Below are 72,089 nucleotides of genomic sequence, written 5' to 3'. Positions count from 1 at the left end.
TTTGAGGGTCAATGGAAAAGTGACTATTGAGTTTACTTATTTGTTATTTGTTGACATCATATTGTGAGTTTTTCTTCAGTCTGGAGTCTTAGTGTAGCTAAGCAGTGTCGGTGTATATTCAGACCAACAGCCTTTGTCCTGTAATATTCATTCTTCCAGCCTGAAGCGATGCAGTCTTTCCTCTTGATCTCTTTACAATTCTCTCGTGTCATTGTTGAGAGGCCATTTGGGAATGTCCTGGTTAACGTTCATGTTCAACTTGACCTCAGTGTTCTCATGACGTCATGGCCCGAGTAAATTCAAGACGGCTCCACCCAAATTATGAATGAGCCAACTAATCTCACCAGTTTTTCACTCAATCAGGCATCTGACACTGGGCACGTCGACTCTTTTCCGTTGCATCCCGATTACTTCAGCGGGGAAACAGCTGAGGAGTCAAGTGTGTGAGCGTACGTCCACGGCTGAGCGGCTTCATCTTCAAAGCCCCTTCAGCCCCAAACATATCCATCTGCTGCGGAGCTCCACGCCCGGTTGTGGTTTGGCATCGGGCCCGGCCTTCCAATTTCCTTACAGTCGGATCAACGGCAGGTGGAAGAGCTTTGAACTCTGCTGCAGGTGGAACATCTTTGAACCTTCATATAGTGTCACCTACTGAAAGAGCATGTCGGCGATGTGTTCAGAAAACAAGTTTTTAAAAGGACGGTCAGGACTAAAAATAAGGGTTACCGCAAAAACTGAGACCGAAACACACACGACGCAACCATTATTTCCCCTCAAACTTTTTTTTTTTCCTCCATCTGTATCTGTGATGCCCGTTGTCATTTATACTTGTGAGGAGTGTATTTGTATCTGAGGTCAAACTCAGCGCTAAAAATACATGTTTTCCAGGGATGGGAACTGAAGTTTGAGATTTGGACTCGAGTTACACTTAATGTCTCCCATACACTATAGAGGACGGAAATGGAAGCCTGTCTCACATAAAAAAATCTGATAAGTGGAAGTAATCAGATAATTGGAATAATCGGATCTGATACATTTACATGCACTTGAGAAGTATAATCTGGGCACTGATAAGGGGGGGTAAACATGACAAATTCAGGGGGCCCAGCATTTGTGGGGGGCCCATAGAGCAGAGGAGGGGGTCCAGTGGATACAGGTTAGAAGTTGTGAAAATGTCCTGTAAGATCTGCTGTATAGGAGAGACATAGAAGTCGGGAATCGGACATTGAAAGCATGTTAAGATTCAGTTTTGTTTTCATGCTAGCCCCCCACTCCGATAGATCGACAAGATACTGAATTATATGAAAGGACCCACAACGTTTAGCTTTCATGGGGCCCACACAGTTGGTAGTGACCCTCCTGACTTGAGAAATATGATAACACTGGTCAACAACAAATTTATTGTTTAAGTTTTTTGAGCTAATTTAGGATAATTTTGGTGTGCTGAATCCAAAAATCACATTAATTTTGCTCAATCAGGTCAACTTTCTGAACTATGTTACATATTGGCTTTTTAACATTTTTGCTTACATTTATGGGCATTTTCACATCATATGATATAAAATTCTTTCATATTTCTTGCAATAAACGAGTTCTGATGATTTTACTTTTGCTAATTTATGATTAATGTTTTTTTTAATATTACAGGTGAATGAAATGGCTTCGACTAGAAGATCTTGCAAAAATAAGCCTGACGTATTCTGCTACATCTGCGGTGAATACACCATTGTACCTAACAGGAATCCTGTTAGAAAATGATTTTTTTTCTCTTAAAACCTATTTTGGGTGACAACTATATAAAAAATCAACTGATAAAGTCGCAAAAATGTAATCAATTTTGTGAGAAGATCAAATTTTTCAAAATCAAATTAGCAAAAAAACCTGACCTGACTGAGAAAAACAGATGTCATTTTTGGATTTAGCAGTGCAAAATGGTCCTAATTCAGTTGAAAAAACCTAGACAACTTGCAAAAAACATTTTTTTGTAACCCAGTGTAATCAAATAACCCTGGTTTGGATGTTTCAGTCCATGATCCGATTTCTTTCAGAGTACGTACATACTTAGTGACAGTAGAATCAACCTTCCTATTACTGTCTTCTACTCATGTTTGGTTATGTTGCGTCTGTTTTTTTACAATTTCCTTTTTTTTTTTTTAACACATGCACAGATGTGAAAGAATGAAATAAATCAGATAAAGGTAGGGTAGGAGATCCTGGAAAAACGGTTCAAGCAAGGTACATTTTGAAAATACACAATTCAAAAGTCTAAACCCCTTTCTTCAGACTTCCCCCTGAAGCCACGCCTCCAGAGTATGTACCGGAACGCGTAATGCTTGTTCCTGTGGGTTCACAAGTGCTGCACAGCTTCAGTTCACCTGCACATTTTGTTTCTGTACAAGTGCTCCAAGCCTCAGAGAATGCGCGATTCGTGCATGAAGAGGGGTTCAGGGGGAGGGACAAATGGCAGTTGAGTTTGATAGACATATCACCATTCAATCATTTCAATGGGCCGGTTAAAATGATTGGATGGTGTTTTTTCAGTCCTGTCCCTTCCGCAGGTGACTAAAATTTGTTATTTTTGTGTTAGAGCATTTATTTAATTGGTTGCAATCAGGATGTGAAGCAGATTTTAAGCAATGTAGTAAAAAATGCTCCAGGAAAACATCTCCTACCCTACCTTTAATGGGTATACATGCACGAAGACATTGGAGTATTGGGTGTTTTAATTTGTGATTTATGATAATCAGATTATTGCTGTTATCTGAGAAACTTGTCACATTATACTGTTTAAATGATCATATTAATTATCTCATAACTTCAGAAATCAGAAAACAATTGGAGTACTAGTGTGCATGTAGAAGGGCTAAATGAACTTTGCAGGGTCACTAACTACAAGGTTGCAGCTACACTTCATTTGAGTTTTCATTTCTGATTTTAATATGAATTTAATGTGTAACTTTACCCATGTTTTGAGTCGACTCCACTACAGCTGAAAACTGTTCAAAAACCTAAAATTTGCAGACCCGGGTATAGATGTGTGACTGTAGCTCAAGTACATCTGCATGAGAAAGACCCACAAGAAAACTATAAAGAACCATTTTAGACTCTGAAAGGGTTAAAGTTCTTATCAAAAAATCAATAACTGATTAAGTGTGTGGTATCATGGTATCGTCACACAGAGAATTGAAGCCCTGAAGCCTCTTAAACAGACCAAAAACCTCAACAAAACAGACCAATTTCGCAGTCTACTAGCCTTATTTTGTAAATGTAATGTTTTAATGCAATATTTCAGATTCAAAGCAACAAATAAGTAAATGAATCCAAAGAGTCCAATGGTTCAGAATAGATCGATAAAACAGTTTTCATGTTCTAGACCTGGTCACTCATCATTCCAGTGTGAACTTTCAATGAGATTTAAAATGTACCTGTAGTGAATTTTCATTACTAGCTATTTCGAAAGATCATGTATATAAAGAAGTGGTTCCATCAGATAACTTATGCTATAGCTCATTGTTAAGTACTATGTCACTGCTCTGTCAGTCAGGCAACATGTTGCCTCCTTCACAGGCTGTTCCAGCACCGGATGAAGTAACGTTGTATTATCCAGTTACCTGGGCTGTGATGGACTGGTCACTGACCCCGTGCAGCAGACACCAGTCTAAGATGACACATTATCGGCCAGTGCTGGGTCGCATCTCTAGGACAATGGTGGAGTGCAAAGCGTACAGCTGCACAAACAAAAAGCACAAACTCATGCTTTCCACTCAATCTTGCTCACTGACTGCTGCTTGTTTACTTGCACTCATCACCTGGAATCAACAACAGGTACGTAACATATGTCCGACAATGGCTGCTCCCCATAGGTTCTGTCCCCGCCCATATTTCACATAATAAAAAGGTCCAGGGTGGTGCAATTATGGCGATTTTTCACTGAATTTGCACCTCCCTTACTTATAAGTCATACGCAAAGCATGATTAAGGTTGTAAGCATGACCGGTACAGGTACACTTTAAAACAGGAATTAGCATATCGAAACCACTGTCATCGATTATGTACTGGTGTTTTTAGATATTTGTTGATTTCTGTGCACTGTGTGACTCACTGGAAGTATTCTGTTAGAATAAGGGTGAATGTGTCCATCCTACAGTGCTGGTCACTCTCTATCCTTTTGTTTTCTGTGTGTTATCTTTATCTTTGAAAGTCACCCACGCTGTGTAAAAGACCTTGCAAGTGCCCCCTTAAAATAACATATTTTCACAAAGACACGTATATTCTTCTTTGCTCTTTTGTAGGGATTTTGTCATTTTAATACCATAACACGGTTTCTCATGTACATGTTCCACCAAAACAATTTCTTTCCCGATGCTATGTCTACACTGGCTAAGAAACAACCCAGATACCCTTTACCCCCATTCCAGACCAGTAGAGGAGGGTACCAGACCTGTCTACAGTACTGCAACAGGGCTAATGAAGTGTGCAGACGTGGAAATGTGAGACGATATTATCACTAATATTTATGGTTCATCACATTTAAGTCTCATCTCCAAACAACAGCAGACCGATTTCAGGATTTAGTGACATTTATAGAGTGTGTTGCAGATTCATATGAGGTTTGGGTTTTTAACTTTACAGTAGAAAAGTACAAAAAAAAATACTGGAGCTATAACCAGGTTAAACTGCAGAAAAACAGCAAAACAGAATGAAACAAGATGACTTTCTGTTTAGCATCACCAACTTCTCTGCATCTGTAGCAAACACAAACTGAATTCTGCTGCTAAATTTCTACTTAAACATTTAACATCAGGTTTTTATATAGATCCTATACAGTGAATTTGATATTTAGTAGATGTGTCTAAATGTATAGTGAATATGATTATAGTCAATATAGTCGACTCAAGGTATCCCACAATGCATCATAAAAAGTTGCAACCACAGCATATGCATTACTTTCTGTTAATAAACCACTAATGCAGTGTTTCACATTTTACAGATGAAAATTACCACCATGTGATCTCACAGGGATGATGAGTGTATGGGCGAAGACATACCAACCCGACTGCCGAAAAGGTAGCCTAACAGGAGCCGTTTCCTCGACACGGTAAAAAAAGTGTGAAGAACACATCAAACTGAGCTACTGACTTGAGCGTAAATTAAATATAGGAAAATACATGATTTACACTGAAAAAATGCAAAATAAGGAAGATATTATTACAATCAATGGTGATAGATCACCTAAGAAAGGTTAAATAGGGAAAAAAAATTAATTTGGGAACTGCCCTAAAAATAGCACTGGGTCTTTATGGGTCAATTCATTCTTAAATTAATTCATTAAAATATCCATGAATAATTTACTTCTGCACATATGCAACTCAAGTGCTAAATAGCCCAAGTGTTTGATTTAAAGTGATCACCATTAAAAGTTAAACAGCGTAAAATAGTGATATATTTTCTATAAAATGGGGAAATAAACTTTAAAAAATGACTAATTGCCGGTACTATTTCCAAAGAAAATCCCGTTACGTCTGGTCCAGCTGATCCTGACCTCCTCTAACATCATCCAGAGCTGTTACTGTTGTTTTCTCAGTGTCACGTCTGTCTGAAGGATTCCCACCCAGTGAAACACAATAAACTGTGGAGTCTTTTATAAACACACAGCAGGCAGCGAGCAGCCCCAGTGAAAAATGTTTGGATGGTAAAATGTGTTTGTGCTGAAAACCATCCGCCTTTCCTGAAGCTAGGTGGCACAGTAGCTTTACAGTCCCAGTCAGAGGACACAGGTTGAATAACAGGAGCGAGTACGATGGCCTCCTGAGCTTTCAAAACATTGAAATAACAAATCATACAAGCCACTCATTCACCTATCTTTAGTTTTGAATTCATTAGAAAGATATTTTAATATAATACCTTTGACATTTAATTTCTACACATATTTCTATGTATTATGTCAGTAGTTACATTATAAACATGTTTCTAGACATTGTCATGTCTGACTAAATAGATCTCAACAAAAGAATGTGGAAAATATGGATGAAATACTGTCAAAACAGCAACATTTTTTATTTTTTATTGGTGAAATTAAAAGTCTATAGAGTCGTCTAAATTAACCATTATTTTCCTCTTCACATGATCAGCCAATGTATTAGTTTTATGTATTATTTCAGATCATAGGTGTCAAGTCTTAAGAAGAGATAGATAGATAGATAGATAGATAGATAGATAGATAGATAGATAGATAGATAGATAGATAGATAGATAGATAGATAGATAGATAGATAGATAGATAGATAGATAGATAGATAGATAGATAGAACTGTAATCACAGAGGCATTTCCTGTCTATTTCTGAATGATCATTCATGAATGTATGAATGACAGGCTTGGCTTTCATTCATGTTTATGAGGGACTGTTCTTTGTAACAAAGACAATTTAATATCTAATATATTAATGATAACAGAAGATATATTCAAATCATAGGTAACAAGTAGTAAAAAGCACATTCAAATGCAAAAATACTTAAGTATTCAAACCCTTACTTAAATAAAAGTATTTAAAGTGTGAAAAGTCAAAGTGGTCATTGTGCAGTAAAATGGTTCCTGTCAATGATTTACTATTTTATTAGATATTTTTGATTCTTTTTAGTGTTATAAGTGTTTAAGGTTGAGCCTAGTTGATCTACTTTAAAAGCTGTTGGTAGTTTAATCTACGGCAGTGTTTTTCAACCTTGGGGTCACCTGGAATTCAAATGGGGTCACCTGAAATTTCTAGTAATTGATTAAAAAAATATGTGTACTTTTTAATGATTAAATATATATGTCATTATAATTAAACTCCACACATTTTTTACATTAAAAATCAAGTTCAGATAAAATGTAGGAAATAATATCTGAGAGGGCATATACTGATTGACCTGATCATGTGACCGTGTGCATTACTACGCTTCAACCTGCTCGGACACAGTCGCAGTCAGAAAACCAGACAGAACAGAGAATGGAAAGATTTCTTCACCCACCTGGCCCCGCTAAGACATCTGCAAGAGAAACTGAAAAGCAGACACCAAAAAGGTGCATTATATACATTATATAGTCAAAATGTCATCTAAAATTAATGTTTATTTGCAACATTGTATAGGCAACTATTACATGATCAAAAACAAATTATTTTTTTCAACAAAAAAGAAAAAAAGTCTCTGTTTTGTAAGTCTGGGGTTGGCAGAAATTTTTGATGTTAAAATGGGGACACGAGCAAAAAAAAAAAGGTTGGGAACCACTGGTCTAGAGTAATGCATCATGTTCTGTAACTGCCTCTCCCAAACTTAAGGTCAGGACCTGAAATGGGTCACAGATAAAATACATAACAGAACTGTAAGTATAAGCAGGGTGCGATAAAAAAGAGAGGAGGATGTTTTGTTTTGGGTTTTTTTGTCGGGGGGGGCAGCAGTTAGCTATGTGGGTGTGCGGTCCATAACTAACGTACTCTCAACGTCCAACTTCTAGGTTCTATTCCTCTGTTATACAACAGATGTTACATGAAATTTTCACAACTTCTAACCTGTATCCACTGGACACACAAATGCTGAGTCCCAGGAATTTGTCACATTTACCCCACCCCCCTTATGGCGCCCCAGTGCATGGGGACGTTCGCAAATTCTGAGACTGCCAACAGTTCAGTTCAGGTGAACGTTAGTGCCAGTAATGTAGGATATAGGTGGAAGAAAACTGTCACAACCTGCCTGTTATTTCAGTTTGGTGGTTGTCCTCCCGAGGGTGAAATTCACTGAGCAGAAGTAGGGATGTAAAAACCAGAGGGGGGGTTGACCTCCTCCAACCCCCCCCCCAACAAATTGCACCCTGAGTGTAAATAACTATATATCTGTGAATGTATGCCACAACCTGACCTGATGTTTAACTTTTTCTTTGCAAATCTGATGATTTTCACCCAATATTAAATGTATTTATTTATTTAATTTGTACACACTCTTAACAGTTCTCAAGTCTGTAACAGTTCTGATCTTTCATCTTGTAAAAGCGACTGTAAATACACACAAACACAACACAAACGTACTGGCCCCTTGTCGGCTAGGGTGGGATTCTGTTTTATCGCAGCGGAAATGGAGCGCTGTGATTGGCTGATGGGTGGATTTGAAAGTAACCGAGGTAAAGTGAAGTGTCCAGCCGTAGTCATAACTAAGTAAAGAAACGAGAGCATCAATGAAGAGAGACAGTGCAGACATATAAAGCCACAGAGCGGGCTTGTCTGTCTCTCCCACAGATGAAAGACAGACAGCGACAAGGAGGAGAAGTCTTTTCTTTCGCTGATGAAAACAAGAATCAGCAGGGCTAAAGGTAAAGAGGGCGTTCGTATGGCGGCGGGCTGCGTTCAAAAGACACACCTGTTGTTTGGCCTGTCGCCGTCTATCCATCCATCCCTGTCTGTCTGTCTGTCTGTCAGTCTGTCTCACCATACACAGACGCAACTAGCGAGGACTTCAAACAGGCCACCACACCCACTAAAACACACAAACACATACAGTATCTGAGCGCAGAAGTCAACTGGAGGCGCATGTGAGCTGAGGTAAGCCTTCAGATGAGGTATTCTGGAAGAACAAACACAGAGCAGCACCTGAAGTATAAAGCATTAAAGCACTTTCAACTTAGACTTGAAATGTCTCAGTATTCAGCACCTGTAGGCCTATAACAGGTGGCTGGGAAGAGTTTGTAGCTCAGAGAATGGCTCCTGCAGGAAGATTCAGTTCAATTTTTGTCAGATACCATCCACATTAATGATTTTTTGCTTTTACACACAGCATTTAAACAACTGTTTTACCTTTTACCGTAATAAAATAAGGTATCTTGATAATGCAGCCTGCTCTATTTTTTATTTTAAATTATACATTTACATAAACATGCACTTATACATAAGGAACCACACAGACACAATATAAAAAAATAACTAACAAATTATACAACAAATCTACAAACCTATTAAACCCCAAAAAAGAGAAAAAACAACAACAAAAAAAAACAAAACACAACAACAAAAAAACACAACAACAAAAAAAAAACACAACAATAAAAAAAACACAACAACAAAAAACACAACACGATAAATAATATTATCAAATCCTCTTTACAATGCTCAGGGCTGATTAAGAGTTAATATAATACAAGACATTTGCTGATAATGCAGCCTGTTTTGGTAAAAAAAAAACAAAAAAACAATAACATTGACATCCGCATTTTTTAGATTTTCCATTTATTATGGTATTATCCTCTGTATTTTGTGTATTTCTGTGAATATCGGGTTCATCGCGTTTCATATACAGAAATGACTTGCATATAAAAGCGGTCATATTTTGCTAAACCCACTTTTATTAGTCTTTGGTTCATTTATTTGTGTATTTGGACCCTAATAGTTCATAAAGTTTGAATTTGAACCCTCCAGGTGCTGCGAAGATATCTTTATATTCATTTTGGCAAAAATCGGATGGATTTCTAGAACCTGTTTCGATTCCTTCTTAATTTGTCACGATTTACAACTAGTTATGTCACAACATTTGCACATATAAGGTCAAGACTTCCGACAAACATTTCTCCGAGTACGCCATAACTGTTTGTCTGCAGCAGCGATTGTAGTAAAAACTGAAAATATGTCCAGACTTCGAGACGATTACCTAAAATGTTCAGTTGTTGGTTGAACGGGACAGAGAAGCACAGCCAACAACCTGGAGGGGGTGGGGCATGACGTGGCTCATTTGCATTTAAAGAGCCGGCACTCAAACAACCTTTCTGGTATCATTACTCAGAAATAGGGTTGGAAATAGACCTGTGGAGTTGAATTAATGAAGAATTCAGACCCAAGCAGAGCATTTACAGTTCATGTAGACCACAGGGGAATGTTTTAAAATGCATAATTCCATTTAAAAAAAGCTAAATATCACTCTTTTAAAAGAACACACTGCATATAAAAAAAATTGTTAGCGGAAAAAGCTCCAAATACAGAAACATGCTGAACGTGCAGAACCATGTAAGAAAAGAGTGCCGCAGAAACTAAAACAAATGCAAGAAGAAAAGGCTGCATATCTACTCACACAATAGAAGTGCTCCAGGCCTCCAGGGGCAGCGCTGAGTTTTCATCCAGGTTATGGTGGAAGGACTGAAGTAATATTTGACATGAGAGAGCATGCAGACACGTAAAGGTATGTATTCTTTTTTTTTTTTTTTTTTTTTTCACATTTGGCCTTAATCTTTGAAAATATTATGAAGACCTTCCACCATAAACTGTTCTGTTTTTGCAGTGTTTTTTTCTATTCATTTCTCTAGTCATTTTCTCTAGTCATTTCTGTATATGAAGCGCGTTTGCACCTGTCGACCACCATACTTTTCCTTTACTTCATTTACTGATTATGTAGATGTTCATAAAAGCTTAGATTAAAGTTGAGGGTTATTATATAAAGAGAGAGAGAGAGAGAGAGAGAGAGAGAGAGAAGGCTTATTTTGACAGTCTCTTATAATCTTCACACGCTGCATCAGCTGATAGTTTACATTATAGCTCTGTTAGCTTAGCTCTGTTTTTAGACAGAAAACAGCCACAATAAAACCACAGATCCCCTGTTTTCTGTACGGTTTGTGTTGTCAGTACCTCGTAATGATCACCTCCCTATGTACTGTTGCTTTAAATACTTTTGATTATTATGATGACGCACACTGACGTGAGGGTGTAACCTGTACACCTCGAGGTCAGACACGAGTTGCCAACTGTAGGATACGCTGCTTTTATTTTATAATTTGGGACTCTTAAATCCTTTGTTTACTTTTTCCTCACAAAAGTATGCTTATAGAACATGTGAAGAATATCTGAGCTTCCCTGCAAACATTAAACATGCAGTGCAAGGTTATAATAGTTTTGGATTTTTCATTAGAGTTTAGTTTTATTTAGTTCTGACTTTTTTTTTTTCTATAATTCAATTAGTTTTAATTAGTTTTTAGAGCAGGTTTGCTAGTTTATATGAGTTTTTGGTTTTTTTCTAAATGCTTAGTTTTAGTTAGCTTAGTTTAGTTTTTTTATATCTTTTATCTTCCTCGCTTTCGTATTCAAATAAATCCCATACAGGACTCTGTTGCTTTCTCCCAACTTTAGTCTTCACGTTTCCGGGTAGAGTGAGGACGAGAAGATGACTCTAAATGACAAGTGACGAGAAGTGACAGACCGTGAAGTGCCATATGGTGCCGCTAGCTAAAATTGCTCGAGTGAAATAAATCGAATTCATATCAATCTGACATTGACAAAAATGAAAACGAAGGGAATTTTATCCATAACTTTTATCCGTTTTATTTAGTTTTGTAAGCACACAATACAGTTTCAGTTGGTTATCTTTTTTTTTTTTTTATTATAGTTTTTATTTATTTCAGTTAACAAAAATGTTTTTTCCACTCCAGTTTTCGTCATTTCGTTAGTTTTCGTTAACAATAACAACCTTGATGCAGTGTGATGGTAAAGAGCTGTATCGAGTTAATATTTTCAACTCTTCTGACTCGCAAGGCCTCCGTTACTACTACACCCTGCATGAAAGATCTGTTTGGAATCCATCAACCAAGGTCAGAAGTGTCACAGTTTAGTCTGAACTGTGGATCAACACACGGCAACTTTGATCCAATAGATGTTTCCGTCTTAAACCTACCAAAATGTTTTAATCCTCCTGAATTAACATTACCTTGGATTTTCTTGTTATTGCATATCTGCAGATGTCCACTGTGCGGTGAAATCTGCAGATGACTGTCAACTTTCATGGCCTCAAGGGTTATTTATCACAGACGTACATCTGTAGTTTCCAGAGACAACGACTTGTTAGATGGTATAACCTAATTATAAGTGCAACGTGCTGCCGTGTCAGTCACTACATTGTAGAAAAAAGAAGCGCGAGTCGGTGTGAGCAGCACGACATCAGAAGTGTTTGATGGTGATGCAGTGTCATGTAAGTTACAGACCTTCCCTGCTGCTTCTCTAATTGAAACCCTGCAAACCACCCTGGCTGCTGTCTGAACCATCCCACAGTGCACTTGGTGGCGGGAGCAGACCTCCGGGATCGGACGTCAGCCAAACCCATCTCAACAAACAGCCTCTCATTTCCTATTAATCTCTTCTCTTTCACATGGAAAATTTGGTTGTTTACCTGGGTCTTTGATAGCATTTGATGCAAAGGGGGACTTTCTACGATACTAAAATAGTGAAGCTTTGGTTTGAAAGAACAGTAATACAAGCAGACAGATGGTGTGTGTTTAAAACAAGTGTTGTTGGTCTTGTCTAAAACCCCTGTCCCACAAATGTGCATAAACTGTACACAGCCAGTGGTGAGGTGGGCAAAGGTATGTACGTTTGTGGGGAAGTCTTTCACAAGGTTTGCGTTTTTCCTCTTTATACTGTACAAACCATGCCTTAAACAGAAGTCCACTTTCTTCTACCCTTAGTGTACTCTTCATTTGACAAGTTTGGATGACTACTTTGTCTTAAAAAGAAAAAAAATGCGAGTAACAACAGAGAAAAAGAGAATTGTTCCATACATCCCCCAAATTCTATCAAAATTCAACAAGGTTATTGTCATATGATCAGCAGTACTGACCAATGAAATTCTTACTTTGTTCCCTTCACACGACTAACGTAAACAACTAAACTAACCTATGATGAAATAAAGGAAAAAAACTGTTCAATTAAAACAATTTAAACTAAACCGAAAGGAAATAAATGGTACACCAAGCAAGGAAAAATAAATAGGTAAAATAAAATAAAGCGAGTGCTCGGTGCAAAGAGTAAGTGTATCAGGTGCAAAAAAACCAAAAAAAACAAAGACTGATTATGCAAGCTACAAAACCAAATCATTTTAATGTAGTACAGGATAGAGGGGTAATATATAATAACAAAGAATATATCTGTAAATCAATATGATATTTATGTTTGTCGCCATGTTTATGGAATGACTGCTCGTGTCATCTCACGATAATAAATAAACAAATCATCGCATTTGTGATTTAATGGAAAAACCGACATTACATACTTGTGTTTTTTCGACATTTAGTTAATACCGGTAAAGTTTTGCGCAGATGTCCAATGGAAAAGCAACTAATGAAACACAGTCCAATGAAAGAATGAAACATATTAATGACTACAGTAATTTTCAAATGGAATGTATTTTTTTTTACCAGTTGTAAATTATATGTGTTACTATTGATATGCATATTGAATACATTAGTTCATTGTGATGGTTTGTAGTGAATATAATGTAAGTTTGTAGAAAGAAGAAAAAACTTAAATTGCAAAACTAAACGTGGACAATCGTAAATATATGAGATCAATACTAAATAAATCTTTACAGCAGGAAAAAGGATCACATAGCGATAGTTATTGTATCCGACAGTAGATTGGTGACACCCTAAAAAATATTCCCTCATGTTCAGTTTCAAAGAGGGAGCAAGTTTCCAACTATAAAGGATAAAGACTCAGATGTGGTCTAAAATGGAACAGGAAATTGTAAAGAAGGACCTTCCAAACCAATGTCATACATGCACAGACGCACTAACAGACACGAAGGACTGAAAACACACACAGACACACACTCAGACACACAGCACCACCCGTGTAGAGATGAGGAGGAAGGTCATGTTGCAGACATCAGAAACACATTCTAATAGAGCAGGAGCGACCACATCACAGACGAGCAGACACACACACACAGACACACACACACAGCAACAAAGCCGGCGTAACACAGAGGGATTAGCAGCGAACAAGCTAAGTGAATACCTTGATGCTGGTTCCTCATCAACCCAGATCAACTGCAGATCAAATGGAGAGCTATAGATCCAGTTTAAGTTCCAGAGTTATAATTAAAGGTTTATTCACACATTTATCCAAAGCTTTCTAAAACACTAAATGAATGGCTGGGTGTTTCAAGGGACGATTGGATTTGCAGTTTCATAAACAGTTTTTGAAATTGATCCCACTGTGTGACTTAAATACACTGATCATAGATACTGTACCTAGTGTAGATGCTTGGTTAAACAATGACCAAACACAATTTTGCAAGAAAGATTCAAAGGAAAAAGTCATTCAGCAGTGCAACATATGGACACTGAGCAGTGGTGTTGTGGTCCCTGGGGAAGTGGGTATACTCTCAATTTCTGCTTTTTTTTTTTTTTTTTTTCGAGTAGTCCAGAAAAACACCCTGTTTTAGAAACAGTGACATGTCAGACTACTCTATTTATTTTACCCAAAAATCTATCAGTAGTGTTTGCTCACTATTATAAAATTACCATGACTTGATCAGGAGCAGTTTGTAGGTTTTACTGGACACACAAGCAGCTGCATGAATGTCTAATGACGCATTCTGAAACCACCTTAAAACTTACCTCAGACTTATGTATTCCATGAAATTAGGTTCTCTCAATGAGTGCCGCTCACTTCAAAGACATTTATTCTGCCTTTCTTGGTCGCATTTCCAATAATCGCACATCTTTCAATGAGACGCGCTGTGACCTGTCAATCAGCTGGGGTGGCACTGGCACCTGAGGTGACCAATCAGGTTCCAGAAGTGGGTAGCGCTAGTTAGCAATATTTTCCTCGGCAATACCCGCCCTATTCTGCCTCTGATTGGCTCATCAGTGCTCACGCCTAAAGTTAACCAATCTAATCAGTGAAGGTACCGAGTACTGGCCAGTTAGAGGCAGAGTCATGGCTTCACCATCCAAGGGGGAAAATGGGCAATTTGGCACAGATACAACTGAATGGTGCACATTAGGAGGACTTAGAAGTGGGTATACGCATAGCTGACTGAAAAATAAGTAGGTATGTGCTGTATATTGGCATGTACCCTGGACTACACCAGTGATGCTGAGGTACTTTCATGCCCTGTACACACGACAACAAAATTATGCCAGTCTGCAAAAGTTTAATATTGTTTCGGCCTTTTGTCCACATGACACCAGCATTGTCGTTGCCCTGAAATGGGTCCCAGAGCAGAAAAATCTTACAACACCGACCTGGCGTTGCCGTATGGATAGGCAAAACACCCCTTTTTGGAAACGATGACGCCATAGCACCACGTGACCAGAAGAGGAAAACTCTGGACAGACCTCATGCACGTACTAACTGTATTCTTCTGTGATTTTAGCATATCCTGCAGCTCTGTCTGTGTTTGTGTACAGCACCATATATAGGTGTGGCATACGCTGGGGTGTCGCTAGCAATTGCGCAATCGCCATAAAATTCAGTGTCTTGTCAATTTGCGTAACTAATGCTGGCGTGAAGTGAAAGTGAAACTTAACATACTTTCAACGTCCGACTCCTGGCTTCTATGCCTCTATTACACAGCAGTCCTGATACGAAATTTTCACAACTTATAACCTGTATCCACTGGACCCCCTCCACTGTTCTATGGACCCTCCAGAAATGCTGGGCCCCATGAGTTTGTCACGTTTACCCCCCCTTTACCGTGCCCTAGGGTATATGTATAACACCATTTTAACCCAGTGTTCCCGTTTCCACCTAAATGCAAAACGATATGATCAGATTCATGCTAATATCCTCCAAGTCCAACAAATGGTTAAAATCTGGATTATACTTGGGCGTAGAATCTGCAAACTTTGAAATGCACTTTCTCAAAAATATAATACCACATTGCAGCCATTATAGCTAGTCAGGAATAGCCTCAGTTTGCTCATGGGTTGTACACACCATCTAAAAGTAACTGTTTGTCCATATCCATTAGCTCCAACTCCAATGTGATATGCAAGGCTTCAGGCGCAAGTGTTTCAACTACACAAAGAAACTCAATTCATCGGCACAGAAACTTCACCACCAACTAGTGATTGTTTTGTGTGAAATGGACGTCATCTGACAATGATGGAGCTGGACTTGTCAATTTCTGTCAACACTTGGAATGATAAAGATAACAAGGTGAAGGACAACATGTGGACCAGCACCACAAAACAATCAGACCATCTAGATAATGAGGAGTTTCTGTAACGTGAACAAGACGGCCTAATGTGGATGTGTATTTATATAGTGTTGGAACTGTTGCAAACTCACATCATCATCAGTGAGTATTGATGGGAAATATTTGTGGGTGAATAGTTCTCATTTATTTCTCATCCAGCTGTAAACTGAATCCTGTGGAAATGTTTGAAGTGTAATACTAGTGATGGTCACTAGGTGTTGTAGCAGTTGAAGGACACAAGTGATTGACAGTTCACTATCTATTGAGTCCAGCTTTGTTGGTTTACATTTATTGGGAATCTGTACTTTGTCCTGACAGCTCTTCTGTAATTGTCATTAAATAAGTTAAACTAAGACCACCATTGATTTTAATGATCAAAATCTTCCGTGTAAGTAAAGTAGCATAAACATTAGCTTATCCATGTCCCCTTGTTCTCCTGCAGCTCAACCTTTTTGTCCAAATATGGCTCTGACATCAAGAAGCTAACAGCCAAAGTCAAGGCTATAATTATAGAGTAATCCAGAAAAATGAAGGGTAGCATCATAGTTTTATACAGTCTGTATTAGAACCAACAACATGCACATTATTCCCTAAAACTTTGTGCAATATTTCAAGGTTTGGATTTAATTTTTCACACTTCCACTTCTTTTTGTTTTTTTTGGTTTGTTTTTTAGGGGGACAAGTGAAAGTGTAAAATGTACCTTATGGTTTCAGCTTTTTTTTTTTTTTTTTTTTGACAATGTTGAAGCCCTGAATGATCTGTATTTACAAATGCATTCATTGGCTGAACAGAAAATTAAAAATCCTCTTTCTGTCTGCAGTTATGTCAAAATAAAATACATTTGGAAATAGGTTCTTTCTGTTTTTATTGGCATTTTCCAAATCATCTTCCAACTCTCTGTTTTGATATTATGCAAAAGGCTTAATTTATACAAAATTATCAAGAAAAATACTATACAGTTATCATCATAATCAACAGAAAGTGTAGGATACAGAAGTCCAATTAGAAGTTCAGAAACTCATGTCTAACCAGTATGTAAATGATGATGGTGTTCTCACTGTGGCTCAGAATCAGAACAGGAAAAAAACCATGAGGTTATCATGATGGGGGAACACACACAAACACACACATTACACTCAGAGACTAATGTCAGCCAGTCTTGGCCGTGAACAGCCTCAGGTTTTAAATAGTCACTCTGTTAATCACACAGATACCCAGAGGGCAGTTCAGACTGTGTCTGCTCAGACTAATCACTCAGAGAGGAAGTAGTCAGGAAGATCTGGTGTTCATGGCAGCTCTGTGAGAGCGATGATTGGACAGGACACACACACACACAAACACACACACACACACACACACACTCTTTGCATGGCTATGCCTTTGACCTGGTTCCCTGTATTTAGAGCCTTTGATTTCCTGACTCCACTTATTGTTCTGGTCGCAACCATGTCAACCATTCATGTCCCACCCAAAGCCTGCTTTACTCTTTGCCTTTTGCAACTGGGGATACCTGCACAGAGCGAGTGAGCCGGGCCATAGACACAGGGAGCGATGGGGAGAGAGAGTATGAATGACATGCCGAACGGGGGCGGGGGTGTTGGATTGTGCGGCATTGACACATAAAACCAGTGTTTCTCAGTTTTCAGATGTCTCATTGAAGGCTCTGTCCGCTTTGATATTTTAAGTAGGTATCACAACAAAAGGTCCAACAAATGGCAGGAGCGGTGCTGGAGGACTATGGCTGCAGCTAATGGAGGAGTTAGTGTGTGGTGCATGGGCAAGGGAGGAGGAGAGCTCCCTCCTCAGGGACAGGTAGAGTTACCTGGGGAGGGATACTCATGCACACCCCTTCCTCCTGTTCTGCCAGGCCACAGGACAAACTACTGCCAGTGTTAGCCGCACTAATCAGCATCTTCCTGCAAGATTCACACAGCGTTGGCCTTTTAGTTTGTCTTGCTGTATTTAAAGACATGACTTTAAATCTACAGTTAATGATATTTCACATTTACAGTGTCACTGTGTGTAACGTAAAACAAGTACCTGTATCGACAAAGCCTCTCCAGCATCACCACATTTTTTTATTTAACTGCCTTCAATGTAAAGCTATTATTTCGCCATTAAAATATGTATTAGACTTTTAGTTATAATTTAGATTTATAAAGTTTCTGATGATGTTCACATTCAGAGAAATCTGTGACGGCCCATTTTATTTGGTCACTTGATGGGATCATAGCTTCCTCAAAAAAAAAAAAAAAAAAAAAAAAACTTAATAAACAACACATTTAACATCATGTTTCTTAAATTTGAATGCAGTTGGTGATCAGTTCAAACTCTATAAACTAATTATTTATGGTTAATTTGGTCATAGTTGTGGTTGCAGTGTTATTAACATAGATAAATAAATATGGCCAAATACTCAACTCAGAGTGAAAAACTGACACTGCTCCATGGCTGCTGGGTGTTTAAATCATGCAACCATTTGCTAACATTCACCACAACAATTTTATAAGGTGATAACATGTTGATGCTCCGTTTACAGCTTTTTGCACAAAAGTCAGAGCCGTCACGAATTAAGTCACATGTTGCTTAGTTAGTACAGCATACAAAACAAGGGTTTTAAATCATTTTATTTTTACATTGTAACATGCACAAAATTGTTAATATTTCAGAGGTTTGTGTAGTCCACCAAGAGTTATTTCAGTTCTTTCACTGTGCACTCGTGGCCAATAGTTTTGGAAATGACACAAGATTTGTTTTTGCAAAATTCACCGGCTGAGTTTTCTTTAATAATGTTCATGTGTTTCTGAGGTACACTGAAGAACAATTAGAAGCATAATAAAGGTTTCAAAGAAATTTTATGACAAATGAGTCGCATTTAAGCAAGGGATCCATTTGTGTTATTCCCAAAACTGTTGGCCACAAATGTATAATCATGCAACTATAGGAAAAGATAAACTGAAAATCCGGACAAAGCTTCTCCATATGATTGGTTTTGTAATATTTGTCTTTCAGTTGCACCTTTGTTGTTGAGAAGTTCTGACGTTGAACAATGAAGTTCGGAAAAAAAAAAAAAAAAAAATTAAGTAAACAGGAGTTGAGTTATAATAAATAAAGGTAAAAAAAAAAATTAAAGCTGTGACATGGATTTAATAATAAACAGATTAAAATGGTGAATTTAATCCCATTATTAAACTCATTATGCCATTGTTTTCTCTAAAGTGAATGTCAAACTATTTAATAAGTCATTCAGTGCATTTCTGTTCATTCATCATTCACTGTTTTATTCAGACTCTGTGTTCAACGTTTATCCTTCATATCATTAATGTTAAGACAGCAACTCTTGCTTAAAGTTTCCTGTTGGTATGAAGCCTGGAAACAGGAAGTGCTTTGTGTTTATTGGGGAATAATAAGCGCTATAGTGTCACACCTCCTCACTGAGGTATGCAGCTTACTGAACACACACACACACACAATCTCGCACACACACACACACGGTCTGCTTTTCATTAGACAGCCCACCATGCTGCACCATACATGCAGACCTTGTTAAAACGACTGTGGCTTCTGTCTACCAACAAATCACTCTTGATTGTCTTGTACCATATTCCCCCAAAACGCAGACATAATGGCAAATCTTTAAACTCAGACCATGTGAAAGAAAAGCTCTCCCATGCGCTCACACTGACACAGTCAGAACAAAAGCTGTGGTTTTTAACCATGTACCATCTGCCATTCTAACAGTCATCACACCTGCACTCTGTGGTCTGAATCAAAGGTGAAACGTTTTTGTTCACTCTGCTTAGACAGAGATTAAGAAACACTGAACCTATACGTTGAATATATGCCGTTATACTAATGTCAAAAGTTTTTTTGGGTTAAAATGGGTGGTGGGATTTACTTCCCTTTAACCCATTAAGACCCAGTGCTACTTTTGTGGCAGTTCTATATATATATATATTTTCTCCATATATAACTTTTATCAAGTGATTTATCACCATTTATTATGATATTATCCTCTGTATTTCACATTTTTTCAGTAAAAATCTGGTATTTTTCTATATTTAATTTACTGATCATATAGATGTCCATAAAATCTAGGATTAAAGTTGAGGGTTCTTATATCAGAAACAGAAAAAACTGAAGAAAAAGTGACTTTTTCAGTAAAATATTATCAGTAACTGAGCAGAAAACAAGTGTCAGCGATCCAACTCCATGGGTTTTACTGGTGAATTAATGTTGTAGAAGATGACAGTGTTGCCACTTTTACTACGGAGCCTCTGGACGTCCAAATGGGTCATATCTGATGACCATGAAAAGATGACAAACTGTATTTTACACCAATTATTTACATGTATTGTTGGATTAGTGAAACAAACGGTATTAAAAAGTTTATATCATATATGCTTTTGGTCACTGGTAGATATTTGGGTCTTTATGGGTTAAAACATAAGGAAAATGCAGTGCACATAGATAGCAACTGCAAAATGAGTCCACTCCCACAACCATAGTGTAAAAGCAAAGCTAAGGGACTCAAATGTGTACGATGTGAAAAACAAAATAAATAATCTTGGTTTGGACCTGGGTTCAAACTTTCAGGTGTGAAAACCCATAGTCTCCATGGCCATAAATGGAGGATATGAAGGTGTTTCTGTACGAATGTGCACAAATACACTGCTCAGTTCTAAGGCCAGAAAACTTAAGTTCTGTAAAACCTCAGCCTGAATTTAGTGAAAACCATTTTTATGACCTCTGATGCCAATGACTCAAAAACTGTGTCTTCCCACTCTGCTCAGTATCTATATGGTTAAGTTTAAAGGGCTGTAGTTATAGCAAATAAACTATGGTTAAGCTGTGGTTATGCAAATAAAACATTTGGTTAAGTGGGTGAAAGAGCTTTCTGAATTTTTTCTCAGAGTTTTTACGAAAATTATTACTTGATGTGTTAAAAGCTGCAATTAGTGTATGTTGAAAAACTGTAAGTGGTTTCATGTTGAAATGACTGATTTTGCAACAACATATACTAGGGGTGCATGCAGTTTTCTTCATGTGTAGACCAGGTCTTTTCTTTGTATCACCATCATTTAAGCAGCGGCAGTTATTTTGTATAATTTGGTTAATCACTATTTCCTCGTCATTGTCCAGTGTTTGAGATGTTGATCTTTCAATGATGTCTGTTGGTGCCATGTATTATATATATATATATATATATATATATATATATATATATATATATATATATATATATATATATATATTTTTTTTTTTTTTTTTTTTTTTTTTTTTTTTTTTCCCCAGTGATTAGCTCTGAATATTTAAGTTTTATGTCAAATCTGCCCTGTGCTTTTTTCGGATTTTGCAGGCTGATATAATAATGAACTTGCTGATGTTTACTATTATGTATTGTAGACTAGAAAATATCCTCAATTATAGTTTGAAATCTATAGTATCTCAAACTGTGTTTACAAGGTGATTCATATGTACACTTATGTTACATTTATAGTTTTTCATTACTTTTTCTGTGATTAATGACCACTGATGGGTGCACATGTCATTGACTTCTTGATTTTATTGGGGTTTTTTTTAGTTGTTTTTTTTTCTTTTTTACTTCAAAGTTTGAGATAAAATTAAAATAAATTAAAATAAATAAATATATTTAGCTTTGCAGAAGGATTAAGAGCCCTGTAATTCTGTTGGTTCAGTTGCCTTTTGAAATTTGGAATTTCAGAGTATTTCAATGAGTGCTCTGTAAAGGGTTAACATTAATCAATCAATCAAAATCAATCAATCAAATTTTATTTCTACAGCGCTACATTGTAACAAAAGTTATGTCATGACACATTTAGAGTTGGTCTAAACCACATTCTTCAGCCATGTAATATTTATAATAGGGGATATAACACCATTGTAAAGTAATATTATACTGAATAAAATTACAGATTTATTTTACAATTTAATGCAGTGGGAAACTACTACTTTTAACATGTATTTCTTGGCTATTTGACAATAGTGTGTAAGCCTCGATGCCTTTGCCTGGGCTTTTCCACTGGTAATAGTTAACTGACAAGCCGTCTTCACACTTAATACCTTTTTAACATAGCATTTGCAATCGACTGCTGGCAAATTAAACTGCATGTTGCTTTACTGTGATCATTTGGATCCAATGTGCTTGTTTTCCCTGCTCGCTAACCTCACCGCTCTTCCCACATTTCAACATCTGCTCAGTCATTGGCAGCTCATGCTTGCTCTGTGTTGTGTTTATCACTAATTAAAGAAAACAGGGTTGGGTTTAGCCAACTCTGCCATCTTTTTTTTTTTTTTTTTTTTTAACTGGTGCAGATGTGGTGATGGCAAATGACCAAACTCACAGCAACTGGTCCCATGACCCTTGCACAGTTCAGTTTACTGTGACTCATATCAGATCATGAAGAGCATCAAGAGAATAGAAAATTAATTTCACAATCTGATATGGTAACTATTGGAGATGTTCTGTACCAGCGTGCAGGTAAACAAGACGCCTTGGCAAACCGCTCAGAGACCCAGCAGAGAGGCCTTAGAGAGGCATTAACATAGCTTCAGCATGTTGGCTGAAAGACAAAAGCAAACAGATTGTTACCTCAAGTACCTTCAAGACAGGCGTCTGTCATCGGGCCAACTAGCCCGTTGAGTGATAGCAGGCTCCCTCTGATAGAAGGAGAGACCGCGAGAAACGCTTGGAGTAAACTTGCTGGAAAACAGTCAGTGACCGTATCATTACCAGCTCCTCCTTTGGTGAATCACTCCAGTGTTTGATTTCGCAAATTATCTCTCACAGTGGAGCTCAGAAGGCACAAGTTCCACTGCATGTGGTGTCAGTTTTACAACAAAGAATACGTAGAAGGGATAGATTATCATTTGTTTTTGGTTTGTGTGAATGCTTTTAGATCTAGCAGAGTTTAATCAGTTTCAGGGTTGGTCTTTTCTAACATGAGCTATTCCAAGTAAGTGAATTCATTTTATAGGACTTCAAGAGCAGACATCACAAATAAAAGACAATAAAGCAAATAAAGAGTTATGGTTCTAGCCATAGTTGTAACAGAGAAAAGTGATACCAAATGAGACTCTGGCACTCAACCCAAAATTCCACATGATGCCAAGCGTCAATAGATTGGCTCCAGAGACGCATTTACATGAGCAGTTGTAAAAGTGGTACAAGTAAAGCATGGAAAATAGACTTCATATCCATCTAAAATGAAGATGAATGTAAGAAATAAGATGAGAAAGGTTACATTTTTGTGATAACTTCAGCAGTACTGGATTGTAATCATTTGTAAACCACACTAAATATAGTCGTTTCTTTTGTTTTCTGGGTGTCAGTCATCTGCTGGTGTTAGCAGTTTATTTCTTCTAAGCTAACGTTTGGACCCTGTTACTGCTGTTAACAAGCTATAAAGAGCCACATGGGATTACGTAGGCAACCACAGTGAAGTAAGGTTATCAGTTTTTCATCTAAAAGTCTGAGATCATCTTTGACTAAAATGGTTATTAGTCAGAAATGTTCGACAACTTTGACTAATCCTACCTGTTCACTTCAAATCAAGCACTTTCTCAGCTTTTCAGTGGTACTACATAGATCTTATATGGATGTTTAGACACTCCATGGTGAATATGTTTAAGGCCCTATTTTATGGAGCAGTGATTAATCATGATTTCTTAGCTTGAGCCAATAAGTCACTGTGACTTGGCTGACTAGGAAAGGATAGACGTAGACAATAATTTATTTGGAAGTCTGAAACATCTTTGTTCAACTTTCTAAATAATAATAATAACAAAAAAAAATCTGATAAATAAAACCAGATACTATTTGACGTGTGATACTAAAGAACGACATTAGAAAACCTAGAGTCTGTTCATACATCAGAAATGAAAAAAACATACATGCTAATTTCTTGTACTTTTGATGATAGAAGCCGTAGCAGGTTTTCTGCATACTTGTAAAAACAAATTCTAAAATATTCAACTTTTCCTTTAAAAGTACATTTCTACCACTAATACAAACCACGCACAAACCGCAAACCTCTTTAAGGTGACGCTGCCTCGTCTGTCTTCTGACAGCGCCCCCTGTGGTGCAGCCGGAGTTGGTCTTCAATAGTCCAGTATGACAGGGAAATGAGAGGATATTCAGTTTCAAATGAGCCCCTCAGAGAAGCTGCTTCGTCACTGTCGGCTGGAGGGATCACCCACCAACCCACCCATCATGACTCCAACAGGTTGGTTCAACGAGGAAACAGCCTCTAATGCAGGGGTGTCAAACTCATTCTAGTTCAGGGGTCACAGTCAGCCCAACATGATCTGAAATGGGCCGGACCAGTAAAATAATTACAATGAAAAAGGTAAAATCACATTATGAAAATGTTTACATCTAGAAGGTTTCCTTAAAAATGGGAATAACATATTAACATAATAATTGCAATTTTAGCAATATTATGCCTCAATTTATCATTTGCACATGTACATTACTACTTACAGATCACAGAGGATCTACAAATACACAAAACATTTAATAACAGGCACAATATTGGTAAAACTGCACTTCCTTCTCCTAAGATATTTTAGGTTCATATTTATTATGTTATTATGATGGTGTTTTCCTGGTCCAACCCATTTGAGATTGAATTAGTCTGTATGTGACCCATGAAATATGAAAATGATTTTAACATCCTTGATTGTTATTATCTTCTGTGTAATTTTGCATTTCACAAATTCATTCCACGGACTGGATTGGATCCTTTGGAGGGATCTTTTTTACACCTGTGCTCTAAACTTACCTGAGTTGAGCCCATTGGCCTAAAGCAAAAATGTTTCTGCTGGGCCCCTGTTTGGAGGAAGACCCCCCCCCCTCCAACCATAACAAAATCATAACAATGGTTCAAGTACAACTTTAATGGAAGGAAACAGCAATATTAGAACCATTCCATTAAAATACTCTGAAATTCAAAATTTCAACCTTAGTGTGTTATTGGACATCGTCATCTACCTCCTCCTCGGTTGCCATGACAACAGTCTTCCTCCTCTTGCCAAAAAACATCCAAGCAGCACTTGCTAAAAAGTAAACACATGCAATAAAACAACTGTTATAAGGTCATAAACTGATGGAAATCACTCATATTCACTATTCACAGCTTCAAAATTTTTTACAGAATCTCTCTGAATCACTGTATAATGTTATAAAAACCAACATGCTTCTTGACCTCACTGAGGCATGGGATTGGCCCCACATTTAATGTTTGGGGAAATTACCAAAAATAGTCACTTGCCTGATAAAGGGTGAAAAAATAAATAAGTTTTTGCTTGAACAATACAAATAAACTTAATCAGACCGCTCCCTGAGAGTGAATAAAACTAAGAAATGTGCAATTATCTTGTTATATAACCATAACAATAAATGTCTTTAGAGCAACAAACAAATATTTAACAACACATTTTATTTATTTATTTGTTTTTTGATGAAGACAATGCATTTTAATGAACACTCAGTACAAAAAACATTACTTTGTGTAAATATGCTGGATTAAGCTGGACGCTGTTTTCCATCTTGTCCTTGACATTTAAAGATAGACTAAACATACAAACAAGACAATAGTCGCTTTTCAATTGAACATAAGCCCAAAACTTTACTGATATTTACTAAATGTTGACAAAACAGAAGTGCGTAATGTTGGTTTTTCCATTAAATCACAAATGCAATGATTTGTTTATCGTGAGATGTCACGAGAAGTCACTCCATAAACATGGCAATGAACATAAATATCATGTTGATTTACCAATATATTCATTACTATTACATATTATCTCTTTATCTCGTACTAAATTCAAAAATAATTCAGTTTCCTGCTGTGTCCACACATGCTGCGCCATGTTTGTTTTAACCTCTTCTTCTTCACTTGTTATATCATCTATCAACATCCTTTTTTTTTGTTCACATGACTCTAGTTGCACAAAAATGTTTTTCTATTACAGTTTTGCCAGTTATACTAATTTCACTATGCCCCAAAAAAACACCTCTTGCAAGCGCAAAAACTTTTCATTAAAAAACATGAGTTTTGGCGAAATTGTCATTTTTCCATTAGGCACATTTCTATGCGCAAGTTTTATTCCAGGGTTCCCACAGGTTTCTACAAGTTAAATTTAAGACTTTTTAAGACCTTTTAAGACTGCTTATAATAGAATATAATGCCCATTTCCCAGCCTATTTCACATATTGGCAAAATTTCGTGTTTCCTACAATTTAGGAAAATGTATTTATTTACTAGAACACATTGATTCCCATCATTCCCAGTCCTTTCTCACTGGGGGCTGTAAAGTTAGTGATAATTGGTGCCTAATTTCAATATAAATTGTCGGGTTGGAACAGGTGGAACTGGGTAGACTAACGTTATTTTCTTTGCAGTTTGGACATTTAACAGACACATTGAAACACAATAGTCAACAAGTTTATGGCAACATAACTTAAGACCAACCATATCAAAATTAATACCTTTTAAAGACTTTTTTAAGGTAATGCAGATTTGGAAATTCAAGACTTTTAAGACTTTTTAAGACCCCACGAGAACCCTGTATTTGTGCAATTTGAGGGTCAATGGAAAAGCGACAATTGATGAATATTTTCTAATCCAATCCAATTCAATTTTATTTGTAAAGCATTTTAAAACAACCACAGTGGACCAAAGTGCTGTATAGAAAAATAAATAATAACCAAAATAACAGAGTAAAATACAAGAATAGATTAAAAGACATAGAACTGTAAAAAAAGAATAATACAGAAGAATAGATAAAACCAAAATAACAGTAAAAAACAAGAATAGATTAAAAGACATAGAACAACTGTTAAAAGAAATAATAAAATAAATAAAAAACACAGAAGAATAGATAAAACCAAAAAAACAGAGTAAAATACAAGAATAGATTAAAAAACATAGAACTGTAAAAAAAAATAAATAAATAAATAAAAAATACAGAAGAATAGATAAAACCAAAATAACAGAGTAAAATACAAGAATAGATTAAAAGACATAGAACAACTGTTAAAAAAAATAAAATAAAATAAATGAAAAAATACAGTAGAATAGATAAAACCAAAATAATGGCGTAAAATACAAGAATAAATTAAAAAACATAGAACTGTAAAAAATAATAATAATAATAAAATAAATAAAAAATACAGAAGAATAGATAAAACCAAAATAACAGAGTAAAATACAAGAATAGATTAAAATACATAGAACTGTAAAAAAAAAAAAAATGTGTACAAGAATAGATTAAAAACAAAAAAAGCTGTACAATTCAAAACCACAAAAAATAAAAACAATAAACCAATACCAAATATTTTAACACTATCAGTGGCTGTAATGAGTCTGTTTTACATTGTCGATAATCTTTGAACAATAATGTGGAAACTGTATTATGTGTAAAAAAAAAAAAAAAAAAAAAGCAAACATCACATTTTTCTTTTCATGCAATTAAACTATTCATCCATTCTCCAAACCTTGTCCAGTCAAGAGAGATTACCGTGGCAGTGGATTTGTTGGACGTCCATAGCATTAGCCAATCCAAACAGAGGATTGAAGGGTCGAGGGGGATAGTGTAGTGTTTTACCTACGACTTAAATAGTCTTAGCAAGCATTTCAGCAGTAAATAATCTGGGACACTTCACTGTCACCGTTACAAAACAACAGCCCAAAAGATGACAAAATAAAACCGCATCTACTTTTACTGACCTTCTTCTACTCTGTGCGTTAAAATCCTCATTCAGTCATTATCTACTGATTATTTACAAGTGTGTACAAAACAAAAATTTGAGGATCGCCAGGTTGTAAAGTCGTCCTCCAGCGGATGTCCTCCAACATGACACTGTCTTATTTTTTGCTCCAGTAAACGATTTAACCTCTGACCCGGTGGAATAGAGCTGCACTGCATCTACAGCAACATTTGTTTACCGCCACACTTGATGGACTGCCGTGAGAACCCTTAACAACTGGCACGGAGAACTGTTTTTGGAGGTATGAGAAGGGTTGTGTGCAAAAATGTCTTTGTGATGAGAGGAGGTACTCGAGGAGATGAATTAGCCGCAGCGTGACTTTTAACACGGAATGACATGGAGTTTTCTGAGGCACTGTGTAAGCTGTCAGACCTAAACAGCGATGACATTAAAGTCTGTGGAACAGCTTGTAAAGTGGTAACTAAAATATACCACAGAGATAGCACATAATTAGCATTTTATGCCTTGGATGCTCATGTGTGTATTTGACGTTTGTCTGTGTGCTGTGTCGTTTGTTCAGAGTTCGTACGGGTGCTTGAAACCCTTGAAAATGCTTGAATTTCACTGTTGTGTTTTCAAGGTCTGAAAAGTGCTCAAATTTTAGTTTAAGTGCTTCAAATAGCTTGTAATTATAACACTATGATGTGATTTATCTATTTATTTATTTTTTATATGAACTTTGCAAGGTTAGATGGCAAGCTAAAGCTACTTACAGAGAGGTGATACATTTTGAAAAAAAAAACAAAACAACTTTATGTCAAAAAATGAAAGTTAGTGGGTGCCCTTAGGTTGACTCTAGGTAAATTTCAGTGCTGTTGGGCGGAAACCTCGTAAGTCCTTTTTTTTTTTTTTGTAATAAATAGGGCTGAGCAAGTTAACGCGTTATTACCACGTTAACGCATTCATTAAATAACGCCAACAATTTTTTTTAATCTCACGTTAATGCCGTTTTATTATAATTCTGCCTTTCAAGCAAGTCTTAGTTCATTTATACATACGGACTCTTATTTTGAAACTCATGCTTTTATTTTGGCGCACCAAGCGCCGGTGCTGTGTGTATGTGCAGGCTGAGAGAAGAAAAGCCAGCGAACTTTCCAAGTAATGCTGAATCAAACTTTGTTTAACTACTGCAGAAGCAACGCCTGTATGTATCAATCATTCTGTTGTTTGCTAAATAATTTCACAAACGTGCCGTTAGAAACATGTTTATAACGTTATTTTGGATGTGTTTATTACAATGTGTTATTAACAGTTTAAGCTAATTCGTTTATGTTAGCAGTCGGAGATTGGTTGCTAATTCTTATGCAGGCTCATGTTAAGTTTATGTAAATTCATTTGTTGTGCTTAATATGCCAGCCTTTGAACTAACCTTTACTTATTTACGATGTGATTGTTGTATTAGCAGTCAATTTAAGTTTATAATAATTACATCTATGCATTCTCCGTGAATATGCATATCATTAATAGACATAACTAATTGAATTATTTTGTTTTTATTTTATTAGTTAGTTCCTTCTTATGTCCGAACTGACTACGGTAACACTGAAAGGACAAAACATACGTTAGTGCAACTTATTCCGACCACTAGGGCCCCCTTTGCTTGCTTTGAACAACTGAACATCACATATTATTGGGCTTATTAGTATTAGTACTTATTAGTGGGCTTAAGACTCCTGTCAGTCACTCACAAGCAGAAATAAACTGGTGTGGACATAAACATGGAGAAAAGTAGTGGTCTTTTCCATGGACATTTTCATTTTAAGTGTCTTCAGATGGTGGGGTTTAGAAGGACACAGTTGTTTATAAGCACTGCAATGTGGAATTATTTTTATCACCGGAGTACTTCAAGTCTGAAATATTACTTAACGGCAATGCGCGCTGTTGATGCCAGCAACACCCCCCCACCCTACCCCCAAATATAACTATGCGATTAATCGCAATTAATTGCAAAAATCCACATGACTAATTGCAATGAAAAATTTTAATCGCTGCCCAGCACTAGTAATAAAATGATTATATTGGTCAGTCTTCATGTTTGCTTGATGGTTTTAGATGATTTAACCAATGAAAAGTGTTGAAAACAGCTTGTGACTACATGTCTTAACTCCTTTGACATCTGTGGTGCTCATGTATTTCAAGTGTCAAGTTTTCTCTGTTTTGTGCTGCATGACCACCTGTCCATGCGCCAATGTCTCTCCAGGTGTTTTACTAATACTTAAAGGTAAACTGAGTATACTGTGTGTGTGTGTGTGTGTGTGTGTGTGTGTGTGTGTGTGTGTGTGTGTGTGTGTGTGTGTGTGCGTGTGTGTGAACTAATGCTATGTCATGAGTGAGTGTAGCCTTAATTTTTAAAATGTGTCTAATTTTATGAATGCTGGTATTTTACATCTTACCCAGGGACAACAGTTGAAAAAAATGCTTTTTTGCTAATACTGGCACATTTACAGAAATGTTCATTAATGTGTACTGTCCCTGCTAAATAAACAAATAAATAAATAAATGTATAATATATTTTTCTTTCTCAGTGCATGCATAAAAAAATATCTGAATCTGATTTTGAATATACATTGTTTTTCCAGTTTCTTGAAAAATAACCATTTTGGACATAAGAGGTTTCCACCCAACAGCGTCGATTTTTATCTTAATCTTTGTCTCGGTGTGAGTGTGCCTTTTGAATGCTTAAATTTTTGGGGGTGTAAAATTTTGTGTTGTTTAGTTTCTCAACTTTTTGCTATTATGAAACATAATTTTAGATGTTTATATATATTTGTATTCCTGTAGATATGATTTTACCCCAGCAATAGGGTGCTGTGCTGGAAAATCTATGAAAATTATCATTAAAAGTGCTTGACTTTGACCTTGAAAACAAACCCTGATTGTTGAGGGACTCCATATTTCAACTAACGGAGAGACATTTGGTGGAGATGGTCACTTTTTTTAACATAGCATTCACAAATTGTTAATAAAAAACCATTTAACTGTTTTTCATATAAGATTTGAAGTTTGGATTTTTTTTTTTTTTTTTTGTAAGCTAACGGTGACACTTGTAGCTGTTGACAGACAATGACGATCTGGAGACGGGATGTTGGGATATTTGTCAAACTTGTTGATCAGAAGTAGCTTTTATTATGAAGGGAGGACACAAAGACCAACATTAGCTTTGTAACGTAGTTAACTGAGAAACACTAGCTCCTGGAACACAACAGACTTCAACATAGACACAAGAGAGATTTACTTATTGAACCTATAATATACATGTGTAAATGTCTTCATATGCTGCATAATGACCCTTTAAAGTCCAAATTTATACTGATGAAAGCAATATTATTCTGGATGGATGGATGGATGGATGGATGGATGGATGAGAATGAACATGAACATTTGTATATTTCTTTTTCTCCACAACTCTAACATACTATTTTTCCTGGTGCCTGCAAAAAAACCCTAAAACATCTTTTTCTATTCAAGGTCAGTTAATATGTAAATTTTGTAATTGTTATTTCTAATTACGTTCAATAGTGTTCAATGCATGGGTGCCTCATTTTTTTATTAATGTAAATCTCAGTCATAAATCTTAGTTGCAAGTGTGCAATAACCACATTGGGCAAATTTAGACAAATGTAAAATTACATACAAATGTAATTCATCAGCTAATTTATCCATGTCCCAAATTTTTTTTACTCACTATATCAGTGTTAGCACTGATACTAAATTCACTCAGGTCTACTTTCGTCTTGTCAGTCTCTCTGTAGTTTTTATTAACTTCCAAGTAAACCAATCAAATCTCTATCTAAAGTTTTTTGTTTGTTTTATAATTATGTACTGTTAGAATAGAAAGTCAACTCTGATAGATTCAATGCTGCAAATTAACAGTTTTAGTGTCATTGGAGATTTTTTTATTATTATTTGCAAGACGGGACTTTGCTTTACTACACACTACAGTCTTGATTGATTACTAATGTTTTGATATCCACTGATAATAATAATAATTAGGTGTTTCTGAGTAAAGAAGAACCTCAAAGGAACCCTGCAGATAAATGGCATAAACCACTATTTAACAGCTCAACACCACAACTAATTTACTGTTCTCCAGTGTTCGTCCCACCCCCAACACACACACACACACGCACACACACACTGACACTATGGGCCGTTAATGCATGTGTGTGTGCATGTGCACGTTTATATGTATGTATGGTTTCTGTATTTACTGTCATGTGATTTTTTAAATATGCATTGTTATCTTTGTGTCCCATTTGCATTTGCGTTTTTTTTTTTTTTTTTTTAAACATGTGGAGGTTTGTGTGTATGTGTGCGTTCCTGTGTGTGTCTGTCACAGCCATTGATGGCCTCTAGAGTTTCATCCTTCCACAATCATTCGCCTGTTGGAAGGTGCAGCCGCTCTGCAGGCATCTGAAACCTGCAGCTAACAATCAAAGAGCTGAAGGAGTATAGGACAGACCTATCTGGTTACAGAGGGAGAGCGAGTGAATGAGAGACAAAGAGTGACAGTGCGAGAAAGAGAGAGAGAGTAGTGAGAAAGAGAAAGCGTGTAAGAAAGAGAAAGGGAGAAAAACATTATAGAGGTTGTTATTTTCATCCATCTTCAGCTGGAGTGTACCGGCTCCTTTTAAAGGGAAAAAAAAACTGTTGGTGAGGCTTCCTTAGCCCCGCGGCCATCTTTTAGTTCTTTCAGCATTTGTCTGCTCACTCACATTTCCTCTATTCTGCATGAGAACCAATTTATAGCACAATGAATACATGGGAAACACAGACAAGCCCCGCTGTTTGTTTTTCTCCCCTATATCCTCATAAAGGCAAAGCTTTGATGTGCCATGTGCACGTGACACAGAGATCCATGAAGGCCGCTTGTTCAAATGCTACTGTTCAAATAGTGTTTAAACTACGTAGCTGCGATTCCATGAAAGCAATGATTCACGCTACGTTCGGTCGGTTTGCTCAGTTAAGAAGCGTCTGTCGGCTGTGGGTATATGTGACTCTGCCTGTTGACATCCTCAGCCCCGACCGCAATCAAACATAGATTCTCACGATGTGACACATGAAAACTGTGCCTGTATATTTAAGTTGAATGAAGACAAAAACTGGTTAAACTGGTGTCTCTATGTCCACGCTTCAGGAGTGAACAGTAAACTTTTTAATCTATTCTTGTATTTTATTCTTTAATTTGGGTTTTATTTATTCTTCTGTATAGCACTGGTTTCTTTTTTTGTACAGTTTCTATGTCTTTAAATCTATTCTGCATTTTATTATTTTATTTTTGGTTTTAATTATTCTTCTGTGCAGCACTTTGGTCCACTGTAGTGGTCTTAAAGTGCTTTACAAATAAAGTTGGATTGGATTGGATTGGATTGAATTTAGCAGGACATAGATTCCAATTTATGAAGAATTTAAGCACAGTTCTGAACTTTTTGAAGAGAACTCATAGAAATACTCTGAAATTCTGAATTTCAATTTTAGTGTGTTATTGGAGGACATAATTCATTCATTCATTTATTTGTATTGAACAGAAGAAAAAAATTAAACATTTGTATATGTACAAGGAACTAATATCCGAGCAAATACATTAATAAATAAAGGTGATCAATACAAAATAGCAATTTCCATGTACACTAGTAGTAACAAAATAAATTCAATATGTACTGCTCAAAAAGGAGTGGGAAGAAGAAAGCGTATTAAATCCCACCCCCATGTCACATTTATAACATAACACATTACTTTTGTTTCCTTAATGATATAGTAACATATGTTTAGAGTCCTAATAATGTAAATAACTGATAGAAAACTGATGTATATTACACTTCGTAACAATCTAATATAAAGTCTGGATAACTTATAATACAATATATTTCAACAATAATCACATACCAACAATGGTAAACAACGACAAGCACAAACCAACAAAGGTAAAAAAAAATAAAAATAAGAAGAATGTATTACTTTTGTGAAATGTTTAAAAAAAAAAAAAGTATTATTGTGTAGAAATGCAAGGTCAGTGAAGTTACCATATTTGGTTACCTTTGGTCCTTACCGTAAGTGGCAAAATAAATAAATAAATAAATAAATCCAAGAAGTATATATTAAAAAAATACACAAAAAACACATGTAAGGTGAAAAGAATGTCATTTTTAGAACATTGGACCAACATAAGTGCTGATCCAGACCCCTGTCCACATCCACATTCTCCCTTTGAACATCATTCCTTACATTAGTACCATTACTTCATGGTACCTAACAAAGCAGGACCACTCACTGTTCATGCAGAGGTGGACCTTACAGACCCTGTAGACCACATTGGACCTGAGATTGTTGACTCACTGTCCTCACTGGAACTGTTGTAACTGTCACTGTCTTGTAATGTATGTGAAAATTACCAAAAATGGTCACTTGCCCAATAAAGGGTTAAGTCTGTACCTGAGATGCACCGTTACAATGAGTCATCGGTTGTACGTATGAGTAATCCATCCAGGAAATACTCAGTGGCATGATCAAAAAGAGTTGCCAGTGTGTGAAATCTCAACAGAATTTGTCATTTTGCGCCAGTCTTCAATAGCCATGAGGTGGTTTGGGTGAATATACAGGAATGTCGGTAAGCTCAGATCCAGCATCTTGCCATGACAGACCCACAACCTCATCCTAAACTGATTTGGTTGGGGTTATGAGCAGTAGTGGAATGTAACAAAGTATTTGTTCTTTGTGACTGTACTTAAGTAAATTTTTACGTATCTGTACTTTAAGTAAGAACAATAATGCATACTTTTGATTTTACTCCATTACATTTTGCAATAATTATCTCTATTTTCTACTTCACTAATTTCTACAGTTTATGTTGTTACTTGTTACATTTTATGAACAGTTTCCTGAAAATCTTGCCTGAAAATATAGTTCTCCTACTGATTGTGTTCTGGCTTTTTTGCCATTGCATGAAGTGGCTCTAATAGCTCCAATGATGGTAGAGTGCACATTTGGCTGAATCTCCATTTCAATTTGTGTGGAAAGTGCAGATGTCAAACTAATGCTGTGAAGTCCATCATGTTGAAAAGACAAGTAAAACCAAACTTATGAGAAAATAAAAACATAATTTTTTGGCAATAGTGTTCTTTATCAAAATGACACAGCCCAGACATAGAGACAATCCATTGCGTGAGTACTTTTACTTAAAAAAAATACTTTAAAGCAAATCTAAAAGTAAATATTTAGGATTTTTACTTATCCCTGTAAAGCCTGAACCATTAAATCATTGATAGAAAATTTCTTTGAAACTGGAGCCTGTATTGGTCCTTCTGAACAACCCCCCATTTTTTTATTTTTTATTTTTTTTTTTCAAATATCAATTTCCATGTATGAGTTTCAATCTTGTATCATATTTAATCCATTGGGTCTTAATTCTCAAATATTACTATTTTTGAACAAACAAAAACATAATATAACACAAACATGTCTAACAAATTGGTAATTCTTTTCAAAATTGTCAAAGTTCTGCCTCCTTCCTCATTAATGACAGTCTTGTAGTGTCACTGGAAAGGCCTCTGGTAAATGAATTCCTCCCCCCGGTGGATTATCTGTGTATTGCATGTATCTAATTGTATACATCAGGTTTTTCAAGCAAAAAAAAAATCATACTGATCATGTAAAGGGCTTCAAAACTCATGCATCAAATATGACACGTTAGGCGTTATAGGGTTGAGTAAGATTGTTGATGCAGTACTTCTACTTTTACTTGAGTATGTATTTTGCAGGATATTTGTAGTTTTACTTAAGTACTAAGCTTCAGTACTTCCTCCACCACTGGTTATGAGTCATGATTAGGGAGGTTGGTTTGGCTTAAAAATAACTAGGCTATATTAGCTAGTTGTTTTTTGTTTGTTTTTTCTTACCATGTCTATTGTATGCATATGCTGTGTATGATCCTAATAAAGTACTATCAATCCTTAAAGCTAATCATTAAAATCATTAATTAGTTTCATGTGACAGAGCTTCTGAGACATGGTGTGATTTTGTAGATTTACTCGTATCTAGAAATGTTAACATGAATTGTATTTTTGGTTCAAAAAGGTCGACATGTTGTTTCCAGAATCCCACAATGTGACATTTTTTTCTAGTAACTGGGTTTTTCCAGGAGTTTTCGTCATTGTCTCAAACTAGAAATTCTACCACATCCCAAAATTTGCTAAAGTCCATGAAAGCGCCAACGACCACATATGCCTTTGCTCTTTGGGGTTATCCTCACAACCCAGGAAGTGTGTCATCCCTACGTGGTCACAGGACAGTAGAGGTTGGAGTTTATATCTCTGTGGTAGTTTTAGGCTACTAAAACACTTGGTTTTGGTTGGGGAGAACGGTGGTTTTGGTCAGATGCTGTAAGAGTCGACACATCCTGTCTCCTGCACTGGGTTGGGTTTCTCAAACAGCCATGTTTGTCACCATCATTTCACCAGTTTCTAACTATAAAACAATAACACCCTTAATAATGCATGGGTTTCCAGTGGGTTGGGTTTTTTTTCAGATTCTTAGACTTGTTTACCCTCAGTGGGGCAGTTATGGAAGCAGACACAACATTTATGGGGCACGAATTAAACATTAAGTCTCAGATTTTACAATGGAATCATGTATTGTCAGATGAGTTGACTTACTTCTTTATTTTGCTGAGTACTTAATCTTGTAAATGAGTAGTAGCTCTTATAAGCAAGGATAAGGCAAGTTATTTGTGTAGCATAATTAATACGGATGATAATTCAAAGTAGTTAACAAAAATAAAAGACCAATTATAAATACATAAGCAAGGTTAAAGATTAAAAACCAGACTGATCTCATGAAATTGCGCTGTATGTCACGCCAATTCATATGGCATTTGGCGTACTATACATACACATTTTCATTCTTTCGCATGTTATTCAATGCCATTTGATTGCGTGTCAATTTCCGCCAAGATCTCCAGTTTACGTAGCCGTAACCGCTAACCCTAACTGCTAATCGTGTGGTATTTGATGTAGCATGAACATACACATGGAAAGCTTATAATGCGCACAGATAACACGCCAATTAAAAGTGGTGTGTATGGCGTGTATATTTACGCAATTCATGATATCACTTTGTTGAAAACAGTAAAATATAAAATTCTAAATACGGGATGCTTGCTCGTTATTTAAAATGTTCTTTTTTTTACTTGTGTGCCCACTTTTTTTGGTTGAGATTATACCTGTTGTGTTTGGTAGAAAAGTTCATTTTTAATACGTATATGAATTAATGGTCAGCCCTGCGATGAACTGGCGACCTGTCCAGGGTGTACCCCACCTTCATCCCCATGTAGCTGGGATAGGCTCCAAGCGACCCCCGTGACCCTAATGAGGATAAAGCGGGTTCAGAAAATGAATGAATGAATTAATGGCTGCATAATTCTCAATAAATAATTTTTTACTAACAGAAAATCCTCACGTGTTTCTTATTTTACAAGCTTATGTACCTTTGAGCGTACTCTAAAATTCAACTATGAGAGAAACTTTTTTCCAGACTTTATTAAGACTTTCACACAAAATTCCAGACTTTTCAAGGTCTGGAAAAGAGCATTTCAAAATTCCATACTTTTCAAGACTTTCAAGACCTGCACAAGCACCCTGTAAATAGAATATTCAAAAGAACAAAACTAGTCCGGTTGAACCTTGCAGAACTACCAAGAAGAACGATGACCTACAAGAGAAAACTTACACAGACTAAATAAAATAAATACATATAAAAGCCCATTAAAATGATTAAAATGAAACAAGAGGGGTGTGAATAAATCCATTTCAGTTGGCATACACAGAGCTAAAAGAACCGTTCTCAGCTCAGACTTCAACGTTGTCACAGTTGGGGTTTGATTTCAGCTGCATAAAAGTGAAACCCAGCTTCTCCCTGTTTAGTCCTGACTCTGGGCCTTTCCCCGGCTACTGTTGACCCACCAACTAAAACCCATGTCTGGCAACATTAAAAAGGAAAAAACTGCCGCGACAAATCCAATGGAAGACTCCGCATTGTGCATTCATCTCCTGGACTAAGAAAGAAGGAGAGTTTCAGCCCAACTTTGTGATTTACTTGTACACATTTCTCAAGTGAATTGTTCTGAACTGTGACTTTTAGTTGCATTTGCAAACTCAACGACCTGCTATTAGTGGCTGAGCCGAGCCGAGCCCAAATAAAAGAGATGGAGAAACAGGCAGGCAGAATAAAATAGTTGCCAATTTGTTTGCTGTGTGCTGGAACTGTACTAGACTTCTTTCTGAAGCGCCTGACAAGCAGGTGAGATCAAAGTCGTGGGGACAAAAGAGGCTCAGCAGCGATTTGTCAGGAGACGAGAGGCAGCGGCTGGGTTCAGCCCTCTGATCACCGCCTCACCAAAGAAATCTGCCCATGAGAAAAAGTACAGCAGAAAGGGTTCAAAGGTCATTTTGATTTGCTCTGGATTACTGGTACCTCCTTTTTCCTCTGCTAAAAGGAGGGGGGCAAGAAAAGGACCTGGCTAATAACCTTTGTATTATTGCAGAAAAGAAACCCTTTTGTGCCAAGAGGGTTTTTTGGGGTGGTGGTGGTGGGGGGAGAATTTTGGGGAGGTCAATTAAAAAAGGAGCCCTGAAATTCTTGCTTTCATTCATGGCTGGAGGAGAGAAAAAGGGAAAGTTAAAATGTATGCTTTGGGGTTTTGTGTCGGAGCACTTCACGTGGCCGGGTTTAGATTCATTTGTCAAGTGGATGATGGCAAAAGGACTGGTTTGGAAATATTTCAGCTGGATAAATAATCCAGAATTGGCTGAGCTTTTCTGTCCGGAGCAAAAGCTTTACTTCAAGCGTTGTCTTGTTTCATCCACAAACAGGTGTGAATGCGTCCTAAATGCGGTGAGGATTTGGGATCTGATCACTCGAGCTGCATTGGGAGGTGGTCAGGAATGCAAGTGTGCAGTGTAATGTGAACTCGAATGGCTCCCTGGCCACATTGAAGGACCAATTAGTCAACTTTGTATTGTGCAGATAGCAGGACAAAGCTCCCAAACACAGTTGATTTGCCTCTGCCAAACAACTTGAAGGAGGTTCTGAAGTCTGTACCCGGGCTGAGGCATCAAGTTTTCCTTCTACCTACATCTCATGTCTGTGACTCGGCACAAAAGTGTATTTAATATGCCAGGGTTTGTCATATTTCCACGGATCACACATGTGCTGCTGTTGCCCGGCATGAAACTGCAACCTTGAATTTTTAAAAATAAACCTATAAACAGTGTTGGGGAATAACAATAGATGTAATGGCTTGGAAATAAAAAAAAACAACATATAAGACGATGAATTTAATGCCGATGCTCAAATCTTGGAAGCTCACAGATTATGCGGATCTTATCTCATTTTTTACTCACTGTTCGTTTGGATCCTGCACACCTTTTAGCAACTGGATGTGCATGTCATTACCACTTACAATGAATTTAGTTACAATCACATTTAATTTCTTAAAATCAATGGATTATTTAAAACATCATCATTTCCCCCAGATTAATGAAAACACGACTGTAGTTGACATATCCACAAACGACACAATAAATAATAATATGACATATTTGACTGGACATTGAATTTCATATTCTTATTTTTTTTTTTTTTTTTTTATCTTTTTCAGTGACTTCATGCTGTGAGAAAACACATAAAACTAAAAACTGCTGCCATTTTATGGATTGATCAGTGACAAAGCAGCTAAATACACTTTTGAATCTAAGTGAAAGCAAAATATTCCACGAAGAAACAAAGTTCACATAGGTCTTTGTTGACTGCTTGAATCGAATGTTGAGATCTGCATTAAAATACAAGTGACCCTCCTAACACTACCCATGATTCAATCACTTGAATCGACAACCCTGTCCCATAGAAACAGGGTGGTCAACTCAAATACTGCTAAAATATAAAGACACCCACATTACATTTATTCATAAGATAATAATGTTGTGAAATAAGTGGCAAAATGATGATCGTGAACATTAAATTATTATGGTAAAAGATTCATCAAATTGAATTACAATACCATCTAGTTGTGGATTTTCTTTCCTTCATCCAGCTCACCTAACTCCTGCCCATTGTGGAAAGACAAAAGAAATGAAACATCCTTCAATGAGAAATTATATTTCCTGGGGCCAAATGGGAGCTGGGTATCTCTTGTGTATTTTTGTAATCCCACACATCTCATCTGTCTACCTGCAGAGGCAGAGGGCTGACAGTGGAGGTGGGTCGAGTCCACACTGTAGACAACTGACCATAAGGCATTAGATCTAGTGCAGAGAACCAGATTGTAGAGAAAAACTGTCATTTCATGTCAAGACCCAGTGTGACCTTTATGGCAGTTCCTAAATCTCAAAATTTTAACCTTTCTTAAATGATTTATCACAATTTCTTCTAATATTATCCTCTGTATTTTAAATTTTTAAGTGACAATGAGGTATTTGCCTATATTTAGTTCATTGATCATGTAGATGTTCATAAACACTCAGATTGAAGTTGAGGGTTATTATATCAAAAACAGAAAAAACTGACAAAAAAGTGACTTTTTGAGTAAAATATATCATAAACAGAACATAAACCAACCATCTCCATCCACTGTCATTGATCCAACTCCACTGGTGAATCAATGTTGTAGAAGATGAAAGTGTTGCCACGTTCACTATGGAGCTTCTGAATGTCCAAATGGGTCGTATCTGATGGCCATGAAAAGACGACAAACTGTATTTTACACCAATTATTTACATGTACTGATAGGATTAGTGGATCAACAGGTATTAACCCATAAAGACCCAGTGCTACTTTTATGTCAGTTCCCAAATTAAATTTTCTCTATATCTAACCTTCCTCAAGTGATTTACCACAATTTATTATAATATTATCCTCTGTATTTTGCATTTTATCAGTATAAATTAGGTACTTTCCTATATTTAAATCACTGATCATGCAGATGTTCATAAACACTCAGATGAAAGTTGAGGGTTATTATATCAAAAACCAACATGATATCATGAATTGCTTAAGTATACTTGCCACTTTTAACTGGCGTGTTATCTGTATGCATTATAAGCTTTCCATGTGTATGTTCACACTGTGTCAAATACCACGTGATTAGCAGTTAGGGTTAGGGTTAGCAGTTACGGAAATGCAAACTGGAGATCTTGGCGTAAATTGACACAAGATCAAATAATGTTGAATAACACACAAAAGGATGAAAATGCGTATGTATAGCACACCAAATGCCATAAGAAGTGGTGTGACATACAGCGCAATTTCATGAGATTAGTCTGCAAAAACTGAGAAAACTGCCAAAAAAAGTGACTTTTTCAGTAAAATCTATCATAAACTTAACATAAACCAACCATCTCTATCCACTGTCAGTGATCAAACTCCATGGGTTTTATGGTTGATTCAATATTGTAGAAGATGACGGTGTTTCCACATTCACTACGGAGCCTCTGAACGTCCAAATGGGTCATATCTGATGACCATGAAAATATTACGAACTGCATTTTACACCAATTATTCACATATATTGATAGGGTTAGTGAATCAACAGGTATTAAACAGTGATGAATTGGGTCACCAGTAGATTTTTGGGTCTTTATGGGTTTAAAAAGTTCACCTTGAGCCTGTGAGACACATCTGGGTCTGCATGAGGTCTACAATTTGGCAGTAGCACGGTTTCATAACTAAACCTTAAAAAAAAAAAAAAAAACGTAAAAACAACACATTCATCCTGATTTCCAACAGCCTGACGAGTGTATGTGTGTGTGCATGTGTCTCACAAATTGAGAGCGTTTGCCCTGCTTATTGCTGGGATGCTTTGTGGGCGGTGTGGAGGGAGCGTAATTAAAATAGTTTCTGAGAGAAACAGCACACCACATCTGAGGTTCCACCCTCTTCCAGCATTTAACCACATCAAGAGCGTCTCACTTAGAAATGGCCACCAGAACAACCTCTGATACACACGGCTCGGCTGATGTTTTGGTGTGTTGTCTGACTTGGCGAGGGGTCTCCAAGGCATAATGCACACACATTGGTAATTAAAAGAGCTGCCTTTTTCTGATCATCCGGGTAAATAAAGTGACAGAGGCAGCTAGCTGGGTGATGTATGGGAGGGGAAGACAAATTAACCGTCGACTCTCTGGGGGATTCTCAGCAGAGGCCTTCATAGCAGCAGTGGAGCAGCGCCAAAGGGCAGAGAGATTTGTAGATGATGGTGCTAATTACCAGAATGCAAACCATAATGCGACCAAGATGGAAGCAATTTAGGCAGTAGTCATTTAGCCTGCTGCTCTTCCGCCCACCGGCTGCTGCCTAGCCAGAGCCGGGGCATTAGGATGGGAAAAGTCTGGGACAATCTTGTACTCGGGTAGAGGATGAAGAATAACGCAGAGGAGAGGGGCTGTGTGACATTAGGAGTGACAGATCATTAATTTGGGTTTTGTTTCTTAATCTACCTTCAGCAGAAGTGACCCATAATGTTAGCGGACAGGAGTTAGGAAGAAGTAAATACTTGAGAACAACACTAACACAACAAAAAAGAGGCTGCCAGAACCTTAGCTGCTGACACATGAGGTTGTGTTGGGTTTCCTAAACCTGCATCGACACCTCTGAGAGGAACTGGACTTTATCACCACCGAGGAGCTCTGATTATTCACGGCACATTACAAATTTACACAGACTAGATATTGACCTCAGCCTGTGGTGGTAGTGGTGGTGGTGTTGGTTTGTCTGTGAGAACTTTAGTAGCACCTGTTTGAGTGGAATGCATGTATTTAAGGTAGAGGCGGACCACCCAAAAAGTCTGTAAAATCAGCATTATTATTGAATGATTAGAAAAATGCATGTGTGGAATTATGTGTAAGTGTAAAAAATAGGGGGTGGTGAGGTTAAATGTTTGCATTCATACTCAAAGTGGGACAAAAGTGTGAAAATAATGGGTCATTGATTGATCAGGGGCTGCAGTCTTCTTCCTCACCTGTTGCTGTGGCTGGCGCAGGCTCAGCCCTCCTGTATAATTTGGGATGTCTAATTGCTCTTTTAGGAAATTTCAGAAGAGGAGTTCAGAGGAGAGAGCTGTTCCACACTCAGCCACTGTGTAATTTTATCCACGCCGCAGTCTCTCACTTCACACAGGGCTGATACCTTTTGCCTCCCCCTTTCCTTTGTATCAATTGGTCGGAGTTCAGCCTATTGTCGCCACAAGCTTCTTTTATATCTGCGCTCAGTCTGCGCTCAGGCTCTCAGTCAGATCCACGGGAGGGATTTCCAGCACAGACAGGAGCGGATCCCACCTCCGGGGGCGGCGGTGCTGTCGGGTCGGATGTGAGTAGAAGTACAAGGCTGGAGGTCTCCAGCGTCAGGGGCCCCGACACTTTAATGGGACCCCGAGAGCCGGGCAGGAGTTCTCCGTTTTTTCGCCACAATCGTCGCTCCTCGGCCATGCCACAATGCTGATGATACCTCTGCTGGTGTTGCTGAGCCTGTTGGATCCCGTTAGCACCCGGGCGTCCTGCGCCCCGGGCCAGGCCTGCGACCCCCGGCGGCGGAGGGACGCCGGGGGCCGCGGAGGAGTTTATGAACACCTCGGAGGAGCGCCGAGACGCAGGAAACTCTACTGCGCAACGAAATATCATTTACAAATCCATCCAAATGGGAAAATAGATGGATCTTTGGAGGAAAACAACCCGTTTAGTGAGTATTTATAGAGTTTACGCACAACTTTACAAACGCATATCACCAGCTTCTGTGTAATAAAACCTCAAAATTTAAAATCACAATGTAAAGAGAATTAAATTAATCAACATAAATGACAGTAAATTTTACTTTTATAAATGCATGTTTTAAAATATACAGTAATTTACACTAATATAAAAACACGTGGAGGTAATGTTTTTATTTTTATGAGCTCAGGGTGTTAAAAAAATAGTAATAATAATAATAATTCTGATGTGATTAATCTATCAGGATTGATCAGAGTTTAACTGTCAGTTACCCACTGAGGCGCGTCCGTGGAGTCTGTTGACAGAAGTGACTGTGACTGTGTGAAATCATGTCATTGCAAAGCAGCCGACATGCAGGTTAATCTCTATTAAAAGTATCAGCCGAGTGTTAACATCCAGGCGGGACAAAGGCGCTGTCCTAACGGATGTATTTATCTAATCAGCGTCCATTAGAGCCTTTCTACACAGCTCAATGGGCTATTGACTAATCATGCACTGATTAAAAAAGCCAATACACACCGCGAAGAGAACGGAAAGAAGTGACAAGTACAACCGGAAATTCAAGAATTTAAAAATGTGTTTGTGCATGTGTGTGTGTTTTTGCAAAAAAATTTATGGTTTTTATATTTATTTTTTTAAGCCAAAAGAGTATGTGGATTAATGTATAAATGTGCAAACAAAACTTGTTTTTAGTAAATCCACCCATAAATACCTTTTATAGCCTACTAACCATCCTACACACATACATTACACGTGTTTAACAATATGTTTCCTGTATTGCAGGCATCATGGAAATCACAGCAGTGGATGTGGGCGTTGTTGCCATAAAAGGGCTTTTCTCTGGCAGATACCTGGCCATGAATGATAAAGGACGGCTGTATGCTTCGGTGGGTACAGATTTCATCTTGTCATCTAATGTGTCACCTTCACTTCAGCACCGACACAGTGTAGCTTCTGTTTTAAACCCATGCAGGTTAAAAGGCCCCGAACGCATCCCTATATGAGGATTCATTCTCATGTTGTAATGTTACCTGCTGTGAATTTACATGTTTATCTGGTGTGAATTGTTGTATTTTGCTGCTGATTCAGTTCCTGGAGTCCATACAGTGGAAACTCTCCCAGTGTCCCAGGAATGGAAAACACTCCCAAAGCTGCACGACAAATGTGGCTGACTCTTTCTGTTCCTTTTCATTTCCCCAGGACGTTTTCAACAAAGAGTGTGAGTTTGTGGAGCGGATCCACGAGTTAGGGTACAACACTTACGCGTCCCGTCACCACTCCACCGAACAGCCGTTGCCACCAGGAGGCGGCAGCAACAGCAAGAGGCGAGCTAGCGCCAAGCGGCAGTGGTACGTTTCCATTAACGGTAAAGGCCGGCCGAGGCGAGGCTTTAAAACCAGAAGCACTGACAAAGCCTCACTGTTTCTGCCTCGAGTTTTGGGCAACAAGGACCATGAGATGGTGAGGCGGCTAAGGGAGAGTCAGAGCGCACACCACCATACGCATCACCACGGCGGGCGACGCGAACGCCGGAGACGCCGGCATCGCGCCAAGAAAGGAACAGGCCGACGGCTGGAAGACTGAGCAGACTTTAACAGGGGGGAAAGAAAACACTGTGGCCCCTAAGACTCATTCAGACATTGACCCTTTAACTCGGCACATACTGTAGGTTGATGAAGTGGAGGATGCGGAACACTTTGGAACCTGCCGTCTGGATTAGCAGAAGCCTCTGTTGATGCACAAAGAAAAGAAATCCATAGACGAAGGAAGGAACGGACTCCCTGTGTAGGGGCATATTAACTTCAGGAGATGTTAATACACATGAACAAAGTCAACCCAGCTGTTTAATCTTCTTACTGATGTCTGACTTCTTCATAATGTTACTGTCATGTAAACACGTCTTAATATAGATAAAACCATTCGTACTATTTTGTAAAAAAAACCCAAAAAAAAACCTTTGTCTTTTGTCCACGTTGATCACCTTCCTACAGTCATGAAACTTCAACCGGTTTAATTATTGTAAATACAGTATGCATGTACAGTGACTTTATGGATTTTCATGTGTCAAAAGCTGAAATGACAGATTATAATATTTTTAAGTGCTGACAAACATGATGGATATTGAAGAAAAGAAAGGACTTTACACAGCAAAGCACTTTTTCAGATTCACATTAAGAAGCAAAATCAGCTTGAGTTGGGTTCTGGTGTATTTTTTTTGTGACATTATTACAATGTGATAGTCTACTGTAAACTGAAAGAAGTACTTTGTATATTTTACTAATGAGATGAATATTTATTTGGTGCCTGACTGTGCTGTAAGTTATTGATAAGACTATTTCTGCATTTTACCAATGTTGATAATTGTTTCATTTTCACTCACCACCTGTGCCCTCTAGTTCCAACATAAAACACAATGGTACTTACCAAAGAAAACTACTGACTACTTTATTCCATGTCACTGCTTCTCATTTTACTTTCTTTAGTGATGTGTGTTATTATTCTTTACGGTAAATGAATACCGGACACTTCAACTGTGGATCTGATGGGAAGGAAGAAGCTGTCAAACTGCTGTCATTTTTCCACTTGATCTTTTATGAGGTACACAAACTGAGGAGACACTAACCTGAGCAACAAACCTCACTTTGAACAACACAAATATCCCATTAAACTCTAAAATGTATTTTCTTAAGTTGAACAAAAGCCACATTTGTTTAAGTGCTTTTTGATCCACTGAAAGAACTGACAAACCTGACATGATTTTCATCATTCCTCTGTTCTTTCAGCTGCAGCTTTTGCCTAAAACACATAAGAGAACATTTTGTCTTTAACAAAAGTGTGTAACAGCAGGGCTTTAACCTGGTCCTGATGTGCTTTCCTGCTTTTCCTTAATCGCTTTCAGCCAATGTTTTTTAACTCTTGCTCTTCAAATTATAGGACCAGATTTGTAGTGAACTGAAGGTGTAAAAGCTCTGATCCAGTCAATAATGTGAGTGGCCGAGCACAAGGACCACTGAATAGTTTCTCAGGACCTTTTGAGTACTTTATATGGTCAAATAATGACTTGTGGGAAAATCTATTCTATACCCGCTGCAGATATTCCCAATGAGGATTGGACACAGAACTTTCTGTGCTGTGTTTCTCCGGTGTAGCGCTGTAGTAGACAGGTGTGGTTACTACACTAAGTTAGCTGGTTTTGTTAGAACATGGTGGGGGGGTTATGCACTCATAGATGTAACACATCCCCTCCCTCTCTGGCTTTTTACATGTGACATTATCCCGTCCGTTCCGCTGCAGCTCATTTGTTAAAGTGCTGCACCTGTTGCTGCTACACAACGCAGCAGAAACACTAAAAACCACCACCAATGCAAAATTCATCACAAGCAGCGTTCGGACTCTTTTGGATGTTCAGGTTTGCCTTGCCTCACTCTCATCTATAGGTAGCTACATATAAAGCCTTGTCATTCTATACCTGCGGGCTGGGGAGGCTTCCTGGCTCGGACAATAGCTCCTCCCAAGGGGGGCCTGGGAAGCGATGCCGCCTGAGACTTTTGGGCTTTTTTTTTTTTTTTTGAAACACCGACCAAAAGCAGCAGAGTCGATAAACAAGACAGGCCCTCCTGAAAGCAGAAACTGTGTCATACAAAGTGTAACACCTTTGCTATGGCTTGTTATGAATGACAAACTCTAATATTACTCAACAGGAATGCAGGACTTCAGAGACGCGAGGGCCTTTTGTGGCCCCTCTGCCTGCTTGTCTGTTTCATTTAGCCACATTTATCTTCTGAATCTCTCCGTAAATGTCCTTTCTATCCACGACATCCTGCCGAAGGATTTGCCCTACTAAGATTTATCAGCCGGGCAATAAACACTACATTCATCTGTAATATCCGCTGAGCTGATGGGCTGCAGGGATAAGGGCTCCTTGGAGAGCGTTTTAATGTGAATTACATAATAGCTCGATCGTTTTAAGTCCATCCTTCAGAAGGGAAAACACAAAGGATCCCTTTCACCACAGGTTCAGTAACTTACGAGTTACTGGGACACTTACGGGTGTTTTTGGGAAATCTGTGCATAAAACCATGTTAATTTCCAGGTTATCTCTGTTAGGGATCACACTGTTACTAGGACTTTAACAATGATTATTAAACTAGCTACTAATGGTCTACAAATCACTTAGTGTTAATCAGATAATGATTTAATTGTGAAAAATCCATTTGAGTGATTGGCTAAAGGCCTGAGGTGGTCGAAGATATACATAATACTATTATTGTAAAGTTATAAGCATTAAATCACTAATCCATCCATTTTAAACAGCATTTTATAGAACCTAATAGCCAACAATACTCTGTTAGAGTAAATCTCAAACCACAGACATATTTTAGAAGGTGGTAAATACTCAGACTTTAAAACTAATGTAAAAACAGGCCAATGATTCCCAGAAAGAATCACAGTTACCTCCTGTTTAGCCTGGATATAGCATATGTGTTGCACATTTATTTTTTTCCATCTGAAAACACACTTGGTTCTATTAAAGTCATCTCATCATAATGGACTGTGTTTATTCATTGGTTATTATTATCCGGTTAGCTTTGACTTTATTTCAAATTAGCTTCAAAATCAAACAAGAAAAGCATTATATTAAAAAAAAGTCCAACATTTGAAAAGGAACAGGGTGAAGTTTAATTTGTAATCTCCCGCCCCCTTACCCCATCCTTCAGCCTACCCTAAATTCCTCTGTCAGATCCCATAAGTAACTCAAAAATCCTACACATATCAGACTAAATTCTAATTAAGCACAAAACACAAAATTGCTATATATATATCATGTCATTCTAAAATATTTTCCATACAAACTAGTGTGATCATTATTAAATTTGGATTGAATTGTTTTATAGAGATGCAGTGGTTGTAACAGTGTAATGGGTTTGTAGTAGTTTCATGCCTGTTGAAAGTGCATGAGTGTTCATTTGTAGATAGTGACCCCTAGAGGCAGACGGTGGTCATTCTTGCAGAGGCTGGTGGCCCTTTGCCATGTGTAAATGTGCTTCTAATTTGACTCTTAGATTGGCTGAGCTGCTCATTGCCCTCTGCAGGCAACCCACGGTGGAAGGTAAATGCAGATCACATCTAACTGTGTCAGATTAGCAACAGATAAGCAAAAATTACATAAAGTGTTTTTTTCTCTGTAAAATAGAGATCTCAGTCTACACATTAAATATTATGCTTTATTGGTTTTGCACCTGCACAAACACATCTCCATCTCCATCAGTGCTGTAAAGTGAAACCTAAAGCTTCACACAGACACGCTCCAATCTGAGTTTTTCCATTATCTAAACATTGGCGTCAGTGCTACACATAGCAAATTAAAGGTCAAATGCGATACCCTTAATATAAATAAAAGGCATGTTTATTTATGACGTTGCCAGTTTTTTGCAGAGAATTAAATAATGTCGGCAAATCCACCAGTACAAGTCACTTAGTGATTCCAGTCTGGCAGCAGTTCAGTGACTTCAGCTGTCTCGCTGGCCAACATCCAACCGCACTGTGCCAACAATATCAGAGGAAATATCCCTCCTCTTCTGTTTGGATATACAGAACATGACACTGGATATACACATTCACTAACAGGTAAGATGTCTTTTTCACACTTTAAACTGTATGTGACATGAATCTGGCTCGATCTCTGAGTGGAATACTGTGTTATCTGTAATCCTCTGTAACGTGACACTTGAAACAGTTTCACCAGGATTAAGAAGAAATTGAGGAATTATAAAGTGTTCAGAAGGAGAATGGAAGAAAATATCAGATTGAATGCAGCCCTTATAAGTGAATATTAAAATTCACAAAAAGCAACTTATTCCATACGGACCTACTATCAATAATAGAAACATGACTTTCTTTAATGTTTTGTTTGGTATTCATGAACTGTAAGAAGTTGTAAGCACACAGGCTTGGAAATGATAAATAAATAACAGTGAACCAATGCTTGTGTTGAATGTTGAGACATTTTAAGCTCTGAATTGCAGCTGTCACCCAGTGAAACCTAAAACCTCTTTCCCTCAGCATAATTCATTGCGTACATGCAACCTAAAACCACAATGACTTCAGCACAACATAAACAAAAAATAAAGCCGTACATAACTTACAAATATGACTTGAGAGAAACATCTAAGCCTAATTCTTTAATAACGTGATAATAGGAGATTGCAGAACCATGGACAGCGGCAACACCGGAGCCCCACCACCACCACCACCACCACCACCACCCACACACCCCACCCCACCCTGCCCTACCCCGGCCTGCATGGCTCGCAAATGTCTTCAAGCCCTCACAAACCTGACACGACTGCTGGGTCAACCTGGATCAGACTAGCTTTATGATCAGATCGGGTTTTTCTGGACATGCAGTGTTCCTGGAGATGGTCTGGTCAGCTGATCCATCTGGCTCCTGTAGGTCTGCTGCATCCCTTGGATACTGAAAATATTACATGGCCACCTCGAGTATGAGTATGATCAGCCGTCCTGGTGATCAGAAGAATGCATGTTTAAACCATAAGGACCCAGTGTGACATTTGTGGTAGTTCCTAAATGAATTTTTCTCTTAATTTAACCTCCCTTAAGTGGTTTATCACCATTTATTGTAATATTATCTTCTGTACTTTGTGCTTTTTCAGTGAAAATCAGGGATTTTCCAACATTTAATTTACTGATCATGTAGGTGTTCATAAAAGCTCAGATTAAAGTTGAAGGTTATTATATCAGAAATAGAGAAAATTGAAGAAAAAGTGACTTCTTCTGCAAAATCGGTCATTAACTGAACTTTAACCCAGTGTGTCCATCCACTGTCATTGAGCCAACTCCATGGGTTTTACTGGTGAATCAGTGTTGTAGAGGATGACGGTGTTTCCACAGTAACTACAGAGTCTCTGAACATCCAAATGGGTCATATCTGATGACCATGAAAAGGTGACAAACTGTATTTTACACCAATTATTTACATGGATTGATAGGATTAATGGCTCAACGTGGATTACATAGTTTATATCAGTAGATGGATTTGGTAGATGGTGGATGTTTGTGTCTTTACGGGTTAAGAAGAAAAGGTCTCAGAACAAGTAGAGGACTGTTCCTGGATGTTAAATAGTATGTCATCCATTAAAACTCCAGTATCTTAAAGTCTGTTATCTCAATAAATAGTCCTCAGGGGCTAGAGGTTAGTATAGCATTTTCAGAGTGTCAATTTAACTCTTAGAGAGTTGAATTTAACTCTGTTTCAGAAAACATTTGGTCCCACACAAAATTAGAGTAAAATTTACTCTATGACCAGTGTCAAATTTTCAGAGTTAATTCTACTCAATTCAATGTCAAAATTAACAATAAAATGTGCAAAAATATTTAACACTGGTGTTTTCACACTATTAGCGTAATATGATTACACTTTATAGACTTATTTTTACTCCAAATTTAGTTTAAAAATGACTATAATTTGTTAATATTGAAAGAATGTAGAATAGCAGAGAAATGTTTTTCAAAAATTTCTTGAGATGGCTCTTCAATTGGTAATACTAGATTAGGTGTATTATTATTTGTCACTAAGTTTAAAGGGAGATAAGTCACTCCGTGTCATTTGACCATTCCATAAACTGCCTTTCATTTACAAGAGTCAAGTCCTCATAATAATAACAATATATCTATGGCATCATACTTACGATCAGGTAACCAATTGTTCTGCATAACTGGTTTGACTAATGGTGTCACATTAATAATAATTAAAAAAAAAAAAAAAAAAAAAAAAAAACATAAAAAGGCCAATAAACGTTGTAAAACAAACATATTGACTTAAATAAACATTAACACAAACCCCCACTTGAACCCCTGCACATAAAACAGAACAAAATGAGTAAAATGTCCAGTACCCACAATGCAATGCGGCAGACTGGCACTAATCATCACTCTGTAGAGTTGAATTTTACACTGCATCTGTGCAGAAATTTAAACTGACTTTTAACTCTACGGTTAGAGCTGGCTTACTCTCCACAGAGCTGTAAATACTCTATTTAGGTTAAAATAGTTTGACTCTGAAATACTGACACTGCATTTTTTACAGTGCAGGAAGCTGATTATTTTCACTCAAAGGTTCAATTGGTCATTGATCCTGGAATCCATCAGTTGTTCTGGAAATGAAGAATCCCCTCTGTCTTCCCAAAAATTCAGAGTTTCCCAAACATTTTTTTCTTTGGGCCTTTTGGAAACAAATTATGACTAACTGATTTACAATAACCACTGTATAAATCAAGTTGTGCATAGAAGATTCTTGGCCATTTTTACCACAGTTTCTGCATCATTTTAGGTAAATATTTGTGGCATTCCATTTCATACATTTTGTAAATTTGTTTCATTGTCATTTAATTTACTGCATCTACTTCCAGTGACTGAGTTAGAGACTTTATTCATGTGTTGTAACCATACAATGTTAATCATAAAGTTTTCAGACACATTCCACTTTCTATTCCTATTTCTACACATCAGTAACTTTATCTATCAAGAAAAAATGAAATTGTTAAGATCATTTTGTGAAAAGAAATAAAAGTATTTCATTTAAACTTCATGGGCAAAGGTGTATTTATGTTTCAATGTTTTAAAGCATGTTTTTAAAAGTACTGAATGTTTCTTCAATTATTTACACTTTTAATCTAATGTGAAGGAGTGTCATACATTTGTTTGTTTTATTGAAGAGAGGAAAAACACTAGAGCCTGAACCTCAAGATACCTTTATCTGGTCCGATATATTTAAAGTACTAATGGCTGAAATAATGTTAAAAAAACAAAAAAACAAAGTTGTGATTTATTAAATGCATATCTCTGAAATGACTGGTTTACCGTAATATTACAAGGTTATGTTGAAATGGCAAAAAGGTCAGAAATGTTCATTTATGGACAAATTTGCTCTTCCAATTATTTCGTGATAAGGTCTGGTGTAAATTAGGCTGCAGTGGTTTATCATTTTACAAAGCTGTAGGAAAATGTTTGTAATGTGTCTCGCTTGTGATAATTATTCTCCCTCTGGGGATCAATAAAGTAAACTTACTGTCATTTTATAGAGATACACATTTAATAAATCACAACTTTTCGATATGATGAACAATTAAAATATAGAACAAAATACACACATTTAGGCAGAGTTAACTTTTCATGTGTTTTATTGGTGTTTTTTAGTGCTTGATATCTAAATTTATTTCACCAGATAAAATACCTCTCCTGTGGCTCATAGCCAGATATGCAATTTGTCACAGAAATCCAAGAGTCTTTAAGTTGTTCTGGAAATGAGGGAGTTTAGTTTCAGTTGTTTTTGAAGGTTCCTTGACCCATTGTATGTGTGAAGATTTAAGTCCATAAATTCACCTGGAGGTCCAGATTCATTCCATTTTAACCCTTTATAGGGCAGTCATTGAAATACTCTGAAATTCAATATTCCAATCTTAGTGTGTTACTGGACATCGTCATTTACTGCAACGTTGGTTGCCAAGACAACAGTCTTTCTTATCTTGCCATAAAACATCTGAGCAGCACTTGCTAAAAAGTAAACAAAACAAAAATTACTCATATTCACTATTTACAACTTCAAAATTTCTACAAAATTTCTCTGAATCACTGTATTGTGTTATAAAAACCAACATGCTTCTTGATTTGGGACTTGCCCAAAATTTAATGTTTGCGGAAATTACCAAAAATAGTTAATGAATGCATTGGTAGTAGTCTTAAGACTATTGATGATTCATTCAGTATCATATTAGTTTATTCTTTGTTTATTCTTTATTGAGGATCCTCATTAGCTGACGCACAAATGCTAGGCTAGTCTTCCTGGGATCCCCTAAAATAAAAAAAAAGTTCAGGATGCAAAATCACAATCCACAGATCCAGTTACAGTAAACAAGAAAGGACAAGGAGAAGAAGAAAGAAAAATTCAATTCAAAAAGTTGTCCTGCAGGGTCAAGTTGATTGCTTATCCTGGGGGTCCAATGGTTGATCATTTATAAAGTTAGTTCTGGAGTTACAGGGGTAAAGCATTAGTTCTGGAGGTCCAGGAGTTGGTCGTTTGTTTTTGAGGTCCACAGATTGACAGTTTGAGTTGAAGGTTCTAGCAACTTATCGACACGTACATCACGTATAAATTAAAAGCAATTGACTGTCTTGCTTTTCCTAAAACTTGAGCAGGAGTTCTGTGACGGTTTGACGGACCCTTATCTCTCTGCTGGGACATCCTGAAGCTCCCTTGGTCCACCAGGCCGGGTCATGGAGGTTGGCCGGTCTGTCAGCCATCTTTGGGACTTGGTAGTAATCAATCAGGGGCCTCAACGCCACAGGGTTGTCTCTGAGTTCTGCCTGCATTCACTGAGCCATTTTGCAGCATACAAAGAAACAGTGTTGTTGTACATTGAGGATCAGCCGAATGTGAACGTGAGAAAACGTTTCATGCGTGGTCAATGAGGAGCAGGATCTAGCCACCCCAGAGATCAAAGAGCCCCTGTCTGAACGCTGACAGAGAGGGGAGACTCTGAGTGGACCGACATACAGATAAATAATGGGCTGCTGTCCAGAGAAGGTAAATGTTAGTGCTCAACATAGATTTAGCAAGGATAATAGCAATGATGAAATAGTGAAATAAAAGGAGGGTACCCTATTTAGTTTGGTTTATTTCAGTGAACATCAAAAGCAGTGCACCAGTGGATCTGAATGACTGTCAAGGATGACACATCAAAGACATACTGCCATGACACCAGTGGGTTATCATAATACGAATAACAAATCATTTCAAGAAAAATGCATTGTTTCAGAGGGACAGTCATCTTCTGCTGCCATTAAAACACTTCACTGCACACAGATTGTAAAGTCAGATATTCTGAAAATACAATAGATTTGCACAGAAGAAGACAAATCACCATTACTAAAGATTATTGTCATGTATGATAAAATTACAGGCAACTAATTTAAGTCTTTTTTTTTTTTTTTAACTCATGAACATGTGGCGTCAGGTCAGGTAAACTTTCAAGCATGCATTTCCTGTAAACAATAACCAAAATATATTGTCATGTCATGCACATTTGATTAGATTCCTTATAAATACGGATGCTCTGATGCTACACATGACAGTTGGCAAACTTGTCAAGAGTCTGGATTTGAACTGAGACCCCAGTGTGTACAGTGTGTAAAGCCTTGGCCAACAATGACAACACACTTATCACGCAGCAAACTCTTTATTTAGTCTTACCATTGTTTTCTATAAGGGCCCGGGGCATGATTTCCCCTCAACCAGTCTTGAGTTAGCGCTTTTTTTTCATTTGGTTGAATTGGTCCTGTGTTTTTTCCTGTTATTGTTCATTTATAGAACTGTCTCCTGTCTCGACACCACGGTCTGTTAACTTGGCCGTTTCCTATTTTACATCCTCCCATACATAAATTATGATATTCTGCTGCTGATAATGAGAGCTCCGGACAAAGAGGCCTTTTCTATCATTATAACGTTTGGATTCATTTATTTTGCGCAAACTCCTGCCTCTGCTCTCAGATAAGACAGCTGTTATTATTTGATTTCAATGAGGCCTCGGGTCTGTTTGCTGACTGTGAAAGTGCAGTTTGTAGATTTCTTCTAAGTGTGGGGCTGTGATGTAATGTGTCTGCAGGTATAAATATAGAGGCATGGCTGCACCGCGTACATGCAGATCAATGTCGTTCGGACGCTGAACTCAGTGCGCCTGTCGGTCTGGGAATGAGCGCAACTTCCACACGCTCCTCTCTGCCGCGCCGCTGCTTCTTCTTTCTCTTCTCGCTTCATTGGAAAGGCAAACGCCGGGAGGCTGCTTTCAGAGCCAGACCCGGGATGGGCTCTCTGGCGGCCCTGCGGACCGTCCTGGTCCTGGGCCTGGTGACCGGGCTGGCGGGATGCGCCCCGGGCCTGAACAGGACGGCGGACCGCTGGGAGGCCCTCTACTCCCGGTCCCTGGCGCGGATCCCAGGGGAGAAGCGGGAGGAGATCCGGCGGGACAGTGACTACCTCCTGGGTATTAAAAGGCTGAGACGCCTGTACTGCAACGTGGGAATCGGCTTCCATATTCAGGTGTTACCGGATGGTCGAATAACGGGGGTGCACAACGAAAATCGCTACAGTAAGTTGAGTTAATCATTCAATAATTAAAAAAAAAAAAAAAAAAAAAAAAAAAGTTAGTTTAACCTTTAACTATTTTTGTCACAACTTCCAAATAATTATTATTACTTTGTCTTTCCCAAGTGATTAATGATCATTATTATAAAATCATCCTCCGCATTTTGCATTTTTCACTCAAAATCATGTATTTTCCTATATTTAATTCTTTGATCATGTAGATGTTCATAAGAGATTAGAGTCAATTCAAAGGCTATTATATCAAAATAGAGAAATCGGAAGAAAAAGTCATTTTTTCAACAAAATCTATCATTAACTGAACAAACAACAAAAAACAAACTTCTACAACCACTGTCATTTGTCAAATTACATGGGAATTTCTGGTAAATAAATGTTTGAAACGATGATGGTGTTTCCACGTTCACTATGGAGCCTCTGAACGTCCAAATGGGTCATATCTGATGACCATGATGAGATGAGAAACAGTATTTTACCTGAATTATTTACATGTATTGATAGGATTATTGGTTCAGAAGGTATTAATCATTTTGCTTTTGGTCAGCAGTGAATATTTGTATCTTTATGGGTTAATGAGCTTTTGATAAAAACCATTTTGAGTTCAGATAAAACACTATTTGGTTAGTATTTGGTACCTGTCCACCTGCAGCCCTGACCTCACTGCCAACATCTGGACTCCTGCCGTAGTGCCGTTGAGCAAAGGTGCCGGTGCTTTCCGCCTTATGTGAAACCAGAGCCCGCTGTGATCCAGGCCAGCTTCCAGCCAGCTCCTAAAGTTAGGACACAGCATAGATCCATCTGTTAGGACAGATTAACCCCAGCGGTCCGGCCTATGCACCACAGTCCCCACATTCACAGACATGAAGAATAACAAACATTTATTTACTCTGAATGTCACATGTTAATCCCTGTCATCCCTGTTGCTGAATTGTGGTCCTATTAAAGTGACAATAAGCCCAGCGCTGGCATCAACAGGAAACTTCAGGGAACTTACAGCTTGTTGTTTTGTGCTCCCTCTGGACTATTTTGAGACAAGGCATAAAAATTCAAGCAGATACATTACACAAAATCTCAGTGAGGAATCCAAGACACTGTAAAGCATTTTAAATGATAGCAGGGACAAAGAATCACAGGCTTCTACCAGCTTGTCAAGGCTGAACTAGAAAAACTCCATCAGCAGGGGATGAGTCAACCTGCAGCTTTCATTTAATGCTGCTTATCTCCGAAAAATGCCACACGTCTGCTTCTAAATAGATGCTTTTTGGTCTGTTAGTTAATCATTGCTGTAAATTCTTGCGCTCAAACCTCACATGAAGTGTTAATTTATTGTAGGAAACCCACTAAGTACTATTTAAAGTCACACAAATTATTCTATTATCTTTACGCAAATTCTATTCATGCTTCGGAAAAGTAATAACTTTTTTCTGAGATGAATTTGTGAGCCTATTTGAAACAGTATCAGTCATCAAATTCAATAAAATTCAACAAAAATGACCTAAGCATCAAAATGCAAACACAGTAATCATGTTTAGTACAAGATTTAAGGCTTAGAGCTAGATTCTAGTGGCTGAATGACCTGCTCATCCTCTGGGACACATACTGCACAGTCCTGTTGTCTCTGTTGATGTGTCCATCAGGTTCTTTGTTTTTATGTGGGTGGTTTGTTTCCTCCAGGTCTTCTGCAGATCTCTCCGGTAGAGAGGGGAGTGGTGACTCTGTTGGGTGTTCGTAGCGGACTCTTTGTGGCGATGAACCGGAGAGGAAAGCTCTACGGATCTGTGAGTGGATCAGACCGTCTCCTCATCACCTGTCTTAAAAAAACACACCTTTCACGACAGCTGAAATAAAATCTCAGCTTCACTACAGATTCATTTTCAAAGGAGCCACATATATCCTATCCTATATATCAAAGGAATTAGATTTGACAAAAAGTATTTTAGAAGTATTCATGTCATTAGTTCCCTTCCCTGCCCTCCCAATGGCCTCACTTTTTAGACAATATACTCAAAAAAAGTTTAAATTGATGTTGAAATGATGTTCCTCCTTTACCCATTCATAAATCCTTTATTATTGTATTTATTGTCTATTTCTTAAACCAATTATTGTTCATTCTAAACTGATTGAACTCATTTTAACTACATTTCCTCGATGCAGATTGTAAATTTCCTCGAGGTTTTGACCACGTGACATAATGACATCGGTGAAAAAGTCTTATACATTAGTGACAATGAAGCCAATCCTAAAATTAAAGACTCAAACAGAACACTTGCAAAAGAACACTTTTAGTGTAGGTTAAAGCATTAAATCAGTGGCATTTAATTGTCTCAAAGAAAGGCGTGTTCAGAGGATGCTGTAACACCTTATGTAAAGTTATTAAAATAAGTTGCATGAGACAAACAGAAACTGAATGTCAATAAATACTATAAATAAGATGTAATTGTTGTGAAGCAGGTGGTTGTATATGACTTATAATATATATACATATTAATCTATAGACTGTATGAGAATAAAGAGTAAAAAAGTGAGATAGAATAACAACACTTTCTGATGTGACATCTGATTTAAAGAAGTCATTTTTTGCTGTATAAACCTGGAACAGCTTGAATTAAGTTCCACAGTAATAAAAATTTACCTCCAATGTGTCTGTTAATAAAATGGCCTGATATTTTTTGTATGCACATGTAATAATCATAAACTCAAGCCTCTGTTTACATATGTGGTTCACAGTAACAACTATTTTTCTGCAGAGTTGACTGTTTTTGATTCAGCTGTGCCATTAATACAGTCTTTCACTCACTAAGACATGTGTTAGGTTTTCATTTTGCTGCAAATTATGTTAAACACTAGTGTGTAAGTAGGTAGTAATTACAAAGAATCTGGACAATAGCTCATACACAGAATGGTTTCATGAACAGAAACCAGTCCAGATGTGGGTTACGAAGTACAAAGTGTGGGAAAACAGCACAGTCCCATATTCAACATGTAAGAACTGAACAAAACCATATGAACACCAACTAACAGGCTATTATTTCACCAAATGAGAGTAAATAATACAATCATAATCAGGCCATGGTGTCTGCAGTCCTGCCTGTCTCACATCATTCACCATCTCACAATCTTTTTTGTACAATAGCCCCGCCGTCATAAATAATGCAATTGTTTGATCGCTATCACAAGGAACAATTCAGACCTTCAGACCTCAGTCCCCCTCCATCTTTGTTTTGTCTCTCCAAACCTCTAACAATCGTCATTTTTGACTGATCCCTGTCCCTTCTTTTCTCTTTCAGTTACACTACAACAATGAGTGCAAGTTCAGGGAGAATCTCCTGGCCAACAACTACAACGCCTACGAGTCGATGGCCTACCCGAGGATGTACATCGGCCTGAGTAAGAACGGCAAAACAAAAAGAGGAAACCGAGTGTCACCAGCCATGACGGTGACACATTTCTTGCCAAGAATCTAGTGGCCTCATAAATAGACTTCACCTCAAATATGGAGACGGAGGAAGGGGGAACTCCGAACCGTGATGCACTTTCACTCTAAGCTATATGCAAGTGTATCATATCTGATTTTTTTTTTTTTTTTTTTGCAATGTATATAGTAGTTTTTTTTATTTATGTTTAACGGCGGTTTTGTATTTTTTTAAGCGGGTTTGTCTTCACTGTGGGTGGGTAAGAGGGGATCAGAGATGCTGATAATATTATTATTATTTATGTTCTCATGTTGTAATTTATCTGACATTTGCTGCTATTGAACGGATGTGGATCTTCTTTGCACTGATGGGAAAACATGCGACAGTGCTCGGGAGGCATTTGCAGCGTCATTCGGAATCTACAATTGGAAAACAGGATCTTTTTCATGTCTTAACCCGACGGTAAAAGAGACCTAGGCCGCGAATGTCTTTGGTGTCAGGAGTGGCACTGATTGCCCAATGCTCCGGCTCTTTTGTGTGGCACTGGAGTCTAATTGAAACAGTATCATTTTACTGCTGGCAAGAGAGAGAGAGAGAGAAAGAGAAGTGGGGAGGAGAGACGAGGAGAGGAGGCGGGGTGGGGGGGGATCGAAGAACCCCCAACCTCCACTGGTCTGTTTATAGCTCTGACAGAGGGGGGTGGGGGGTGAACTCTGAACTTTTCTGCCGTCAATCTCAGTCAGATCTATAAGACTGCCGATAGAGAGAGGCATCCTCTCTGACATTATATAAGTGGGGAATTTGGGAGTTTAAAGGCAAGGTCAAAGTGCTGAAATGCTACGGGGAAACTGTAGCCTTGACTGCGGAATCGGGCTATTCTTTATGTCAAGTTATTTCTGATTGTCTGCTTGCTGCTGCCCTAGAATAAGTAAGTCTGTCTCATTGGTGGGTTGCAGGTTGTTTAGCAACATTGCTCCGCCCGGGGGAGGTTGACAGATATTTGTGTCATTGCCAGTTTTTTTGCTAAAATTAGTTTTTCCTAGAAAATGTAACATACTCATTGATCTTTGCCAGTATTTAAAGATTTAGTGTGTGAGATTTAGTGACATCTAGTGGTGGAGTTGAAGATTGCAACCCACTGAACCCTTCACCCCCACCTAATTTACGGTGACTGCAAAAAACATGGAAAATTATTTATTAGAAACATTGTTTGTTTCACTTGTTGCAGACTTTTTAGATAAGTGGATTAACTCTGGTCTACACTTTAGCATGATAGATAATATTAATGCACATTAACATTAACTTCCACCCCCTTTACATAAAAAAGAAGAAGTCTATTTTGAGATACGTAGAAACATGGTGGTGCAATATGGTGAACTATTCACAACTCATTATAAGGTAACGAAAACAGTAATTCTTGCAAAACCATTTTTAATGAATGTTATATACCAATTCACCCAGTCGATGCACCTAAATCTTGCACAATGGACTTTTAAAAGCATAATATAACATATGTGAAGAAATATATATATAAGATTATTTTTTTCTTTTTACGCCATTTGATAACATAGATTTAAAAATTAGCACCCTCCCAGACTTTCTCAGTTGCCTAAATCCATGATAACAAGTTGTGAAAATCCATTCTTTCTTCTAAATACCTGTTTTCTGCTCCTGAAACAGGGTGTAACATCTAGCTCAAAAATGCAGCCTAAAATCAACAAATTACCAGCAGACTCCATATAAACAAAAATACTGTATAACTATTACACAAAAAAAAGAAAATGACAGATTTTAACATTAAAACACACACTTATGTCACCTAAGGTTAAACTAAAAAGGCAAACTTGCTTATGACTAATGATGCTTAATGTAGAGATTTTTTTTTCTGCTAACCCAGTAGTTAGCATTAGTTCTTTCATTCTCTCTCTCTTCTCTCTTTTTTTTTTTTTTAAAGAAGATAAGCTCCAAAGTAAGCGTTTTTGTTTCCTCATAAATGAATGAATTTCAGGATATCTGATGTGTAAGTAAGTAAACTGCTAATTTTACAATACTAATAATTTTCATGTTAGTTGTCACCATTAATTATCTAAGCTGCAGGTGGATTTTACACACTTATCTGTTCTTCTAAAACCTTTAGATGATCTGATCTCATTGTAAGTAGAATAAATACAACACAAAACAAGGCTGTAAATGCTGTAAAGTGAGCAGGTGTATTTTTGTGTAGTCATGATAGCATTTAGCTGTTGGTTAGCAACCACTTTTTTGAGACACTTACGTTTCAAAAGGTATCTGCTTAAATTATGTCATAGAACATAACATGAAAATGTCTTAAGTTTGTGTTCACCATAGACCTTATTTGACACTTTCTTACCAAAAACCCACTAACTTCAAGATGTTATAAATGCTAACTCTCTTGCAGCTTAACATTTTTAGTTTGTGACAAAGAATCAATAATTCCAACTCAAATGTAACGTAAACACAGTCCAGGGTTTCATTTTCCCATATTGCCTTTTATGGTGGCTGTTGACTTTGTTTCTCTGTAAAGTCACTTAAAATGCTTTGGTCTAAGGGTCTAAGTCTCGTGAAGGACAATCTTCCCTCAGTTTTTTAAAATAATTTCTCAGGCTATACATCAGTGTCATTTACTAAGTGCATTTCCTTCCACAGTGACAAACAACAACAACACACTCAGGATGAAACAAATACAGTTTCTCGAGGATACAAATTTTGGAATAGTTCCGGTACAATCTATTTCCAATTGCTTGTTTATTTTATTTACCCTCTTCACAGGCTGTACTTTAACTTCCCAGTATTAGCTGCGTTTACTGTGCTTGTTTTCTCAGACACTTTCCTCCTTGTATTTGTCCCTTCAGAGTCTCTCTGTCTCTCTGTGAGTCCAGCTCTGGTGGCCATGTTGTCCTAGTTGCGCCTTGTCACGTTCCAGCTATCTTTATCCAGTGATTTACTTTTAGAAAGGATAATCATGGGAGAAATATTTACGGACAGCTGTTGGACTGTACTATATGCTAGGGCCAGTAACCCTATATTTTTCTTTATATATTTTGTAAATATAACCTCTATGTAACTGAAGGTGCTGGTATTCCTTTCGGGGGGAGGACAGTTTTAAACCAATAGAGCTGGGTGGGAATTGGTGCCATGTGTTTGATTGAAAATCCATCAATCACCCATAACCAAGGGACTTGTGAGAGACAGGTGACCACATCTTATTCTTTTTCAGCTTTTCTTTCTGTTTTTTGTATCTAGACCTTTTGTTTGAAATGGTTTCGATCTTAGTTTCAACATTCCACACATGATAGCGCATCACTGAAACCGGCCGAACCAAAATGGAGGAGCGTTTGATTGATTTGATTGATTGGACTGGTTTTATTGGTCGAGCATAGGTGCCTTCGTTCAGGGTGATGATGCATTAGTGCAGAGGCCGGCTACACTGCATGCACACGCCGGGTATTAAGTTGCAAATAGCTCAAGCAAATATCATGCAAACTGTCACTGTCGTGGCTTTAGGTTCCTGCAAACCGGCATGGATATGGAGGCAGATCCCAGCAGTGCAGTGTTGTCAGATACATCCGGATACTTACATTTTCCAAATAAGTACAAAAGCTACTGTGTGCTTGTCTTAAAATATCTCTTGTTACAATGTCCTTAGTGAAATCTACATCTCAGCAGGTCAGCGATGATGTGTGCAGGTATAGTGTTGTGTCTGGTGCTCACAGATGTGCATCGGCGTTCTCCGGTATCACTGCTTTGCATGACAGGCATCATGTTTACAGTAGATTACCCTTGTGCTTTCTGTCACTGACCCAGGACCAGCCCTCTACTCCGGCTGCTCGTTTGGTTATCAGTCCAAGCAGCACCGCTGTAGCTCTTAAGTCAGCAGTCTGGAACTGGTGCACAGCTCACTTTCTGCTCCAAGGGTCCAAAAGGTCCTCAAATGCCGGCTCATGTGGACGTAAAAAGGCCGGTGCACCAGTTACAGACTGGGGTTTTAAAGATTCTGTCTGACTTTATGATATCACCCAACTGTAGTTTAATACCAACTCAGACTGAACACTGAACTCAATGACATGAGTACCGTAAGAAACATATGTGAACTACACTGTCAATGTCAGTAAATATTCCTTGGGATTCCTGCAGACTTGGACTTTTTCATGTTTTGCCAAATTTCAGGAGCTTCACTGTACTTCTTCATGTTGTATTAAATACAAATGATGCCAAAACACTGATATATTGGAATTAACAAAATCAATTCTTGTGTTTTTAACAAATGTTACCTACAATTTGAAGTTAACATACACTGTCATCATAAATTGTCAATTGATTGTGTTCTGTCCAGACTGGTTTTCACACATCTGTACATGCAAAGTGTCCAAACAGTCGCTGCTTCCTTCTACCTGCTGTTCTGTCTGAGTTCAGGGAAGGCATCTCCTATTGCAAAGTGATGACGATATGATACTGTACTATCTATTATTCTGAGTCCTGTGGCCTTATGACAATTTTGTATCAAATACTTTTATCAGTTTTCCTGTAGTTTTATACAGGATCTAATGAAATGTAACTCTGTATGTGCTATGCACATGGCTTAAGTCTAACTTAAAGGAAGTTGATAATAAAATCCTGATCCCCAACATTTTAAGTGTGTTTTTATCTGTATTTGTCACGAGGTTGTCTTTTATTAAACAGTACCCTTTTCTATTACAGATCTGTCAAGTTTTGTTGTTTTTTTTTTTTTCAACAAATACATCATATAATTGCAAATTTATGAATCATCAAACAGCAACTTAGTAATTTTCTCCTTTCTATGCTACACACTTTATTTTAATGGCAAGATGTTACAAGTTTTCCTCCATTGCATTTGTGTGACAATTTCACTTTCAAGTTACTTTGCAGATTTCAGTCAAGTTACTTCATTTGTAGCTGTAGGTAGGTTTATTTTGCCTCTAGCTGGTCATATCTACTTAAACAGACAAATAACACAATAAAACAGTGACATTCATAGTAGACACTGTTAGTATAAAACACGATTTAAAAAATACTAGAATATGGACACAAAAGACATAAAAGATGAATAAATAATAATTAAATAAAAGGACTTCAAAAAGCAGCATATTAATTAAAACCCATTGTTAAAAAAAAGAATAAATGAGTAGAGTAAATTGTAGTTGAAAATCTTGCTGCAGCTTTTTCAGCTCAGTAATAGCTGCATAAACAATACTGTTTTCTAATGCTTTATTCTGCACTGTGGGAGTAAAACCTATATTTAATAAATTAGGATGCATAATTATAGCTTCAGCTACCCAACAATTTATATAGTCATTAAAACAAACCTCAGCATTTCCAGCTTCAACATTAATAACTACATAAATGCCTCAATCATAAGGCATTGTCCGATGCCCAGTCCAATACAGTGAGGATGAATGATCCTCTGTAACGTTCAGTCGTGTGTCGTAGTGAGGTGAGTCGTCCAGTGCAGCTTCTTCTCTGGGTGGTTAGAAAAGTTTGAAGAGGATGAGCTGAAATACATCCACCCTGAAAACATGACATGTGACGACCCTTCAGAGCTGATGGTATTTAATGGTGTTTGATCCCTAATAGCACTGTGGTTTCAACAAGCCTCCATGTCATTGTGAGACTTCCTGAATGCATCATAAAATGGTCTTTACTTTCTACATTTCCTTCCTGTCAGTCTCGCTGTGTTGCGTTTGATGTCATATCTCCTGTAGTGCGTCCTTGCCCGGAGCAGGACAGGTGTTCACATGCTTTACATATGTATTTGTGTCGTGCGCTAAAACAGGCCTCGTCACAGACCCAAAGAATGACAGAATGACAGCTTTCTGCTCCTGGAAACCAAGGCCAAGCCCGGTTAAAGCATATGAACCAGGGGTGTCAAAGTCATTTTAGTACAGGGGCCACATACAGCCCAATATGATCTCAAATGGGTCGGAAGAATATATTAATAACAATGAAAAAAGTACATGTGTACATCTACAAAGGTACCTTAAAAATCAGAATAACATGAACAACCTGAAATTTCTTAAAACAAATAAATGCAATTGCAACAATATTATGCCTCAGTTTACCATTTACATTACAATTTATAGATCATAGTGGATTTACAAATACACAAAAGCTTTAGCAACAGGCAGAATGTTGTTAAAATTGCACTTACTTCTCTTAAGACATTGCAAGTTGGTCATATGCCTTCAATTTAGTCACATTTTTTGTGAAAGGACAGTTTATAAATGTAAACATTTTCATGTAATTTGGTCCTTGTTTATATGTTACTATGATACTACTAGCGCGTTGACCCATGAGGAACCACAGGTCATATTCACACAAATATCTAGGGACTGAAAGTAGTAAATGCACTGTTCCTGTTTTAAACTTAATTTCCTATCATGCAGCATGGTACTGCACTTCTGGTCAACCAAGCAACGTGATTCTAAGGCTATTGTATTCCAAAATGACAAATATCTCTGAAAATATTGGTCCTATCAACTTGCTGAGATATTTAATGTGGAGATGGGACTATCCCTCAACTGTAGGTATCAAATTTGCCAGTTAAAAATGTCTCAATTTCTCAGAACTGTGCAGATACACACACACACACACACACACACACACACACACACACACACACACACACACACTGTGAGACCCTCCAGTATTGCAGTGTTTTTCAACCTTGGGGTCGGGACCCCACATGGGGTCACCTAGAATTGAAATGGGGTCACCTGAAATTTCTAGTAGTTGATTAGAAAAAAAATTTAAAAAATAAATAAAAAAAATAAAATAAAAAATATATGGTGAGTTGAGAGACAATCCCAATACATAAAAGACATGACAAACTCTGAAGCTGAAACTGAAGCACTGTGGTTGTGTTTATCTTTCAAATGTTCATTGTGGTCGGTTTCAGATGCTGTAGCTCTTTCATAATTCATAGTTTGAGTTCTTGTTTGTTCAGTATTAATTGTCAGCCTTGTAAATACAAGCTGGACTGACTGTACATATCCTGACCAGGGAAAATCAAATTCTCATTTTGTGCAGTAATCTACACCTGGCTTTTCTGCCTCCGTCCATAATAATATACATTACATAGCCTGGATGTCATCTAAAATTAATGTTTATTCGCAACATAGTATAGCAAACTATTACATGATCAAAAACAAATTAATTTTAGCTGAAAAAAAAAAAAGTGTCCGGGGTCACCAGAAAGTTGTGATGTTAAAATGGGTTCACAAGCCAAAAAAGGTTGGGAACCACTGCAGTATTATGATATAGATTTTACTGGTCTGACACACTTTAGATCATATTGGTCTATATGTGGAACCTGAACTAAAATTATTTTGACATCCTTGATTGTTAATATCTTCAGTGTAATTTCTGCATTTCACAAATTTATCCCATGGGCCATATTGGACCCTCTGGCAGGCCCGTTTTTTATGTTTGACACCTGTGATATAAACCGACCTAAAGATAGAGCCTGGCCTCCAGCATCTTCACCCCTATTGTCTGCGAGGTGTACACTTGGCCTGAATACAAACACACACCTGCTGGATGAAATGTCTGACTCTTTCAAGCCTAGCAACATGTGAAGGGGAAAAAAGAGTTAACAACAGTGTGAGCGCTAACAGACAGAGGTGATTTAACAGCCGTTTACTGGTGTCTGAGTGGACACACAGGTAGGTGAGGAGAGTTTAGGTCAAATGTCACCTCCTGCCTCTCAGACGCGCTTTGATGTGGGCTTAGCTAACGTGTGTTTGTGTGACAACAGACGACATCAGTATTTGAATTATTTTAAATCTTTCAAATGGGGAGAATTTGCTTGAATTCACCTTGTCAGGCAATGGAAAAAAGCAAAAAAAAACACAACAGCAAAAAACAGATGAATGCTAAAATGTCCGATAAGTGGCCTCCAGTTTGACCCGGCGACGCTGACTGACACTGTTATGAGTAAATCAATTAGCAAAGCAAACAAAGTCAAACGTGTTGGACTAGCTGGCTGCCGTTTGGATAGTCCGGAGGCAAATCAGGTGCTTACTGGGATCATTCAAATGTCCACAGCAGCTGCAGATGGCAACCAGTCCGACTGACCCACTGCCACACAGCTGACAATCACACACGCAGACACACACCTTCATGTTCACTGACACATCAATACAATATGTGACATCCTACCATCAGACTCATACGGAACCAAACCCTGAGACTCAGCAGAAATGTATTTATAAACTGAGTAAATGGGCAAATTCTGTTCTGTACAGATGTTTGTGTTCATACATCATTAACCTAAAGAGACCCAGAACCTCTCTTTTCTCTACATGTAACCTTTACTCTGTGATGTATTTTAGTACTGTCCTCATTTTGCATTTTTCACTGAAAATAGGGTATTTAATTTAATCCATAAAGACCCAAACATCCATCACTGATGAAAAGCATCTACTGATATAAACTGTTTAATACCTGTTGATCCACTAATCCTGTCAATCCATGTAAATAATTGGTGTAAAATGCAGTTTGTCGTTTTTTCATGGTCATCAGATATGACCCATTTGGACATTCAGAGGCTCTGTAGTTACCGAGGAATCACCGTCATCTTCTACAACATCGATTCACCAGTTAAACCCGTGGAGTTGGATCAATGACAGTGGATGAACACGCTTGTTTTATGTTTATTTAGTGATAATGTTTTACTGAAAAAGTCACTTTTTCTGCAGTTTTCTCTGTTTTGATATGATAACCTTTGAATTAACTCAAAGCTTTTATGAACATCTATATGATCAGTAAATTAAATATTAAAAAAAATACATGATTTACAATGAAAAAAACTGCCACAAAAGTACCACTGGGTCTTTATGGGTTAAAGTTCATGTTGTCATTCAAGAGTAAATTCAAAGGTTTAATCAAATCAAATTTTATTTATATAGTGCCATATCATAACAAAAGTTACCTCATGACACTTTGATGTCACAGAAGCCAGACGCAAACACTTGGTGACAGTGGTGAGGAAAAACTTCCTTTTAACAGGCAGTGTGAACATGACCACAGTGAGAGAAATAGACAACTCGAGTTTTCTCTACCACTCTGCGTATGATACACTGTGATGTCGCAAACATTACCATAAAGCAGAGCGGCTCTGTCGAAAAAGGGCCGCTGTCAGATGTAAACAAACAGTAGGCTAATGAGCTTAATGAGCTTCATACCGTTCATCAGCTGCCGGATAAGCAAGTGGAGAAAACGAGCTGAGAAGTAATTTGGACGTAGGAAGAGACTGAATGCCTCATTGGCATTTGGGAAGAACAGCGTAAGTTGGAAATGCTCGATAACGCACAAAAACTTCAAAGTATTCAAGATTTTCAGTGAGCGCATGAGGGAACATGGCTTCCACTTGTTTACATGGACGTGGTGTTGGGGGCATGGAGCAGTGTGAGCACGAACTGAAACAAGGTGATGCACAACAGTGTAACACATTGTAATACATTCGGAAGGAAATTCAGGTGTGAAAATACCCTAAGCTAACAGATCTAAGCTAACAGAGCTATAATGTAAACTATCAGCTGATGCAGCATGTGAAGAATATAAGACACTGTTATGTTCAGTGACTGTCAAAATAAGCATCTATTATTTACTGAGTGATACAGTCTGTGGATACATAGAGTTAATTCATCTGTGTTTTGGTCATAAGGGTGTTCTGGTACAAGACTTACCACTGCTGCTGAGAATTTGGAATATCAATACTACATGGGACTTTACTGCTCTGCACTTTAGAAATAAAACTTTTTAGTTATTTATAGGCAATTTTCGGGGGGGGGGGGGGGTATTGTTATTGCTATTTTATATCAGTATTTTATTCTTTTATCAGTCATTTATATTATTTACTAAATGCTGCAACAGTCAGGGACCTTAGTACAATGTTTCGTTTCTGTGTATTCTATTTGCTGAAATGACAAATAAATTTGAATCTTGAATCTACACCACATTAACTTGAAAAACATCTTCTTTCTACATTTATAAGGTTTAATAAAGGTACAGTATTTTGGAAGATGCTCCAACTTTCTGGAAAGTTCAACTGGAACTGTGGTTTGCATATCAGACAGGAATGTTTCTGTTGTGGATGATCTCTTGGAAATAAAATACTTGAACTAAATAAAAATACACTGACCCCAAAGTCAAAGCAGCCTTTTGTGTTTGTGGGAAGAACCAGTACCGTCCAGTCTGTCTGAGATGTTCCAGATGTTGAGCAGTAAACTAAGGGTACTTCTAAAGACGCCCTCCTCCCTCACCTATTTCCCACTTTCATTTCCTGTGTACTTGTTTGTTGTATAGATGTGTGACTTTGGGAAATGGTGTGGAATCCAGTGTATTCACACAGCCCATGATCACGGCAGCACTGGATTCCTGATCAATCCGACTTAACCTGCTTTTGACAGGTTTTTTTCAATGTGTGTAGGAAATTAGCTGTTGTAAATTATTTTTATGGTGACACTGTACAATCTGTTTATATGAAACAGACAAAAAAAAGCCTTTTGGTTGAGAAGAGAAGAGAAGAGAAGAGAAGAGAAGAGAAGAGAAGAGAAGAGAAGAGAAGAGAAGAGAAGAGAAGAGAAGAGAAGAGAAGAGAAGAGACTTTGTTATTGTATTTTCATACAATGACATTTCCTATTCTTATTCTTATTCTTATTCTTATTCTTATTCTTATTCTTATTCTGCGTGTAAATACAAAAGATAATACAACAGGATAGAGAACCAAATTGAAAAAAAAAAAAAAACTCTCCTCATTTTTAAACTTTTTTTTCTTCATTTTATTCCCATTTTTCAAGTATTTTACTCATTTTAGTCTCATTTTACAAGAATTTAGTCATTTTTATTCCATATTTGAAGGTTTTTTTTCTTTAAGTTTTCTCTATTTTTCAAGTATTTTGCTTATTTTATTGTCATTTTACAAGTATTTGTTCACTTTTATTCCATATTTCAAGGTTTTCTGTTTAAGTTTTCTCTGTTTTTCAAGTATTTTGCTTATTTTTTTTGTCATTTTACAGTATTTGCTCAGTTTTATACCATATTTCAAGTTTTTTCGGTTCATTTTCCTCCCATTTTTCAAGTATTTTGCTAATTTTATTCAAATTTCTCAAATATTTACTCAGTTTCATGCTGTATTTCAAGATGTTTTTGGTTTATTTTCCCTTGTTACTTTTTTTATCGTTAGTTTGTTTTTTAATCTATCGTATATTTTACAGTGATTTCTTTCTCCACAGCCCTGCTTTTATTGTCTTTTATCTTCTGACCACTGCCTTCTAGTGGACAAAAGCATATACTGTACAACCAAACTACAAACTGAAACCACTATAGTCAAGGGTTATTTCAATCAAATGTCACTTTCCATACCAATTAATAATGTCTTAATAGTAAAGTTTTATTTAAATGCAACTGGTTCAGCTTTTATGGTTGGGGTTGTTTTCTTCCATTTTGAGTTGTTTATTTATACTTGCTTTGATTTTAAGGCATATAATCTACCAAAGCACAGAAAAGAGCAGCACATCTGCAGACCTTCTTATGTTTCAGTGGGGATCAGTAGGTGTGCACGTCCATGTAGATTGATTGCTTGCACAGTCACAACTTCCACTGCACACAAAAGCCCAGTTTTGTGGCCTGACATCATCATGCTAAGTCCTAAAGTGTCTCTGAGCCAACAAATAGCTGAGAGGAGCTCTGACTCAAACAGCATCATCAACATTACAAGGCAGCCATGCTTCTCAAATGTCAGCAGGTCAACACCGTAGCTGTCTGGTCTGCAAGACTCATTTCATCAGCTGGACTGGACTGGGGGGTCTGTAACCAAGTAAACAAATCTCCACAAACAGCTCCATGCATTTTGCAAAGTATTACTGTTCACTGTATCTTGATTTTTATTTATTTATTTATTTATTTATTTTTACCATTCATTTTTAACTATTTTTTAATTGTATAGACAGCTTGTGTTTTTTTTTTACTAATTAAGGTGGCACTTAATTCATATTCACACAACTTTCAACAAAACCCACAACCTGCTCTTGTCTGTTATTGTGTACAGGAGAGTGCATGCAATTCCATGTTTGCCTTAAAGTTGCAGAGGAATGACAACTGTTGCTTAGTTTATTAATATTGTCTATTTATCATAAAATATTTTTATTTTACTGTCATCAGCTGCTTCTTGTCAACTCAGGTTGTTACTTTATTCACTTTTTTTAATAATCATTGAACCCTTATAGACTTAGAATTATTTTTGTGGTGCCTTGAATATTTGTCAGCTGAGTGTATTATTACCATTTATTATAATATTATCCTCTGCACTTTGCATTTTTCAGTTCAAACAAATGGTGCCAGGCACAACAAACCCCGCCCCTTGCATGTATTGTAGCTTATTTTAGCATTGATCCAGCTGATGTCATCATGTCTATGCTTGTGCTGATGACAGCATATCAATTGCCTCTTTATTTGTGCCAAGTTTGAAGTTAATTGAAACAAAATTGATGTTTTTGAAGACATTTGAAATTTTCTCCATTACAAGTAAACGGCAGAGGAAAAAGATATTAAAGATTCTTTAAAAAAAAATTTTTGAGCTTTGACCTACTTTTCCCAAAATGTAACCATATGTATTCTGGGTCACAGGCAGTCTATAAACCCAATTTTGTATAAATTCAACCAATAGTTTTGCTGCTAGAGTGTAAACAAACAAACAAACCAGACCAAAAACAATACTCCTTGCCTCCCTGTCGGGGGGTGGGGTAATCAGATATTTTCCTATATTTAACTTGTGTAGATTTTCATAAAAATCTCATAGTAAATTCAACTGTTATTATATCAAAACAGAAAATGCTGAAGAAAAAGTAACCGTTCAGTAAACTAGACAAGCACTCGGATAGCACAGACCTCCGCCAAGGCAGATCAGCCCCCCCCCCCACCCAATCA

The 72,089-nt window shown here is 37.4% G+C and overlaps 2 protein-coding genes across 2 annotated transcripts; both read left to right on the top strand.

Annotated features, from left to right (window-relative positions):
• Positions 1-42,744: 42,744 nt before the first annotated feature.
• On the top strand, positions 42,745-45,475 carry fgf3 (fibroblast growth factor 3). Its single transcript, XM_030127915.1, has 3 exons — positions 42,745-43,503; positions 44,316-44,419; positions 44,733-45,475. Exons 1-3 carry the CDS (start codon positions 43,260-43,262, stop codon positions 45,114-45,116), a joined length of 732 nt encoding a protein of 243 aa, XP_029983775.1. The 5' UTR covers positions 42,745-43,259; the 3' UTR covers positions 45,117-45,475.
• A 9,824-nt stretch (positions 45,476-55,299) lies between these two features.
• On the top strand, positions 55,300-59,186 carry fgf4 (fibroblast growth factor 4). The gene is made up of 3 exons (XM_030160943.1): positions 55,300-55,696; positions 57,385-57,488; positions 58,998-59,186. The coding sequence occupies exons 1-3, from the start codon at positions 55,300-55,302 to the stop codon at positions 59,172-59,174; spliced, it is 678 nt and encodes a 225-aa protein (XP_030016803.1). The 3' UTR covers positions 59,175-59,186.
• Positions 59,187-72,089: the final 12,903 nt, after the last annotated feature.

This window comes from Sphaeramia orbicularis, chromosome 3, assembly GCF_902148855.1.
Source record: "Sphaeramia orbicularis chromosome 3, fSphaOr1.1, whole genome shotgun sequence".
NCBI lineage: Eukaryota > Metazoa > Chordata > Actinopteri > Kurtiformes > Apogonidae > Sphaeramia > Sphaeramia orbicularis.
The sequence above is the reverse complement of the archived record's forward strand: the minus strand, read 5'-3'. Positions and strand labels throughout refer to the sequence as shown.

What these genes read in the sequence shown, in the direction of transcription:
- fgf3 (XM_030127915.1), top strand. Translation starts at nt 43,260, where the DNA reads ATGCTGATGATACCTCTGCTGGTGTTGCTGAGCCTGTTGGATCCCGTT. An exon ending in GGAGGAAAACAACCCGTTTA is followed by an intron (nt 43,504 to 44,315) that starts GTGAGTATTTAT and finishes CCTGTATTGCAG; the next exon opens with GCATCATGGAAATCACAGCA. An exon ending in AAGGACGGCTGTATGCTTCG is followed by an intron (nt 44,420 to 44,732) that starts GTGGGTACAGAT and finishes TCATTTCCCCAG; the next exon opens with GACGTTTTCAACAAAGAGTG.
- fgf4 (XM_030160943.1), top strand. Translation starts at nt 55,300, where the DNA reads ATGAGCGCAACTTCCACACGCTCCTCTCTGCCGCGCCGCTGCTTCTTC. An exon ending in GCACAACGAAAATCGCTACA is followed by an intron (nt 55,697 to 57,384) that starts GTAAGTTGAGTT and finishes TGTTTCCTCCAG; the next exon opens with GTCTTCTGCAGATCTCTCCG. An exon ending in GAGGAAAGCTCTACGGATCT is followed by an intron (nt 57,489 to 58,997) that starts GTGAGTGGATCA and finishes TTTCTCTTTCAG; the next exon opens with TTACACTACAACAATGAGTG.